At 35.9% G+C, this 72,089-nt stretch overlaps 1 protein-coding gene across 2 annotated transcripts; it reads right to left on the reverse strand.

The window, feature by feature from the left end:
• Window positions 1–18,730: 18,730 nt before the first annotated feature.
• Window positions 18,731–36,855, reverse strand: FLRT3 (fibronectin leucine rich transmembrane protein 3). Of its 2 annotated transcripts, none has more exons than XM_032419410.1 (3): window positions 35,044–36,855; window positions 26,745–26,945; window positions 18,731–25,185 (listed from the first exon to the last, which is right to left on the reverse strand). In XM_032419410.1, exon 3 carries the CDS (start codon window positions 25,140–25,142, stop codon window positions 23,193–23,195), a length of 1,950 nt encoding a protein of 649 aa, XP_032275301.1. In that variant the 5' UTR covers window positions 25,143–25,185; window positions 26,745–26,945; window positions 35,044–36,855; the 3' UTR covers window positions 18,731–23,192. The 2 variants fall into 2 exon arrangements, with proteins under 2 accessions (XP_032275301.1, XP_032275300.1); XM_032419409.1 differs by having other exon boundaries at window positions 26,190–26,945.
• Between the last annotated feature and the right edge of the window lie 35,234 nt (window positions 36,856–72,089).

The raw sequence follows: 72,089 nt of genomic DNA on the forward strand, positions 1-72,089 counted from the left end.
TGTTTGAAAAATGTATTCATTGTTAGGATGTCTAATTTTGCCCAAAAAAAAAATGAGATGATTATAAGGAAAAGTTTTGGCAGTTTCCTAAATGGCTAAGATTTATTGACCACCTAATATATTTCAGGCACTGTTGCAAAGGCTTTTTACATATTAACTCATTTAATCTTTACTACAATCCTATGAGATGTGTTCTTACTCTCCTTATTTATAGAAAGGGAACTAGAGGCACAAAGAAGTTGCCTAACCTGCTATCAAAGATCACACACTTAGTAAATGGTGGCAGATTTAGAATTTTAACTCAGGAAGTCTAATTTTAGAGCTCACATATCATGCTGCATCTTCTTAAGTTGAATAAAGATTTGGATGTGAATATGCTGTCTATTAAGAAAATGAAAGGAAAACATCAAGTATCAGGGCAGATTGAATTTTTTTGTTTAATTTCAAAATGAACTATCTGCAGACAGAAAGGCATTTATAGTTTGGTTGCCTTATAGTCTGTAAGGCAATAAACCTCACAGTGTAGGCCTATAAGAACTGCCAAGTCTTTGTGAACTCCTTTCATTTATGTGAACCCTTGATTGAGTAAAGATCAAGTACCAAAAAAGTGCTTTTTTGGATTTCCCTAAAGCAACAACATTATGAAATGAATGGTGACCAGTTGTGTTGGTCCCTTATCATTCCTTGCTCAAAAAATGACCTTTGTACCTATGATTTCTACTTCTCTTTTTAAAAAGGGGTATTTTTATTCTACCAAAGATTTAAATTGGAAAGTTATATTATCTTCCCCTTGGATCATTTTGTGTGTGTGTGTGTGTGTGTGTGTGTGTGTGTGTGTGTGTTATATGCTTTTTTTTTTTTTTTTTTTAATTCCCCATACGTATGTTAGAAGTCAGACCTGGAGAGTCTTAAAATTGGTGAGAAGTATTTATTTCTTCTCTGTTCACTGGAAGAATGTTAAACAGTCAGTAAAGGAGGTGGTAAGTAACTTAACTCTGATTCCAAAGTCCCTTCCTGTGATAGGTCAGTGGAGAGATGGAGCCACTTACTTGTCTTTTATTTATGGTAAAGGCACAGAACATGCTGAGTGTGAATTGAATTTCACAGAGAGCTTATCTTTTCAATTTTCTTGATTTAGAATACCACAGTTTTGCTCTGGGACATTTTTACCATAAAACCTATCTATTTTCATGACTACCTCAAATCCTATCCCAGCAGCCATTTCTCACTGGAAATGTCCAAGGCCTCAGGAAACAAGCATGGACGGAAGGGATCAGTGGATCTTTCTTCTGCCTAAATCTGGCTACAGAGAGATCTTGCAGGCTTCCACCATACTCCAGAGACCTTGCTTTCCTGAGGTGGAATGGTAACATCACCAGTAGTCTCACCCCTCAAATCCTCTCTGGAAAGCCACAATGGTGATCAATGTTCAGAAGAGAAAAGTCACCTTCAAGGTGTAAGACTTCATAGCTACTTCAACTCCTCTTGGCTCTAGTTGGCTTTCATTCATTGATGAGACAGATTGTGATCAGGATAGACATCGTCCATGTACTTTCCAATCACTGAGATTCCCTCTTCCTGATTCTACCATGTGAGGAGCCTTTCAGCTGACCCCTGTTTCCTATAGAACTGGTACTTACTATGCATTAAATATTTCTTTTTAAAGTTCATAGACTTTCAGTTCAGTGCAGTTCCAGATATTTTTTTAATCATTCAAGTCTTCCTGAGACCCCTCCCACTCCCTCCATTCCACAGCTTCCAATGTATTTAACAGCATATTCAGCAAAACAAAATTTCCCATTACAGTCATACAGGGGCTTATTCATAAAATACATTGGGGCTCTTCTAATGAAGGATAGGGGCCAGCTATGTCATGGTCCCTTCTATGATTCTTTTGTATGAATTCAACATCTACACTGATGCCCCTTGAAATACTGTGACCTTTTAGCTTTATAACTCCAGTCTTTTATCATTTACCAGAATGACCATGTTTTGAGTCTCTTCATTATTCTGTACCACTTTATTTCTAAGATAAAGAAATGGGAATTCCTTCATTATGCCTGAGACCTTTCCTATTCTGTTACTACTTTTGAATGTGAACTTTCATGTCATCATCCTTTGGGTTAAAAAAAATGATCATTATTCGTAATAGAAATGACTTCCAGATTATTTTTCACTGTGGCTGCCTATCCTTGGATACTCTCTTAAAAAGTTCATCTGAACTGAACATAATATTCCAAACATGTTTTACATGTTTACATTACAGAGCAGATTAGGTTGCTTCCTTTTTGATGTGTGGATTATAATTTCCCAAATTCAAGTGAATATCCATTCTATAGCCAGAGGGAAGTTAGTGATTATCTAATGAAGGCCAACCACTACTTTTTTAAAGAAGTCTAATATTGTATTAGAATATTTAGTAGACATGGCATGCCTATGGCTCAGAGTGAAATTGTGGTCAACCAGGCTCCCTCTCCCTCACCTGTTTGGTTTGTCTGTTTATTCAGATCATTGTACATTCTGCCACATGATCCCCTCGCATTTCACCCTAACTTTTTATTTCAGTTCCGTGATTCAGTTCATACCCCAAAGTCCATTATGTTAAGAACTCTCCATTATCCTTTCTTTTTCTTTTTTTTTAAAAAATTTAAATTCAATTAATTAACAAAATATTATTTATTTCAGGGGTACAGGTCTGTGATTCATCAATCTTGTAAAATACCCAGTGCTCATTACAACACATACCCTCCCCAGTGTCTATCACCCAACTGCCCCATCCTCTTAATGCCCTCCCCTCCAGCAACCCTCGGATTGTTTCCTAAGATTAAGAGTCTCTTATGGTTTGTCTCCCTCTCTGGTTTCGCCTTGTTTTATTTTTCCCTGTTTTCCTCTATGATCCTCTGCCTTGTTTCTTAAATTCCACATATCAGTGAGATCATATGATAATTGTCTTTCTCTGATTGACTTAGTTTGCTTAGCATAATACCCCTAGTTCCATCCACATCATTGCAAATGGCAAGATTTTGGTTTTTTTGATGGCTGTGTAATATTCCACTGTTCCATTATCCTTTCTTTACAATCACTGTCCTAGTGCTTGGTCAGTCCAGCTATCTATAGACATACCTTGGAGATACTGCAGCTTCAGTTCCAGATTACCACAATAAAGCAAATATTGCAATAAAGTGAGTCAAATAAATTTTTTGGTTTCCCAGTTCATATAAAAGTTACGTTTACACTATACTGCAGTCTATTGTGCAATAGCATTAGGTCAAGAAACAATGTATATACCTTAATTAAAATATACTTTATTACCAAAAAATGCTAACCATCATCCAAGATTTCAGCAAGTCATAATCTTTTTGCTGGTGGAGGGTCTTGCCTTGATGTTGGTGGCTGCTGACTGATCAGAATGGTGGTTGCTGAGGGTTGGGGTGGCTATGGCAATTTCTTAAAATATGACAACAAGGAAGTTTGCCACATTGTTTGACTCTTCCTTTCACAATGATTTCTCTGTAGCATGTGATCCTGTTTGATAGCATTTTACCCATAGGAGAATATTTTTCAAAATTGGAGTCCATCCTCTCCACCGTGCCACTGCTTTGTCAAATAAGTTTATTTCATATTCTGAATCCTTTCTTGTCATTTCAACAGTCTTCACAGCATCTTTACCGGGAATAGATTCCATTTCAAAATCACTTTCTTGCTCATCCATAAGAAGCAATTCCTCATCCATTCAAGGTATTTCATGAGATTGCAGCAATTTAGTCACATCCTCAGACTACACCTGCAGTTCTTTTGGCATTTCCATTACATCTACAATTCCCCCACTGAAGTCCTGAACCCCGCCATGTCATCGTTTAGAATCAACGTCTTACAAACTCCTGTTCATGTTGATATTTTGACCTCTTCCAATGAATTACAAATATTCTTAATGGCATCTAGAATGGTGAATACTTTCTAGCAGGTTTTGAATTTACTTTGCCCAGATACATCAGAAGAATTAGTATCTGTGGCAGCTATATAGCCTTATGAAATGTAGTTTTAAATAATAAGACTTGACCTGTACCTCTGAAATAAATAATACATTATATGTTAAAAAAAAAAAAAAAAGATAGTAGGAAGGGAGAAATGAAGGGGGGGAAATCGGTGGGGAAGACAAACCATGAGAGACGATGGACTCTGAGAAACAAACTGAGGGTTCTAGAGGGGAGGGGGGTGGGGGATGGGTTAGCCTGGTGATGGGTATTAAAGAGGGCACGTTCTGCATGGAGCACTGGGTGTTATTTGCAAACAATGAATCATGGAACACTACATCAAAAACTAATGATGTAATGTATGGTGATTAACATAACATAATAAAAATATTATATAAAAATAATACTATAGTAAAAAATACTAAAAAATTAAAAAAAAGACTTGAAAGTCAAAATTACTCCTTGATCCAGGGGCTGCAGAATGGATGTTATGTTAGCAGGCATCAAAACAACAATAATCTCATTGTCCATTTCCATTAGAGCTCTTGGGTGACAAGGTGAATTGTCAATGAGCACTAATATTTTGGAAGGACTCTTTTTCTGAGCAGCTCAACTGTGGGTCTAAAATATTCAGTAAACCTAATTGTAAACAGATGTACTTTCATCCAGCACATGTTGTTCCATTGACAGAGCACAGGCAGAGTAGACTTAGCATCATTCTTAAGGGTCCTAGGGTTTTCAGAATGGTAAATGAGCATTGGCTTCAACTTAAAGTTACCAGCTGCATTATCCCCTAACAGCAAGTTAGCCTGTCCTTTGAAACTTTGAAGCTAGGCATTGACTTCTCCTCTGTAGCTATGAAAGTCCTGGCATCTTCTTCCAATAGAAAGCTGTTTCATCAAGATTTTCAATGGTTAGTGTAGCCACCTTCATTAATTATTTTAGCTAGATCTTCTGTATAACTTACTGCATCTTCTACCTCATTACTTGCTGCTTCTCCTTGCACTTTTATGTTATGGAGACGGCTTCTTTCCTTAAATTTCATGCACCAGCCTTTGTGAGCTTCAAACTTTTCTTCTGCAGCTTCTTCACCTCTTTTAGCCTTCATAGAATTAAAGAGAGATAGGGCTTTGCTGGATTAGGCTTTGGCTTAAGGGGATGTTGTATCTAGTTTGATCTTTTATCCAGACCACTAAAACTTTCTTCATGTCATAAGTAAAGCTGTTTCACTTTTTAATTTGTGTGTTCACTGGGGTAGCACTTTTACTTTCCTACAAGAACTTTTCTTTTGTATTCACAGCTTGGCTGACACATGAGGCCAAGGTTGTGGTCTGTCTTGGCTTTTGGCATGCCTTCCTTCCTATGTTTAATCATTTTTAGCTTTTGATTTAAGATGAGACATATGTGACTCTTCCTTCACTTGAACACTCAGAGGCCATTGTAGGGTTATTAATTGGTCTAACTTCAATATTGTGTCTCAGGGAATAGGGAGGCCTGAGGGGAGAGGAAGAGAGAGAAGGGATAGGTTGGTCGGTGGAGCAGTCAGAACACACATTTGTTGATTAAGTTTGCCATCTTATAATGGTACAGTTCATGAAACCCCTGAATAATTATAAAAGTAACATCAGAGATCACTATCACAGATCACCATAAAAATATAGTAATGAAAATTTTGAAATATTATAAGAATTATCAAAATGTGACAGAGAAACGTGAAGTGAGCAAATGCTGTTGGAAAAATGGCTCTGATAGCCTTGCTCAAGGCAGGCTTGCCATAAACCTTCAATTTATGAAAACCACAAATCTATGAAGTGCAATAAAGCAAAGAGCATTAAAATGAGGTAGGCCTAGATCTCTTCCACAACTACCCCAGGGCTGCTGAGCACTGCTGTTGAAAATCACACAGCTGTGTGGGTGGTGGTGGTGGTGGTTCTCTGTAAATATGATCTAGTATCTTTGCTAGTTTTCAGCACCATTATTTATTTATACCTTATTAGCTGACCCATATTTTTCTCTTAGACTCCAAGCATGCTCCTCCCTCTGGGTCTTTGAACTTGTGATGACCTCTAATGCTCTTCCACTGCATCAGTAATTTTTAGTCTTGACTACACACTAGAATCAATGGGGAGTTTCAAAAAATTATGGTGCCCAGGCCATACCCTAAACCAATTCAGAAAAACCAAGGGGTAGGACCTAGGAATTACTTTTGTTTTAAAAGATTCCTAAGTGATGCAAGTGTGCAGTGAGGTTTAAAGCTACTGCCGTCTATAGATGCATGCTTTGCTTTCTCAGTTTAATTCGTTTTATGCTCAAATTATCACCTCCTTAATGAGGATTTTTCCTGTCCATTCTATCTAAAATATAGGCTTCTTTCACCCTCTATTTCCTTTCCCTACCTTATTTTTCTATACCACATGTATCATTTACCAGGTCAGTTGTTGTAACCAATTTTATCTTTGTCTGCACTTTCCTCACTGGATTGTAAGCTTTATGGGGGCTTCATATACACATCATGCACATATTACATAACATAACTATTAATGGTAATTGGAACCAGAGGAATGGATGAGACTGCTTTGAAAAGGTACATATATAGAGAGAAGAGGAAATAGAACAGAACCCCAAGAAACTACAACATTTATGGAATCAACAGGATTACTTCTCTTAGTTGTTGTTGTTGTTGTTTTTTTTCCATTGCTGCATTCCATCCGTGTTAGGACCTCTCATACTATTTATCAAAGAGTTGTTGAATGGAATTCCCCAGTGTGGCTAACCCCAAATTCTACCATTTTTTCTCTAACTCCTTTCTAACCATGCTTTTTCACTCTTACAACATGACTTTGCTTCTCAAATAGCAGGCAACAATTACATATTATCAATGATTGGAAACAGAAAAATGGATCAAACCCTAGGAGAGTGTGTATGTAGAAAATAGGGCCTAGAACAGAATCCCAAGGAACTACAACATGCAGGGAATTGGTGGAGTCACCCCATTTCTGTCTCCTTGGGCCTCTCTCTTTCTGCTAAGGTTTAAGTGGTTGCTGTTGTCCAAGATTCAATTCATGGATTTTAACTATTTTTTCCTATGTAATCTTCTAGACCCATCTCATCTGTACCCCTGGCTTCAATGAGAACCTATGATAGATTCTCCTAAATCTTTATCTCAGGGCATATACCTGTCCCAAATGTCAGACTCTATGTGTACAGTGGATCATGGGATATCTTCACCTTCACATCCCAAATTTTCTTGGACTCTCCCAGTGGGAGTCAGGTAATACTTCTGTTTTTCTTTGTCATGTATTCATTTCCCTATTGTGGCACTTTTCACATTGCAGCATAATTATTTATTGCCCTATCTCCTTTACTAGGTCATAAATTTCTTGAGGAAACACTGTTTCTTTATTTGTATATTGCCGAAGATTTGCAATCTAGCACATAGTAATCAATAACTTTGTGTGCATATGAATGTATGAATTTAAAATCTACTTCTGTCATTAAACATCTTATTTCTACCTCTAATATACAATTCTTGGAAGGTTTTATGTCATTATTGAAGTTATTGATGAAAAGTATGAAAAATTTCAGTTTGAGGACAGAGTCCTGTGATGTGCTGTTAGGACCTCTCTCCAGACATTGGTGATCAATTTTTGGGCTTTGTTATTCAGTCCACTAATAACATTACTGTGCAGCCTGTGATTCTCTGTTCTGGTCCTGGAGGATATAATTAAAAGTTGTTAGATGCTTTCTGAAATCATGATCAAATATACATTACATAGGAGTGCACCTCAAAATAACACAAATTTTGACATAAGGCAATTGACAGTTGATATTTGAAGTGCCTGAAGTGGTCTTGAAGCCAGCACCTCCTTATCAAGCAGGGATAAACTAAAACTCTTATTTTCTAGGGGAGAGGAAAAGTTATGGGGGAGAGCAAAATAGCAGGCATCTAGGTCTTAAAGAGCAGAGAAGCTGAGAGTGAACATGTCCCTAATATTCTCTCCTCCCAATCTCCTCAGATTGGGTTAACAAAATGAAGGTCAATTAAATAGGAGGCCCTTGAATCGTTGCGGCTCCCCCAGAAGTGCCAGTTAGCCCAAGTTCCACTACCCCTTGGATATTTGAGCTAGAGGGGCAAAGGCCACTAACTGGTATACCAAACCATACCTGAACCCAAATTAGATATTGATTGCTGTAGCTGGAACCTAAGTATTCCGTCCTACTCAAAGTGTGGTCCATGGATCTCACACACGTACACATGATACTGACCCTTGGCAGGAAAGGAAGGGGATTTTTTTAATCAGAGAGGGAAATAAACCACAAGTATACAAGTTAGGGAAGACATTGATAGTTGCTTATCATGAATTTGAAAATTTTAGCATAATTTGAAAATGAGATGTCCTCCTTATTGATGTAATAAAGTTGACCTAAAATTTGAAGTCTTTTTTTTTTTAAATTTGAAGTCTTAATATTGATTCAAGAGCCAAAGAGACCTCTGGTTGTATGGTCCTGAATTTTGGTTGAGGAATGTGAAAGACAGTTGAATCTTGTCCTAAACTGATAAAATGGGTCGATGAAAGACAGGCACTTTACCTTTTAGGTTTTCTTCACTATAGCTTTGATCAAGAAATTTGGCTTTTTTTTTTTTAACTTTCTTTTTTATTTTATTTTTTAAAAATAAACGAGGATGATATGGGCTTCATCTATTCACTTTTTCTTTAAATAAAATTTTAGTAATTATTCAGTTATTTTAATTGATTTGAGAAACTGTTGTTTGGACATAGTCTAGGATAGTTGTCAAGTTTTTTTTTTTAGAGCTGTGAAATTTGACGTTAGTAAGTTAATATGTTAGAAGATCACAAAACAATTAGCTAGGAAGAGAATGAAGATTTTCCAGCTTTCAGAAGACACCCTGTTTATTAAACCTTGTATTGCCATGAACTCAGCAAGAACTTTAAGCATTACCAATGCTCTTTGAAATTTCTTGGACAAATTTTCTTATTTAACTGCTTCTGCTGATACATTTTGGTAAATTATTTTGTCACTAGTATCCATTTCTAATTTTTTCTAACAATTGAGTTATAGCTCAGAGAATGTCATAGGTGGTGGAAGGGTAGGGATTATTTGTCATGACAGTTGATGAACTGTTTTGGTTGATTTTACTGAAAGTTAAAGTCAACTATGTTCATCTGGAAAGCAAGCAATTTTGACAATTAAGTCTTACAAGCTGTGAATGTTACATCTAGCTCTTCCAACTATAATGTGTTGATTAGAGCTGTTTCATGAATCCTTCTCAGGAACAGCCCGAGTGTTATATACTGCTTAGGAAGAAAATACCGTCCGTGTATTTGCCATCACAATGTGCTGATTGGGGCAGCTTGCCCAGAGCTAAACTTGCTATAATAAAAACTTCTGGACTGGAACATGGTGATGGCATTTATGTTATTTGCCTCCTAAGTTGTTTCTGCACTATATAAACCCAGTGTAAACAGCTCTCAGTTTGAGAACCTTAGAGAGCTCTGTCACTACGCACTGCTGAGTTCTCTTGTGTTGAATCATTGAAGAATATGTTAGCTGAAGTCTTGCAGTGAACAGTGGAATCTGGATCTTAAGCAGCTGAAGGCGCTGGATTAAAATGGCTTGTATCTGTTGACTTAGTCCACATCATTGTATGGAACTCACTTTGATAGATGCCTTTCTCTGAGGGTGTAACTATTTTTAAACCACTCATAGTGAACTCCTTGCCTTATGGATCCTTATTGCCTTCTACAATAGCATTAAGTCAGAGAACTTAGACTTAACCTTATCAGCATGGTGCCCAAGAAAATTTGAAAAAGGCTCAAGGGAAAATGACTAGACCCATTTTATAAATGCAGTATCCCTTAAGAAATCCATTGTAGATTAGCTGTAGGAAGTCCTCATGTTTGTCTGCATGGGAGGCTGCACAGATCTCCTGCACAGATTCCAAGGTCTGTCTACAATTGTCCCTTTTTAAATTTGTAATAACAGTTCCTTCCAGTGCTTCCTAAAGGAACTGGTTGTGGAGATAGGCCAAAACTAAAGAGAGAATAGGAAAGAATACAGATGGAAGGAGTGGGAAATTTGGGATAGAAAGGGTAAGGGATGAGTAATGAAAGCCTTGTCAGGGGTTAGGTCCTATACTTGTAACAACAATCCCATGGAAGAGTTGGCTCTCCTTTTCCTCAGAGAGGATCAGCATTTTTTATTTGCCAGCCTTCACTAGGTTTCCAGTGTGTTTTTGGATCAAACACCAGATGAATAGGAGTTCTTTTATCACTATCAGTGAAACTGTTACATCACTTAGCGTTGCTAGCTACGATGAACCATCTTTTTGAAGGCCTACATTTGGAAGTAGCACATGGAATTTCAGCCGTTGTATTATTATTTCTTCTTGTATTATTTGTTATTATGAGGAAGACCTATGACAGATTTTCTTTGAGGGAGAACGTGATACAGCCTCTTCAAAGTTTTTAAATGGCCTTACTAATAAATTTGATCCCTCAGATAATATCCTTAAGTAAAGGAATTACCTTCCCTAGTAATAAAAAGAATACAGTACTTTTTTTTTTTTTTTAATTAGGAACTTTGGAAAGTCAGAAAAGTAAAAAGAAAAAAAAATCCACCTATCATCTCACCACTCAGCAATGATCACTCAGGAGTAGTTAGGAGTCCTAAGTGGCCCTTTATTTTCCTAAATCTTGGGGCAGTGGATAACTGAAAAACCTGAAGTATTGTGCCTGCTTCCTTGGGTCATATTTTAAGTAATACCAATAGATGCTTTATTACTTTAGCTCATGCTCCTATGGATCAGTAATATTTGAATAGCTATAATGACTGCATGTAGGTTTATTTTATTCCAAATTAATGCATGTAGTTAGCAATTCCATAATGAGATTATAGAGAACTACATAATGATTTCACTGTTTTACATCTCCACTTACTACATTGGATCTCAAACAGTAGTAATTCTTGACCACAAGATGTACATGGCTATTTATACAAATATATGTGCCTATTTGTACAAGTAAGATGTACAAAACTATTTATACTTGTGTTTCTACTAGGAGGTAGATTCCAGATCTTTCAATTGTAAAAGTTGCTCATAGTTTGAGCATGTACATGGTGTATGTTTGGGGTGGGTGTGGAGGCTTTGGAAAATGGAAACTCATTTCCTTTTATCATTTTCTTGAAAAAAAAATGCAGATCCAAGTTTGTGCTAATTTTACTAATAAGAGATAAACTCTACTTTGTTTCTAAAGACTAATGTTCAGAAGGGTCAAGGAAAAAATGGTTATACCCTTTAAATTATTTTTGCTGTGAATTTGTTATTTGAATGTTCTTCAGTCATTAGCATTTTAAGCTCATTAGCAATGGCAGCAGTGTCATAAATAACTATAACAGACTTCTTGAAGAACCAGACTTCTTGACCAATAGGACCGTTGCCCCAGTACTTTTTGAACTCCTCAGGACAAATGGTATCATATAATTATGTGTATCTTTGCCAAGTATATTTCCTTTCTTTCTGTTTGCCACTCTCATGTCCCAAATGATGTTAATTTTTAAGAAGTGGTTTGTTTTTCATTTACTTTTCATATACTGTTTTGTGAATTGTACTGTAATATATGCTCCATGAATATTTTATATTAATAAATACTCAACAAAATATTTGTTGAATAAAAAAATCTTTTTAATATTCCCATTTCCTTTACATAGTACTTGTAAAACGATAATTCTGTTCAGTGGGTGTGACTGCTTAATATTCTTAGGTTCGGCGGTTAGATGCAGCTTCAGCTAATGCAGAGTTTTTGAGCCTGCCCAAAGTAACATATACCTGGGAAGCTGATTATAGATCCAGATTCCAAGGCCACACCCCAGACCTGCTCAGTCACAATCTGTGGGTGATTTGTATCATCAGACAAGTCTGGGAAACCTGAAACTAGGGAGTCCGTACTACGAGCTTGATTAATGTATAATCACATATTGGTATATAGGAAAGATTTCTGGATGTGAATTAATAGTGTTCATTTCTAATGCTGGTCTACTCAAATACCAGGAGAGAAAATTGCTCTGATATGCTCTTTAAATTTCAGCTTCTATGAAACTTTGTTGAAGTAATTTTTGAAATTATTTATTGAGTGCTTACCATGTTCAAAGCCCTCTTCTAATCTTTTTTCATATACTTACTAATCCTAATAGAGGGAGGTGAAATAACTTAGGTACCAAACAAATAATCCAGTACCAAACAAGTGACAAGTGAGAAAGCTTGGCTTTGAACCTAAGAAGTTGAATTTCAGAATTTATACAATTAACCCTATGGCCTATAGACTTTAAATGCTGTGTACTTAACTAATGTATCAGGCACTACTATACTAAGCACTTTAAAGTATAAGCACATATACTTTAAAATCATTTGCCACTTCCATAAAGTAGGGTTAAAAAAGGCGAGTTTAGAGATTAAGTAATTTGCCCAGAGTTACCCTACTAGTAAGTGGTAGAACCAGTGTGGTTTGAACCAGGGTTGGCACAACTCCAGAATTCTGCACTATTAACCATTACCCTATATGCAAGAATGACATGTTTGAATATGCTGATATCTTGTCATCTCTTCAGCATTTTGCACAAAAAATAGTAGTTACTGGGGGGTTTCTAGAAGGTAATTATATAACACTTTAATGTCTATATTAAATAATGTCTACATTTAACATCCACATTAAAACACTTCAGTGTCAACATTAAATTTTAGAAAAAATTCTGAAATATATTATAGAATTTCTTGTCCCAGAAAGATTTTTAAAGAAGAAGTTGATTACTCTGTAATCTGCTACAGACTGGCTGAAAGTAGAGCACGGGATTAAGATACTTTTAAGAGATTCTTAACTGTGTATTTCTTAATATTTAAAGATATTATAGTTGGTGGATACTTAGGTATTTTGTGCACATTTGGAAAGAAGTTACACTTAATTTCCTTCATTTGAGCATTAACTATTTCACACATGTGGTTTTGTCACAAGTAAATGTTTTCCTTTAGAAATGACTTATAAATTTATGCATTCATTGAAGAGTTAGCTTGAATCTCTTCTCTTTTTTCCTCTTATTTGTCCCCAAATGAAAATGAAGTGTTAATTGGTTTTAATGGCTCCTACTGCTACCTCTGTCTGGGATTTCTAAGGAAAGGTGAAGAATTGGAATAGAACTTGTGAAATTTGTCTGGGGAGGTGAGAAAGTTTAACGTGCTTGTGAATCAGCACACTTCTTCTAGGTACTACTATTGTATGTAACAAATATTGAAATTTAATTTTCACTCTTAGACCTAACCCTTTAAGTATATTAGTTAACATTCAAAGAGGAATTTTCTGAAGAAATATGTTAACTAAATGCCTGTACCTAGAAAAGATCAACACCTGATAAACCAGGAAATAAGAATCTCTTGTTTAAACGTGTTTATAAAACCAAAGAAAAAACCTTTCTCTCCTTCTCCCTTAAATTAAGAGCAAGGGCATGCTAATTTGGATTCACAACTAGAAGGGACTAGCCTGGATTATGCAGTTTACTGTCACACTTAAACAGAAGACTGTAGTCGCCAGAGACATGTATCTGGCTGCTATCACTCTCTTTCCCAATAAAAATGATTCCCACCAGCCTGGGCTAATTCATCTGAAACATTGTCCCTGGTGCTCATACACTGATACACTTTAGTAACTCTGTAACTTCATTTAACAAGTAGCCATCTAGATATTTGTTCTTATGCAACACAAATTTTTACTGAGATTCTGGAAAATATAAAGAAGCTTTAAAATAACAAATCTTTAAAAAAAAATTGTTACTCCTTCCACTTTTAGCAGTTGACATTCCTACTTGTTCTTTTACCACAGGGTAGCAGGGTAATATAATGAGCCTAGTTCTGTGTTGGGGAGAGCAAGAAAGGTGTGCCTTTGTTAGTATTTGCTTCTGTAAAATCAGTGCAGGGTTCAGAGGAAAATAGAAATGCAGAGAAAGTCTGTTGATCTTCCCCACTTTCCTTTTTTTTTTTTTTTTTTGGTCACCCTGTGTTCAAATGATAGTTCTAATATCAGATACTGGGCAAATATTTTTTCATCATCAAAGGTGAAAAGAAAATTTAGTGGGCATTTGCTAAGAGTCAGGCATGAGTTAAGTGCTGCATTTGAAATATGTAATTTATTCCTTACAATTAGAGAGGCACTATTATTATCCTATTTCACAGAAGGTGAAACTGAGGCTTAGCAAGATTGGCTAAATCGCCGAAGGCCATACCCCAAGTAAGTGGCAGAAACTGGATGCAAACCCAGATCTGTTTCAAAGACAGTGCTCTTAATCATCATCTCAAGTATCAATTGTACATACAATTTAATAGAGTGTTCTAGTATATTTTATTTTACATACTTGGAGTCAGTCAGCATGTCACAAGGAAGAGAGCAACATAAAAAAGATCTGGGGTTAAGATCCTTGCCTTTGGATTTGAGTTGTTTTTTCATAGTCTTAATTTTACCATTTATATTGGTTATTGGGTGAATTGCTTAATCTGTTTGAACCTCAGTGTCTTGTGAACTGGGGAGTAAAAGGTGTAGAGTACTTAGTAAATGCTCTACATGAGTTATCATGAAGATGGTGATAATACTCCGCATTCATAGAACGGTTTACAGTTTATGAAGAGCTTTCACAAACTGATACAACCCTTTGAAGCTCATTCATCTTTTTTTCGTTCATTTAACAATTTTTTTTTTTTTTTTTTTTTTTTGAGTGTCTGCTAGGTGCCAAGAATTGTTCTACAGGTTGGAGGGATTTAGGTGAAACAGCAGGAGAAAAAAGTTCCTTGCCTTCATGGGGTTTACATTTTAATGGGGGATAGGGATAATAATACATAAGTAAAAATATTTAGCATATTAGAAGATAATAGTAACAATAAAGGGAATATTTAACTCTCAGACAGTGAATGCTGTGAGTCATGTATATAATACAGTAGTTAGAAGCATATTGTGACTCACTGAGTAGCTACATGTTTTTCCATTATGGACTTCTTAAAAACTGTAAACCAGTTATAGTTCAACTACAAACTTTTGTTTTTGAATTTGTATTGTTTTAAAACAATGAGGGGATTAATTTTAAAATTTGTTAGTACATATCACCAAAGTTCATGAAATCTCATCTAGCTAGCTCTAAGATTCTATGAACATGGAATTAAATGTAGATCTCTAATACCTTGTCTGTATACTTAACAGTATATGCTGAATTCTAATAATTCAAAGATTATTTTAAAACAAATAATTATTGAAAACCATCAAATAATCTTGGCATTTCTTTACCATAGTAGGCTAATCAGCAGTACTCATGGGTTGTGTTTCTCAAATTCATCACCAAGCCTGGCAAATAGGTGATCTGGCACTTCCATTCTGGCTCTTAGAAGACATAAAGGAATCATGAGGAGGTGTTGTAGTGAACCCAAACATTAAGATGTATCTGCCAACTATGAGTTTAAGTTTATTGAAAGCTGTAGGAAAGACAAGTGCTGTTCTCAGGGTAGCTTACAGCTATTAACTACTGACCTCCAGAAGTTATCATTTAGCATCTTGGGGCAGAGGTCTATAAGCCTTGGGGGGGAAATTCACATTTGCCCCATTAAAATGTTTTGAGATTTAATCTTAAAAATGTTTTCTAGTTGTTATCTCAGTAAAAGGAAATTGTTTTTTTTTGGACCAAGTCCTTTTTTTTTTTTTTTTTTAATTAAGGAATGTTTCTGCTCACTATTTAAAGAGAATGGTTAAGAGCTCATGCTTCAGGATCAGACAGAATCCTTGTTCCACTAGCTAACTATATAACTCTAAGAAGGATTCCGTTACAGTTCCAAAATACATTTGGCATCTTTTCACCTCTGTCCTCACTACTACCATCCTGCTCCATATTACTCATTCTCCATATAATGGCTAGTGACCTTATTGCAATTGAAATTTGATAGTATAATCCACACACATCTTTCTCCTCCTTCTCCCCTGCTCCCACCTGCTAAAAACCCTCCAATGGCTTTCTCTTTCACTAAAATGAAGTCCAGACTCCTTATCTTGGCTTTGGCCTGCAAGACCTTGCATGTTCTGATCTGGGACTGCTTCTCTGAACTCACTTCTGTCTTGCTCCCTGAGCTTGAGCCCCCTGACATTTTTTCAATCCTTAAACTCACTAAGCTGATTACCTACTTGCAACTTGAACACATCCCCTCTTCTGTGCTCAGGGCGCTCTTTACCTTATTTTTCGCATAGCTTACACTTTATCCCCAAGGTCTTAGGCTTTTCTTTACCACCCAGTCTAAATAGGGTCTCCCGTTTTGCTCATTTGTAGCATCATGTTTTTCTCTTCTGAGATACCTGTCACAACTTTTCACTTTATATTCATTTGGTTTTTGGTTAGTATCTGAGTCCCTACGTCTCCAACCATAGTCTCGGTATCTTTTTGGTTCAGTGCTGTATACCCAGCCCCAAGCACAGTTATCGAGTGGGTACTCAGTAAATCATTGTTAATGTTGAATGAATAAAATATCTCCATGACCTTTCAAAGCCTTAATTTACTCATCTGAGAAATGCAGATAGTAATTCTTCTCTGTAAAGTTACTGTGTGAATTAAATGAGATTAAATATATATAAATACTTAGCCCTGTGCTTGACAGAGTCCTCAACCAAGGGGAGGGTCTGCAGCAGCCCCAGATCAGCAGACAGTCATTAAGCCCACGGTATGGGTAAGACATTGCTAATGTTTATAGAACATATTTTATAAGATAATTTTGTTAGATTTTTGTTTTACTTAGTCTTCACTCCCCCCCCCCTTTTTATTAACATTGGTCTTCATATCTAGGAAATTTAAAATGTGGAATTCCAGCAGTGATTCCATGCTTTCTAATGGAATAAGTGATATGAACTAGCCTCAGCTTTGTAATGTCACAATTATCAGAGCTGTGATGTATATTCAGAAGGGTAATTACTTTGGGTAGTAATTTCCTAGGCTACCCCCCGCCCCCGCCCTGCCCCAGCCAGCTGGCCTTGAAAAAGCACCACTGCTTTTATGTGTGCACACAATCAGTCTGTAAAATCCCGTTATCCCCAACTTCCACACCCCTGTGGCTGCATGCTTCCTTTTGAAGCCTCGCAAAAAAGGAAAAAAAAAACAAACAAAAAACCAATTTTCAGGTCAGCCCTAAAGTTCATTTCTAATCTCATTTCACCCAAATAATATAAAAATGAGATGGGGGATAGGAAGTGGGAGGGGTCCATAATGTGCTTTGCTTACCTGTTCGCCTGGGATCCTATGATACTTGTGGGAAAGATTGATAAAACTAGGAAATACTTCTTCAGTGTATATTTTGAGATAAAGTGAGATTTTATTCCGTTTTGATGTTCAAAGAATAGAGCAAGGTTAATTTGGTTATTCTAGTTCTTTTTCTTTCATCTGTTTGAAATGTCTATACTGTTTAGAACAGGAGTCTCCACCAATCTCTCATGGCCAATGTCCTTTTAACTGTGATCATCTATTGGAATCCTAAGTATAGTGCCCTCCTCTGCTCTATTTTTCTGTTTTGTGTGTCTTTCCATCTGGAAGTTTGAACTCCTTTCAGGCCTATTTTCTAACTGCTTCCCCTGGGCCCATTGTGGTCATTTACTTTTTGGATTCTAACTTCCCATGTAACTGACATTTTTCTTAGCATTCTTCTCATGACCTTGAACTAATTGACATCTGTTTCCTGAGGATGACACCTTCCAGTCACCTGTTCCATCTCTTACTGTCACTACTTGATGAAACTTTGGTAGGGGAGGGGTGTGGAATGTAGGAAGGGAGTTTCAAAAATTTTTTCTCTGTCCCTGAAAGATCACTTCCTATGTTTCTGTCACCATTATTCAAAAACCTTTCTTTTGAAGTCCTTGTTTTATATTTATGTCACCTGATCCCATCATTGTCTCCCTCTTCTTCATCTCTGGGACGTTTCCCCATCTTCCTTAGGACCTGTCTTATAAACCTTACCCTCACACCAACCCTTTCCATCTCCCTGGGTGACTTTGTACTCCTTGCTGGTGACTCTTCCAAAACTGCAGCTTCTCAGTCACATCTTTACTTCAGTCTTCTTAGACTCACAGCCAAGACTTGGACCACACCTCTCCTGCATCTCCGTTTTCTCCTATTGAATGTGCTCCCTGTCCTCATTGTAGGTTCCTATCTCTATACCCCATCTTATTTCTGAGGTCAGTCAGTATTCCTCCTGGTACTCACTTCCTTCTTATCTATCTTGATCCCTCCACCCTCCAAACTTCTTAAAGAGTAGTCTTAGTCCTTATGTCTGTTTTCTTCATCTCTTACTATCCTGTCAACATCCTAGAGGCTCTTACCTCTCTGTTAACACTGCTTTAGAATCCCCAGCAGTCCCCTCCTTTTCCATTTTAAACAGTGTCCTCTTCCAAATCTACATTCCAGACTACGTTTTGACATCCTCCTTTTTAAAATATTTGTACTTCCTTGATTTTATAATTTTCTTCTCATGATGATTTTCCTCCTTTGTGCCTTCCCTTTTTTGTTTTTTTGCTTCTCTCCCTCTTCTGTCCTCACAAAACATGGGAGTTCCTGTGGCTCATCTCTTTTCCCTCCCTCTGCTCACTTCTGTTGCTGCTGTCTTCCACCCTCTCAGCTATAATAATAATAATAATATAATAATAATAATAATAATTCACTGAGGATCTCTCCCCAGACCCTCATTTCCCACTTCCCAATAGACATTTCCAGAGGAATAACATACAAGTATTTTAAAACCTAAGGCAATTATAGTTTATCATCTAAACTGGATCCAAACTGGGTCACTTAGAAGGTTAAAGAAGGCACAGTAAATAGCCAGTGTAAATCTGTACCATGCATAGGTCACCTGTTCAAACCTAATATGTACAAAATACTCTGACATTTGTTTTCTAGTATTTTTCATCGTTAAATGTCTCACCAGCATTCTGCTTACCTGGGCTAAAAATCATTACCTTCAATGCTTATTCTTTGCTCAGTTCCTAGGAATTCTACCTTTCGTGTATCTTTGAATTACATTTTTTTTAAAACCCCATTCCACTGTTTAGGCCCTTGTTTTCTCTTGCCTGCAGTATTGCATGTCCTTCAAACTTATCTTCTTGCTCTCAGTTTCTCCTCATTCATCCTTCATTCAATATTCCTTATTTCTACAAGATGTCCCTAAAGTATACCAATTATTTATACACCTGCTCAGAAACTGTCACCAAAGTGTATCATCCAGACTTCTCACCTGGGAATTCAACACACTACATAGCCTGCCATAAAAGAACTTTTCCAGCCTTACCTCCTTTATGGACCCTGTATTTCATCAGGCCTGGTGGCCTTTCCCCAGATATCTCCAAAATCAGGTGTCCCCATTTGCCACAGAATAACCTTTGGAATTAAAGAAAAATTTAAATATCTAACTTTAATCTGGGAGATTTAAATTTAGTAGTTCTGTATTAAGGCCTGGTTATCTTTATAAAAGCCTCCCCAAGGGATTGTGACCAAAGCCAGCATTGAGAAACATTGCCCCTGTTTTCCTATCTCCATGACTTTGTTCTCCTTTTTTCTCCATGGCCAGTATCTAGTTTTCTTTTTAAATATTTTCTTATCCTTTACTACCTGGCCCTCATTTTACCTCCTTCATGAGATCTTCTTTGATCCATCCAAATAGATATAGTTATTTCTTCTATACCACAGTTGTAGCAAACTTTCATTAGATTCTGTGTTTATGCCTTACATCCTATAGACAGCATACTTCCTGAAGCCAGTGCTTCTGCTGTTTATAATGTAGAAGCCATTCTGTATAGGTCAATCGCTGTTGAGATTATATGTAGAGAACTTTGAAGTCCTTAAGAAAGTGATTGATAAGCATGAGTTATTTTTTGCTAATTTAACCAAAAGTCCCAAAGCATAAAATAACAATAGTTTTAATTCCAAGACTATGCTAAATTAAGATTTGCTAATCATGCTAAGTAGGAGAGAGGAATTAGAATTCTAAGTGCCACTACTGTTTTCAGCAGCAGATGAGTTAATATTAAAGTAAATTCAGTGGTGGATTGGTTCCTTTAACACCTACACTTCAGGTGCTTTATTAAAGCATGTGGGTCTCTGGATTCCTCAGGAAAACTGTCATATTGGCATGTAGCTATAAAATGTGCTTCACTCAGAAACTGTAGTTAGTAAGGCAGAGGTTTTTTTTTTTTTTTTTTTTTTACTAGTTCTTTTGGCACAGGGGAATACTTTTAATAAATCGGCCTTGCTGAAAGATGGAGCACAGTATTGTTTTTAATAGGGAAGGAGAACCTAAGTGCAGTGATATGATGCAGTTATAAGAAGCTGCATCCAAAAACAATTTTTGATTTTTGTCAAACATTCAGCAAGGGAACGATTTGTCCCTCAAAAAAAAATTTTTTTTTGGTAGCTTCCCAAATTGTATTCTTGTTAAATCTACAAGTTGTATATTCAGGATAGGATTTTTCTTTGTCCTATAATTTTCTCTGTTAGTACTTGATCAGTAAAAATTATAACCATTTAGTTTGGGATACATGCAGATGTATTTTATAATTAATTTAGTGCCCCTTAAGGTAGATATTTGTATTTTGTTATTTTATTGAAAGGATATATATTTGGATTTCATAGCAAGCCTAGGGAAATAATAAACTTTTACCCTGTCAGTGCTGTCTCTATATGCTGATATAAAACCCATTTCTGATTTGTCCCAGGTAAAATAATTAAAATGCATGTATTAGAACATACGTAAAATTTTCTGTGCTCATGAAAGATGTACTAACTGGAAAAGAGTCAATATAATCTCTTGGCTTTTGGATTTTTATAAACACAAAGGTTTATAGGGATTTTATGGAACTATCAGCCCTTTCCCTGACTTCTGCCAGCAAAAGTCAAACTTCCTTCACAAAATGTTCCCAATATTTAATGTTAATCACACGAGTCTTTGCTAAGTTAGCTAGAAAACAGTATTCTTCATAACAGGAAGTCAAAAGAGAAGGTACTGGGAAACATATGAAGATGGCAAATGAATAATGAATGAGGTTTCATGCGCAGCTGGAGATATTTGTTAGTAGACCAGTAGAAGCAGAACTATATGGCAAACCTCTGGAAACACATGGCAAACTTTTCTTGACCATAATAGTAGTAACTTCTGTTTAGTTGAACATTGTTCAGTGTCCATGCATATCATCCCCTTTCATCCTTACCACAGCCCTGTGAGGTGGGCTGAACTAATCGCTCCCATTTTATAGATAAGGAAACTAAGCTAAGAAGAGAAAGTGGTTTATTTTTAAGTACATACCTAGTAAGTGATAGATCTGAGATTCCAAATACTCTAATGCCAACTCACACTACCAAAAAAGCTATTTTAAAAAATATTAGTTTGTCAAAGACCACCTTAGAAAGTATCAGTCAGGACAATGGCAGCAGTGTAAAAAAGACAGAAAGATCACAGCACCACTTCTGAAGTTTTCCATCTTTGGCTTGAATAAGCAAAATAAGAGTATTCTAAAAGACTGCTAGGAAATTAGTTTGTGCATGAAACACTGAACTCTTTAAAGTAAAATGATACACAAGCTCAAGATATTGCTATTTTTTTTTTATTTGTAGCCAACGTTTATTTTTATGCCTAGAAAAATACATGGGGGTGCTTAGGAATAATGTGCTGGGCAATTTGCTACTTTAGTGATAGTAACATAATCCCGAAAAAGCAAGCACGATTATTTTGTACTTTTTTCTTGTTTTATTCAGCAATAAGACCATAATTTTTCATATTTAAGGAAGTATGAAAAATTTGTCGAGTTTTAAAAGCTGAATACATGTAGCGTTGGATCAAGGCACATACAAGACTGGCCAAAGGGCGTACAATGCACTTTGGTTTTTTGTTGGAAAAAAAAAATCATGGCAACAGAAAAACGATGTGGTTTTTAAACAAGTAATAGCTCACAATTCAGTAGGAAGCTAGAAAGAAATGTTACATTACAAGTTCATTATGTAATATGTGGAAAACTGTGACAGTAATGGGCAGTATTCTTGATCATTGTGAAAGTAAATTGAACTTTTATGTACAGTGTTAAAACATTTCACATAAACCAGATCTAAATTTGATTTCTAGTATTTATTTTTCTTTTAAATTCTTCCTTATTTAAAGTACTACTTTCTCTGCATTGTTGAGGGGAATTGCTTATGGTTACACTACCTTTTTAAATACGTATGTGTTTCTTTTTTGACATCATTTATGATAAAAAACATTATAAACATTAACAATTATGTCTTTAGAATTCACTTTTCAAAAATCAGGATGGTATAGGCAAAACCAAAATGCAATTCTGGTGTCTGTGTTCATTATACTATGGAGTCTAAGTTTTCATGTTTTCCTAAGTACAAATTTCCCCCCTAACTTAGAAGCGTGCTCACATTATTGATTTTGTGAAGTCCTTTATTCTCAAAGCTTTGTTAACAGTGGTTTTAACAGACTTCACACTCCTTTATGCCAGCTAATGTATTCAGTTCAGAAGATAATGCTTACTTTCTTAAGGATATCTAATTTGCTCAGAGTAAAAATGGAGATATGCAGCAAGTTTGATATTGCCCATTACTTCACATATTTTAATTTATTGAATACCACTGGGATAATACAAATTGAATAATTGGAACATTATTTCATAACTATTTTTTGAACTTTAATTTTTCTCATTCAGCCAGTTTTTTTTTTTTTTTACATTTTATTAATACCAAAGTGAAAAATGGCCTGTGCTTATACTACAAGGATCTCATGTGAACTCAGTCCTGATTGTTCAACACAGCAAGGAAATTCACTTTCACAGTCAACAAGTCATCTTACTCAGTAGAACACAAAGTAAATGGTTTATAACTTCAATATTTGCAAGGAAAATACAGTACAAATTACTAAAAAATACTAAAATATAGAATTGTGTTCAGGCATCTCCACTACATCAATCGCAGCAGTAACCTGAAATTTGAAACTTTTAATAAAAAGTTCTTAAATATAAATTATATGGCAAATGTACAGTACATTGCTTTTTTCAGTCTCTTGTTTCCAGTGTTTTGCAGTAGAACAGGGTTCCTACCATCACCTCCCTTAGGTTTAAAAAAACCAAAACACAGTCTGCTACAAGGCCTCCAGCATCATGAGTGTGAGTGATCTGAGTCTGGAATACCACTGTCTCTGTAGCTTCGGTTACTACTGCTTTCACTGTGATTGTTTTTGTACAGATTCATTCCATTAGGAGGAAATATGGTGTGTATTACAAATTCCTCCTTTGAGATTGGTTCATTGCTTATTGGTAACATCTGAAAAGAAGTCTCCCTGATTTCCAGGATGGAGTTGTCCTTCTTAGTGCCAGCTTCCGCGTAGTCATCCTTTCTTCTCCTCCCTTTGCTGTACGCACAGTTCCTTGAGAAGAGTGATCCGTTTCTATGAACATACCAGCACACTAAAGCAAGGAGGGCGATGGTCACCAGGGCCACAGCCCCACCAATGATGGCAGCCAATGGTAAATTGGGGTTTTTGTAAGGTTCTTTCTCTTGCTCTCGATTAAGGGTGGTTGTAGGGTTGTACATTCGAAGGGGTGCAGTTTCAGTCTCAATACAAACACGGGTGTCGTCAAATAGGTAGAGGTTACTGGTTTCCATGGGAACCATGCAGACTCGATAGGGTGAATCAGGCTCCAGGGCTGTGACTAAGTATTCATTGCGTTCCCCTGTTACGATAGTTTCTGTTATAGATCCAGATGCTGGGCTATGGCCCAGTTTGAGCCAGCTGAGTCTTAAAGCAGTCATAGGTAGGACAAGTTTCCAAGAGATATGAATTGTGTCAGAGGTGACGGATTTCACAGTAATTATAATTGTTTTTCTTGTTGGGCTCCCTGTGGTTCGCTGATCTTTAGTGAGCTTGGGGTTCTTAATGTCTGGTTGTTTGGTCACTGGAGCTGGCCACTGTCCTTGAGCAGGATATACCGTGTTGGGTATTGCAGTGGTTATCTGAATGGTGCTTACAACTGCACTGTCCTTACAATCAAACAGTTCTGCATTAAGGTCCTTAATAGCCATCCCCCGAACTTTTTCTGGGGCTTGGCACATAAGCCCACGCACATTGACCTTCATAGGTAGTGATTGCAACCAGTCACGTACCCATTTCATCTTGCACCCACAATACCAGGGATTGTTGCGAAGAATCAGTTGGGTTATATTGTCTAAATCATCAAAGATACCCTGAGGTAAATTACTTAGGTTATTATTGGACATATCAAGTCGATACAGCTGCCTTAGATAAGAAAAAGCATTTGGGGGCACCCGGTTGATGTGGTTATCTTGAAGATAAAGCTTCCTCAGGTTTGTGCCTGGAAGGTTTACTGGTGCAGCAGTCAGGGAATTCCGTACCAGGGACAGTTCTGTTAAGTTGACTAGGTTGAAGAAAACTTTATCACCTAAACCATGGTTGTTCAACAGGTTTCCATCCAAAACCAGGCGTTTGAGGCTAGTGAGACCTTGAAGAGATGGTGATGAAATAGTGGATATGCGATTATCATCCAAGCGTAGTTCTTCTATAGTCCTGGGCAAACCCCAGGGGATTGTGCTAAGGTGATTACGGGACAGGAAAAGCAGTCGGAGATAGTTGCTGTCTCGGAATGCCCCCTCTTCAATGCTAACAGCAGACACCGAGTTATCATCTAAATGTAATTCTTCCAGATAGGGAATTTTGGAAAGTGAATCATAAGTGATAGTCCTTATGTTATTTTCTTGCAAATGTAACTCTTTTACATACTTTGGTAGGTTGGTAGGAAATTCATCTAAACTGTTGTGATATAGATATATTCTTTCTACTTTTAGCAAGTTTTTCAAATCTGAAGGAATTCCAGCATTATTTATTTGGTTGTTCTGAAGGTAGAGAGTTGTAGCATCCTCTGGTATTCCTGTCGGAATGGATGTCAGAAAGCGATCATTACAGTAAATGAAACCTGCATCACAGCGGCACACGGATGGGCAGGACTTAGCCATAACTGATAGAGGTGCCACCTGAAGGAACAGCCCAATTTTAGTCCCGATGAGGAAGATGCTCCAGGCTGGGCTGATCATGGTCAGCAGTGTTGAGGTCTTTGTACACGGTAGCGTCAGAGCCCTAAAATGCAGTGAGTGAAAAGAAAGGTAGAAAACAATTAGGTGAGAATACTTGAAATAGTATTCAAAATAGATGTGGAAACTAAAATGTGTATAATCACTTTTAATGTATTAATATTTTTTTTTGCATGTGTAGGGTTTATTGCTAGCTAACAATGAACATGATCATATAATCTCTTTACCTTAAATGCTTGTATTAAATTAAGGAGTATCATATCCCAAATCCATTTGATTTTGAAATGTTAAATATAATAAAAGTTTTATTGAGCATTTTTGTAATACTTGATATCAGTTCTATAGCCAGTCACTGACCAAGCTAATCAATTTTCTAATTTTTTCTTAATATTCATAATGAATTGACACATAGTAATATGATTTGTTGTATTTAAAGATAATGTTACTTTTTTTAAATTAAAATCTATTGTCTGTTTCTTAGGTAGACTGTACAGGTGTAGAAATGTGTAGTAAAAGAAAATCTATCTTCTTAGTATTCAGGAATAGTAAGTTAAATACCTCTTAAGATCCTGAATCCTAGTAAAGCCATTCATTTGTTTTCATTATTGATGTTAGTATTTTTCTTTGATTATTAATATTAAATATCATTACATGGGTATTTCTAACAAGGAAATCAGAAGGTATCTTTTTCATCTAATTTTAAGGAAGTAAAGAACACATAGTTAATACATCCAGCTAACCTAAGTGGAAAATTCCATTTCATATTAAACTATTTCTTTCTTTTGTTCCCACTTTTTTTTATATGTTTCATACTATATGACTTAATGGCTTTATGCAGACTTTTCATTATGTTCTATCTTATAATATGTTTCACAATGCATTTATCTTTCTTCAGGTTCTAATCTAGAATATGGTTCAACTTTCCCCATGGCTGGAAAGTGATAGATTTATACTGATCTATTGTGTAATATGATCTTTTCTGCACTTTACGTATTAATTAGCCTTTGTAATTTCAGGCATGAAAATAACACACTTTAATATTTTTCCTACCTTATTGAATGATGTGAATAAATTTTGCGTGAGTGAAAATCCAATGCGCATATATTATTTTCCTGGTGAGGGGCTGGGACTTATAAACTCTTGTTCAGTCCTTGGAAATGTTCTTCACTGTTTATTCAAGTAATCCTATGCCGCACACACCTCCAGATCAGGCTCGCTGTTGTCAATGAACATTCCAGCTGCAGTTCAGCATGGTGGGCAAGCTCATTAAAGTAGGGACCAGAAACAATTCAGCTTCCTGTTACTATGTAGAACACATGGCTTCCTATGCACTTTTTTTTTTTTTCTGATAGAGTTTCTGTGTGAAGGTTCCTTTTGTGTAGCTTAATTCCCTTAGTAGAAATTGCTCTCTTTGAAATTCTTATTGGCTCTTCTGTGCAATGTGGTCAGAGATAGTAACTTCAGATCCTCATGAAGAAAGCCATTCATGATGCTAAGGCCTGTATAGTAATAGGTTTTTCAGTCAGTTACCCCCCACCTTTATTCCTATCCAGGATTATCCAAGTATAAACTTTGTACAGTAGCTATATCCTGAGGTATGATTACCTGCTGTGAAATAGCTATTTCCAGCTTTTGCTTCTTGCTGCTTTCTCAGAATATCTGGTGCAGTCACGTTATAGAAGAATAGGTATTCTTTTTTAAGAAGTAAAACTTAATTCAAATATTCTTCGTAGGAAAAAAAAAAGGAAGCATACTAGATTTCCTTTACATTTCTCTTCCTTAAAATATACTGGGTCTGAGCATCTCCTGTGAAAGCAAAATAGTTTTAATGAACTATTAATAATGAACTTTAACATGATAGAGAGATTTCCTAGAAATTTAACTTCAGTTTTTCTTTAAGCAACACATCTTTTATCATAATAGTTGGTGAAAAGGGGTAAGATGACCTCTTTGTTTGTTACCTCCCAATTTTACTATATAAATAAAGTAGGAGCTAAAGCTGAGATTGTCACCAAACAGATAATTTCTACTGTTAACTGACTGTTAATGCCACTTTAAATTAAACACAGAAGCAGAGCTTCATTCAAGAACCAGTAAGTAAGTGCCTTCCATGGCTTTTGAATTCAGGTCAGGCCAATCTTAGATATAAAATTATAAAATGTTTGAAAAGAAGAAAACAAGTATATGTCAAAGAGGTGAGTAAATATGCAACAAGGATTTTTGACAGAAATGCCATGGTAACTTTTAAGAGATTTCTGACATGGTTTTACAAAGTAATACAGTCTACAATGTAAAGACTTGAAAAGAGTTTGCTTTGGAATTCTTTCTTTTGATTTGCTCAATGCCCTGTTTAAATCTTCCTGTAGGCCTCGATTTTCCCAATTGTAGAATGTGAACGTCATCACCTTCCTCCTTAGGGGTATTTCTGAGGACTAGTTGATGATCTTGAAACTCTAGTTACTCAGGTGTTCTTGGCCAAAAGGTAGCATAGATGTTCAAGTAATTATTAATTTTTCAGGAGAATACAATTTTAATTTTCTTTTGGCAAACTGAACTTGAAAAATCTGTGTTTGAAATAGAAAGGACACTATGTTAATCTATCTCCTTACAATGACCATTTGGAAAGCATATCAAAACCTGACAAGGCATTTCTCTCTAGGTTCAAACATGAACACACCAATTTCCAGTAAGTATATTTTTCATTTCTGAAAGAAGACTTACGGCTTCACCAAATAAAACCCAAAAATACCCCAGTGATTTTAATGATGACTGTTTTGCCCATTATCTAATATGCATAAAGATTTTTTGAGGGTAGAAGTGGGGAAGTGGGTAGCATCAGTATCTGTTATGCAGGGTTACCCACTCAGGGGCTTTCTGTACATGTAGGGAGCATTAAGGGTATCACGGAAATATTTGACCCTGAAATTAAGGACTACAGTAGAAGCAATTTACTTCTCCCCCAGTAATTACCTAGCCTCCAACAAGGATAGCATCTGTTCCAGAATTCAAATACTACTGAAGTGAATGTTAAATAAGGCCAAAATTTGTGTTTCTGGTTCTATTTGAAAATTCAGTGTCTTTCAGTTTGCCACCAAATACCAACACTATCATAGAATGCATTAACAGAAGGAAACTTAAAAAAAAATTACAGATCCATTTAATTTATTATTTAAGCAACTTGAAACAAAAATAGCAGTTAGCAGATGGATAAAGTAGTCTCTAGTGGATATTGCAAAGTGCCCACAGAGGAAAGTTTAAATGATTTATTGTTTAAAGTGAGGTTTTACTGTGATGCATTTAGGGCTTTGCTCATTATTGTTGAATTTCAATAGTGTATTTTCTTGAAAACTGTTGCTTTCGTGGAATGTGAAAATGAAAAACCAAGCTGTTGAAATTATAATGACAGAGTTATTTTAAAAAGTATCTGCTGTAAATATTTTCTAAGCTTGAAAATTATTCAACATTTAAAATAATGTGGTTAATTTAAGCTGAGGAAACAATTACTTTTGTTAAACTGCATTAGAAACTAATTAAAAGCTGTGATAAAAATCACTGGTGAGAACCTGCTTAAAATGTTACCAATAGTCAGGCATTTGTCATACTCCAAAGCATACTTTAAACTTAAGGAGATGAATCTGATGAATGAGGATTTAAAAACTGTTGACTCTTCCCCAAGTCAGGTCAGCCTAGAGTATGTCCAAGATGATGATCATAATGATAACTAGTGATAGAGCATGTATCTGAACTATAAATATTTTATGAAATCAAGCTCTAAGAATATGTATTGATTTTTAAGTTTTTAACCCAGAGAGAGAGAGAGAGAGAAAAAAAATCTAAATTGGTATTTATTTTTCTTGTTTTATATCTGTAAAACTGCTTCTTTTGCTCTGTTTGATATGCAAACTCACATTGCCATTAATACAATAGTGGTAATAATGTGGGATTAACAGAAAGCCTTAAATCTCATTAAATTCTTGGAAAATGTCATTCTCTTTTCCCCAAATTACATTAAAACAAAAGGCAAAAGTATCAAGCAGGTTTCTTTGGAGAGGATACTCTTTGAGAAATGAAGATTCCCTCACTACTCCCTTTATTTAAGCTCAAAACAGTTGATGTTTTTGTTTTATATCTTATGTTTTGTATCTTTTCCTTCCCTTTTATATTTTAAACTATAGTGCTAGACAGTTTTGTTTTGCATATTAAAGGGTATAATAATCTATCTAACATACGTGATCCTGCCCCTCATTCTTACACTTCCCCTTTTCTGAGCTGGCTCTACATATTCATGCACACAGAGATGTGGTAGTTGATTGTGAATGATAAAAAGAAAAATGAGCCCTACTGGTATGGACACTGTGGCCAGGTTTCCATAACATGGACGTCAGAAGCCTTTATGTCTGCATAGGCTTGAAAAGAGGCCATTACTTCTGAGCGAAAAGGAATCGATCTTTTAGAAAAATATTATTAATAGGGTAACTTGGGGAAAAACATAAATGGACCCTGGTTACTTAAAGAAATGTTTTAAAATTATTTTTTGATGGAATCATTACTAAATAGATAGCATTTAAAACTATGGCAAAAGGAACAACATAATCACCTCACTGATAAATCACATTTTTAATAAGATCTTTCTCGTCAGTTTCTTTTTAGAAACAAAAATTGTGGAGTTAAAAAAATATGCATTTATAATGTAATCATCAAGTCTGTGAAAAGCCTCCAATTTAGTTCCATGATACACCTAAGAAAGTATTAAATAGATAAGGATGCTATCATTTTGAGATATCTTAAGAAGTTTTATCGAATAGAAAACTGGCATTTACAGACAATCAAAGATTTGAGGCAATCTACATGTTTATATGATTTCTGTTACTACAATATTTTAGAGGTGGGGGTGTTTGAAATGAGAAGGTATTCTCATGTTTTCATCACTTAGATTAAGATTATATGTTGATAATATGCACTGACTTCCTAAATCCTTTATTTGCTGCCTTTGATTTAAATTGATTTTGATTTGAAATCATTGCTTATTTAAAAAAGAAACCTTAAATCGAGTACAGAGTTTTGAGATTTTCGTAAAGAGTCTTATTAATGATTTGCTTCACATAATGATATCTTAATGATGGGACCTTTTTAAAAATATTAAATCTAAAAGTAGAATTTTTAATCCAAGTTAATTGCATTATTATTTTGAATAAAACCTTGAGATTGAAGAAAACACATGCTTAATCAGATTTATCCAAGTCTTGTGAATATTTCTAGTTAAATTGGGATTTATATAATCACAATCTACAGTTTTAGAAGGTAATTTATTTATGAAGGCTTAAATTGTTGCTAGAAAGCACAAGAAAATGGTCAACCTGTGAATGCTAAGTCTTTTAATGACAAATGATATTTAAAATAAGTTACATATATGGTTAAACTGAAAAACTGAAGTACATCAGGTTAGTTGATAGTGACAGCAAAATGCTTTCTAAGCAGCCTGTCTGGTAGTTAAATTTTCCACGATCATCAGATTTCAGGAAAGTTCCAATTCTTTTGTTTAATGCCAGGCAAGCAGAAGGACCTCTAACTCCCCTCTTGAGAGTCATGAAGTCTGAAGCGTTTGCTGAGCAGCAGAGAAGCAAGTGTGCCTTTTCATACTTGGTTTTATCCCGACTATTTTCTAGCCTGAAGAAGGTTGTGTTTTATTTATGTAAAATAGGGGATAAAAGTTCCAAAGCAAGGGATTTTTACTTTCCTCTTTTATGTTACTGGTTCTTTTCTCCCAATAGGTTTATGATAAATGAATCCAATTCTGCTTCATTTATACTGGCCTTTAAAGTTAAATGGAGCTTCCTTAAAACAAAAAGGCAAACTAGGATGTTATCTTTCATTGTCCTGAATGCTTCTTCCTTTTGTGGTATGTAAAGCCAGACTAAATGAATTAGAGAACCAAGACTTGTATGAATGAATGAGACATTAGTTGAGAGGGTGGTAAAGGTGAGCAGTAGAGGGCTTGGAGCAGGGAACAAGCTTTAAGTTTGCGTTGACCTTTGAGCAACTGCAGTTAAAACTATATTTTTTAAAACCACCGACATTTTCCCATTGCAAACTTTAAAGTTCCTTTTTTGGTGTTGTGAGTACAGTTTGGTTGATGTGCTTTAAATTTCTAATATTCAAGTTTCCATACATGAATACAACAATTATTTGGGTCTACTGTGTGCCAAGCACTGTGCTGGTTGGTGAGAACATCCCAAATCATAAAACACTTTGTTTTTTCATTTCAGAGTAGGGTATTATTATGTAAAGCAAATGAAGAGGAAGAAAATCGACAACACATAAACTGATCAATCCACAGTCCAGTGGCACATTTTAAAAATGGTATTTAACCAAATGTGGTCTGTGGGTTTTCTTTTCAAAGTTGCTACGGTAACTTGTGCACAGGAAAAGTGAAAGAATAAAGAACAAAAGCTGTCATTGTCTCATCAAGTGAGAGCAATTTCTCTCTCCTCTCATTTAAGGAGACTAATACCTGGAGAGAGCTTTTTATACATTCCTGACACTTAATTTTGGGTCTAGGAAAAAGATAATGCATATGCAAAACAAATGAACTTTAGCTGCTGCTGAAATCGTATTTCATTCCTTTGTGACTTAAAGTCTGTTTTCTGTGCAGTTCTTGTCAATAGTCACGACAAAATCCTAAAACCTGCTTTTCTATGCAACAGAAACATGGCTTTCAAAACTCTTTTAGTGTGATGTTTTACCAAATTTAGTGATGTTGATTTGCAGTCTGAAACTGGAAAATGCTTTCTGAAATGTATATTCCTATTTTGGCTCTTAAAAGGAAAAAGGCTTTTTTCAGAAGACATTTACAAACCATCTCCTTGGAAATTGGTTTGTTGACTTATGATAAGTTTTGAAATGGTGGAATGTTAGAGGAAGTCGAGAAACAGCCCTTTTTATGCTCTGAAGAGAAAAATGTAGTTTTGAGAATTAATATTGCTGAGAGATTTACTGTAGAGTTTTTGCCCACTGGGGGGTGGTACACTCTACCAGAACACTGCTTTCAGAAGCCGCAAGTCAGATGTTGGCTGCTGCCGGCCAGTTTTTCTCTGGTTTAATTACAACAAAGCCTCCCGTTGAGAAGAACAGTGAAGGCCTCTAGGGCAAAAGGTGGGGGGTGGGAGCGAAAGGGGAATGAAGGGAAAAGGAGGGAAGAAATTACAGCCTTTGAAAAATTACTGAATCTTATTTCCCTCATTGAGTTCATTTATGGTGGTCTTCATTGGACTTTCAACAATTATTTATAATGTTAAGTAAACTGAACAAAAATATTTAAGGAGGTTTAACTCAGAATTTTTAAGTTAACTCTGAATCTTGCCATTAATCACATTCTTTGTTATCAGCCCACCCACCTTAATAAAGGGGAGAAAAATTAAGATACACTGAAATTTTTCTTTAAATGACGAGATTTAATTTAGTGTTGGTATAACATTGGCATATCAAAAATAAAAAGCAGAAAGAAGAAACATTCATATAATATTAACATAAGGCAAGTTCTCTGCTACTGATTTTTGTAGGGTTTAAAAGTGTTCAAAATAATCCAGAAAGAGGAGGAAGCCTTAGGGTGTGTGGCCAAGAAAAGCACAGACAAATCTCTCCGCAGTGCACTTGCATGTTTAAAGCTGATAATTGTATTTTTCATCTGGAGACACTGAGTGTTCAATAGGGTCTGATGTCCCTAGGCAGGAGATGCTGAACATAATTGGAGTTTCTATTTGATTGGGCAATATAGTCTAGAGAAGAAACTGGGGTAAAGATAATTAATAGTTTGCTAACAAAGTCTGACAGCCACAAGATTTCAACCAAATTTATTTCACACTGCTTCGTTTAGCTCTGAAAAAGTTTTGATAGAATTGGAGGCTCTTTAATTAACACTTGAAAGCAAAAGAAACATACCTTCTATTTTGCTGCCACATTCAGTAATGACAAATTTTCTTACTCTTTTTCTTCTTTTTTGTAAAAACTTTATTTGCTGCCCAATTATGTATTTCATAAATGTTAATGTTTAGGAAGTGTTTAGTTGGGCATTTTGAACCTAATCATCATTGATTTAAAAGGGGGGGCAGAGAAATGAAAAGCCCAATTAATAGCTGATGGTTAGTATTGTACAAGAACAATATTAATGAATTCATTATGTTTATTCATTCTATAATATTTTTGCTGATTCCTGGATTTGATGTGTTTTGGCAGTGCTCTATTAAAAAAATTGGATATGACTTTCCTACTTAAATACATACAGTCATGTTTTTGTAACTCTTTTTTATTTCAGGCTAATAAACATATGTTTGTGTAACCAGGTGTGTATATGTTATGTACACACACATATTTGCAAACTAAGTAGCATATCTGTGATTTAATCTTCTTAGAGATTAAAACCTGGTATATTATTATTAATATTGGTAGTAATGGTAATATTATTATTTTGTGGTACTTTTCAAAGATAGATTCTTTACTCATTTCAAAAGAGATGAGTATCAATCATCTGTCACTTTGGGGCAGGCATAAATGGTTCTATCTCAAAAGAGACAAATTCATTCTTTATGTTTTATGCTAGTCAGGATATTCATATGCAGCTCGGGATAAATGAAAGGCATTGCTACAGCTGATGCACTTTTTTAGTGGCTTTATTCACGTTGTTTGCTGCTAATAAAATAACATATATGTGCATTTTAGAGCAGATAGATTTAAGAAAATTTAAAATAGCTATTTGTTAAAGGCATTCAAGAATTTGGTTCTATAAGTGGCAAATATCAAGGCTTTTTTTCCTTTTTAATTTTGATAGATAGATAGATAGGCAAATATCTGCCCCCAGATGTTGAAAAATATAGGCCTGTTGCACTTTTTACCTCTATGCAACCATTTTGTTTCAGACCAAATTCACTGAAGAAAAAAACATTTTTTTTTTTTTTTTTGAGAAGATACATTTAACTACTTTTTGGAAGCTCTGCTGTACAAAATCATTTCTTTCAATATAAAATTTTCTTATTGTAAGTTGCAAGTGAATGGATACTCTGCACATCCCACTTGATGAGGGCTCTACTCATTTTTTTTTTTTCCCCTGCCACCCCGAGCTCACTGCATACATCAGGCATAGCTTCCACGCTGAGCTTTGTTAGTTTTTCCGAGTAGGCTTTGCCAATTACTATGCTAGTCACATACTACATTTGCCCAAGCAGTGGATTTTGGCGTTCTCCTGGAGGGGGTGGGGGTATGGTTAGGAAGAAGTCTCCCCCTCCTCTGAGTTGAATTCACTAGTTGAGATTTGCAAGCCTGAAATGCTTGAAGCAGCTCTGGCAGGATAGCAGTGCAAGCTTTAAAATCTAGGTGTAGCTGTTAATCCTTACGGAGGCACAGAAGTCTCCAGGAGTAGCTCGGCTAGCTGTGAGCAAGATGTATGCTTTTCATGTACTGCGTACTCACGGGCTGAGGGATTATTGATTTTCTTTCACAGTTGTAAAAACAGCAATTGGTGATCATACCACACATACAGTACACACCAAGTTAGCAAGACCTTTCGCTTTCCTCTCTGTGAAAAAATCTGCCTTGTATTCTTCAGTATTTAACATTTAACTTTGCAACTTAAGGTTTTCCATAAGGCTCTTTTCAACTTGCAAATATACGAGGCAGAAAATAGCCATTAATTATTACTTTTTAATGAAAGAAGGTTTTAAGAAACTTCTTGCATGTGGCTATATCGTCAAAATTTTCCTCGCTGGCTCGCACACACATATATTGTTCTTACTGGTGACAGAACAAGCGTTCATATTTGGATGCCTCATAGTACCAAGTCATTTCTGTCTACAGAGTAAAACCAAGCAAACTTTCTGGGACAATCTTAAGGAAAAACATGGGAAACACTTACCAGGAAGACGAGAAAAAGCAATCCCATATATACTGCTGCTATAGCTGTAATTCCACTGACTGCGAATTGGAGTAATAACCCTCCCCCTCTCCCAAGCTCCGCGTCCAGTCCACACAAAGCCAACAGCAGCTGCAGTTAGAGCTTGTCCTGCTTCAGATCACTCCTACACTGAGGAGTGAGTGAGGGAGAGCATTCCAGTTTACTGCACACAGCCCACCTCCAAGTCTGAAGTTAAAGCTTCACCTCGCAGTGGTTGAAGAAGGGGGTGATGTCATAGATGGGCAGGACTTAGCCGAGCTCTTGTTCAGTGAGGTAACTGGATGATCAGACAGATGAGCTTTGCAAACGCTAGAGGGAGTGAGAGAAGCCAAAATGAGGCGCTCACCCTGCCAAAGCTGGGATGCCATTTGGTTTGTAGGCAGCCTTTTGGAATTTCAACATTTTCTAAAGTTTAATACAACAAGGTAGTGGTAGCAAGCTTATAAAAAAAAAAAAGAGCATGTTAGAAGGATATTTATAAGAGTACAGTAGAAAAACACAGGTTCTTTTTATTTTTAAGCTATATGTATTAAAAAGAAGTTAACCAAAAATCCTATTATTTTCATTATTGACTAGTTCCAATAGCATTGTAATTTTGAAGGCTAGTAACTCCAATTGTGAGTAATTATTCGACAAATGAGTAGAAGGCAGGTTCACATAAAACTGAGGTATTTAAGGGAAGGGGAACAAGAATGACAAAAGGTAAAGATCCTTGAAGTAACCAGTTCTTTTTCCTAGAGGTAATGAGTAACTTATTCTATGTATGTTTCAGGAAATGAAAGTATTTTTCACAGACTTCCACTATTTGTCCATCTCTTTTGAACTTGGTAGATATTAAATGTTCTCCTATTTAGGGAGCCCTCCCTAAATATGAAAAGTTGTAGAAAAATTAAATAGATTCTTTTCCTTTCTGGTATATTTTTGCTGCTCTAAATATGGATTAAGATATAAACATCTTAAGAAAAAACCTTTCGTGGGTGGTTTTGCTTTTGTTAAAATAATTTTATTTTAATTTTGGTACATGAATAAACACTGGGCAATTGTAAGACAGACATAAATGTCTGTATCTAATTAGCAGAATGGTAGACTTTAATATTCAATTATGATTTTCATAAACTGGTTTCTGCTATTTGGTCAATAATTGCTTTGGGCCCATAGTTTTCCAGTAAGTTCATTTCACTTTTTAATGTTGCTGGGGAGAATTTTGTTTTTATATTTACCTGGAGAGCAATTTCCTTAAACTAATACTATTTGTTTTAGTTTTAGAAGTTCACAACATTGTCCTTTGTGCTTTTAAAAAAGTTTCTGTGAATGTGTGTTTCTGAAGGAGGCCAGCTAATTGTCTTTCCCAGGAGTATTTGATTATGGTCTCTTCATTAGCTTCATTTAGTTTATCTATTTATGTGCTTCTTTGATAGCAGTTTGACCTTGTGAGGTCCCCTGCAAGAATGGATGATATCAAAGTAGAAGGTGAACCCTTGATAAGAGGTATATTGACCCCTGTTGTTCTGTGATTGCACTTTTGCTGGCCACTGAGGGCAGACCCATTAAATCCAGGAATTTTAGAATTCTAATGTCTGTTGAAAAGCCAATTTCTTAAAAATGTTAGATAGCACAACTTAGACTGAGGTTCAGCTGCTGACTTTTTGGAGGAAAGGGAGGTGGGAATAATATCATCTCTCACTAAAGGGTGAATTTTTTTTCTGTTACTGCAAAACAAATACATGAATTAAATTATTTTATGAAATAATTCTTTCTAGAGGCTATTTTCAGATGGGGGTTCGTTATATTTAAAAAAGGACTTTTTGCAGGGTGCCTGGGTGGCTCAGTCATTAAGCGTCTGCCTTCAGCTCAGGTCATGATCCCAGGGTCCTGGGATCGAGCCCCACATCGGGCTCCCTGCTCAGCAGGAAGCCTGCTTCTCCCTCCCCCACTTCCCCTGCTTGTGTTCCTGCTCTCGCTATCTCTCTCTCTCTGTCAAATAAATAAATAAAATCTTAAAAAAAAAAAAAAGAAGTGGATTTAAAAAAAAAAAAAGACTTTTTGCTTGGCCAAATTACTGTGGGCTTATATCCATATTTAATCAGTGTGTCTCCATTCAGGCTGACCTTAAACTGAAAAGAAAGATGAATGGACAGTTTATGGTTAAAGGTAGCTAAAAGATGGTGTACTGGCCTGGGAGTTAGGAGTTCTGAGGTTTCCGTTCCTTAGGCTGCCATTTGTTTTATGACTTCATCTTATGTGTTCTGGCCTTTGGTTTCATCACATGGCAAATAAAGGGAGCAGGAATTTATTGAATGCCAATTATGTACTGTTCCTTTTTTTTTTTTAAGATGTAGATTAAAATGTAGAAGGAGGCAAGAGGTTGTGAAAAATATCATCTGTCCTGGAGGCACTGACTTTGAAGGCAAACTCTTAAGATAGCCTCCATCCTCCTACTCTGTCCAAAAATATATACTCTTTTGCTGCTTCCATGTGTTTTTTGTTTGTTTTTTGTTTTTTAGTTTCCTGCTTTTATCAGCTGCCTAAAATTCTGCCAGTTGGAGGTGAACTTAAAGTAATATGTACCGCCTCTAGAAAGATTAAGAGTTACTACAGACTGCTTTCCTTCTTTGTTACCTAAAGAAGATTAGCTGTAATAAAGGGATGGCTGTCCTGGTTGGAGGGGAAGGAAGACAGGCAGTTTTTAGCCTGATGCCCTTTAGGCTGTGATAGGAAAGGAGGGGCTGATTCTTGCCGCAGAGAGGACTCAGGGAGGAGGAACCAGTGCAGTCTAATGTTGAAGGGCCACACCGGGGTTCCATCTTGGCTTTGCCACGTGACTGTAGACAAATCATTAAATCTTCCTGAGTTTATTAGCTCAGTGTCTGACTCATAGTAAGAACTCAGTGAATGGTAGCTGATATTATTAAGATGAGGGCATCTGAGCACCTGGAAAAAAAAGGGACATCAAGAAATAGAAGAAGAGTGCGCAAAGGGAGGTGGGCAGGTAGGAGACAGCCAATGACCACTTTTTCACGCTTGTCTAAATTTCCCTTTGGAGTGGTTCTGTAGCCAGGACATGGGGAAGGAGGTGGGCAAGTAGGAGATTTTCTTGTTGATTTTTTTTTTTCTGTTGTCCTGTTTTTCATAGCCTCATGGTTCCCAGGATTTAGAATTTAGTTGAGTTCTAGTAGATGCTTAGGTTGTTTTGTGTTTCCTTCTGTTTTGTGGGCAAGTCTGTGAATCTAATGCTGTATATGAAAAAATCTCTTCAGATTGTAAACAGCTGGCCTGAAAATGAACTCCAGTAGCATATCCACACCGTCATATCAAAGAACTTTGTTTTTCTGTTTTTGTGAGAGGATATGAGATGTTCCCTAGTGGAGAACAGGGGAGATTGGATTTGGAATCAGGTTTCCCAGGCTCTGCCATTTACTTGTGTACCCAGGTGAAAGCAACAATAACAACAAATCCAACCTTTTATAGTATGAACAGCTCCCAGCTGAAAGTGACTGCAATACATAATTATTCCATGGAACAGTTTAATCCAGGAATTTTAACCTGTCAAGACTTAAGGTACCTCATTCACTCACTCATTCATTCATTCATTTGCTCATTCATTCATGCACTGTATACAAATTCATTGAACACCCCTATAAAAAAAAGTTAGCAGGAATAGATGATCCACCAAACCACCTCCAACTATGCTATTTGTGATTTAACCTTAGAATGTATTAAACTTCTTTTAAGTCTTAGAAACATTCTTGATTATTTTTCTTCCATTCAACATTTTTCATGAGAATGAAGTCTTCAAATTTGAGTGAAAAACAAACAAGCAAAAAGACCCAGCTCAGGTTTTTGGTATATTAAATGCCTTGGGCTATCATAGTTGAGAATTTTTTAGTTGCAAGTAATTGAAAGTCCAAGCCGTACTATCTAATCAACAATTGGAATCTACTGGTTCATATAACTGAGAAGTTCAAATGTATGGTCTAGCTTCAGGTAAAGCTTGATACAGTGACTTAAAATGTGTCAACAAAATTACAGGTTCTCTCTGGCTCATAGTGTTCTGCCTTTTTCAGTGTTGGCAGCCTCTTTAGGCTATATGCAGTGGACCTTTGGCAGCTCCAGGCTTTTCCCTTAGGCAGTAACAGTTCCGCATATCACATTCCCATGTTACGGTGTTCAAGGGAAGAGAGGCCACCTCCAGAAGCTCCTGCATATAACCCTGTGATTCAGTTTCTCTCATTCCTGAACCTGTTACAGGAAGGTGGGGGAGGGGGGCTATGTCAGTGAGCGTAAGCCCCCTGGAATAGCTGTAGATAGGGTCCACCCTCCTCAAACACATGGCTGAAAATGGAGGCATGGCTCAGAGTAGGATTGGGCACTGTTAGTTTGAGAAGGAAGGGGTGGATGCTGGAGATTAGCATTTTCAGAGGACTTGGCATGCTGAAACTCGGGCATGTTTTATAAATTTATAAACTTGAAGCTGCTCTTTTTCTTTTCTTTCCCTTTCTTTCTTTCTTTTTTTTTCTTTAAGCCAGATTTTCTGTTTAAATTGCCAAAACATCTTTAAAAGATTTTCTATTTGTAGACCCTCTCAAGTCTAGCCCAGTTTTTTTCCTGTCAACAGGTAGTGATGCATGTCAGGGCATATCAGTACTACATCTTAACATGAGCCTATGGGATGTTAATGAAATAGAGAGAGAGTGCACATTCAGCTATCTGTAATTCTGTGAAGTCAGGCCAGATGCTTAATGCACCAGTTAGAAACTGTACCACATCTTTCTGAACAATTCCAAAGGGTACTGGAGAAATAATTAGATTTTAGCAGGTCACAGATGCCTTAGAATACTAAAAGGTTTTAAAATGCTATATTAAATTGTTCTTCTGCTATTTGCCTTTTATTAGTCAACACTTAAGATGTACCTAAAAACAATCATATATCCCTTTTAAGTATATTTCCAAAACATACTGCACTGGAGTGAGATCTGTCATTACAGGACTTGAAATAAAAATCAAAGCAAAATCAGAGTGGTTATTTCCCTGCCTGACTGCTTGTCTGCCCACCCTCTGGAACACCCTTCTTTCCCTCTACTCTGAGTTGGACTGTTATACTTCAGGGACGGGGAAAAAGGGGATTTAAAACAGCAACAACACTAACCACCACCTGAGAAAAAAACACCTCTTCGGCCTCTCAGGAAAGAAAAGAGGAACTGGGGTTCAGAACAGGTTAGCACTTAGACAAAAGTGATGGGGGGAGGCAGCTGGCAAAACTGAAAGCCTGCGGATCCCTACTTTCTTCCATCTTCAGTGCTTTCCTGTATGGCCTGTGTGTAAATGGTGCACTGTGCAACTCCCGCTCATGTAGGGCACCTTGACCCCTTCCTACTCCCAGGGTCCTGTCATCTTTCTCTCTTTGTTTTAAAATGCAAAAAAGAGATTTTTTTTTTTTTTAAATGGACCTTGGGAAAAAACAGAGACTTGGACTAAGCAGAGTGACTGAATTCTCCCTCTGATACTTACTTTATGTGTGGCCCTGGGAAAAGAACTTCAGTTCTTTGAGCCCTAGTTCTCTCATTTATGAGGATGAAGATAGGGGACCCTCATTTAACTATTATGGACTTCAATAAAGTGGTGCATTATAAGAGTTCATTACTAAATCTGAGAATGCACTTACCAAGACAGAGCTAAAACCTCTGGATAGTTGCTTTTTATCTTCATGGTGATGAGTGGGGCCAGGATCCGTTCAAAAGGCACAATCCATTAATGTTCAATTGAGCTGTGTGTTTTAACAGTTTATCTTTGGGAATGAAACAATTGGAGAAATGCTTCTGCCTACTGTCCTGGATGCTCAGACCTTCAGATAACAGTATCTAAGGCTGGTTCTGAGACTTAATTTCAACCAAAGAACAAATTCTTTATCCTTGGAAATTATTAGTATAGAACATAGCTTTGGATGAATGGCTAACAGTTAATAAGAGCAGATGAGTGTATGTCTAATTATTGAAATGGGTATTTACAAAATATCATACAAGTGCATTGCCTGGAGCTGTGTGATTCTCTTTAACAGCTCGCTATTGCTATTAGTCTTGACCAAAGCTGTCGTCACTTGCAAACCATCTTATTATTTCACTGTTTCTGGAGTATTGGTGCTAATTTTAGGTACACAAATAGACCTTCTGAAAGGAAGATTTCCTGAAATTGTTGTCAGATTTTTCTTATTTCTGGAAACCAGCACTGTTTGAGATTATCTTTTTTAAGAATTGCTGTTTCCCTACAGTCCAGATTACTTAGGTACATAAACATGTTTAATGTTGAAAGAACGTGGTTAAAGTAGAATCAAAGCCTGTTTTATATCTGTTTTATAAATGACTATGGAAACTGCATGCACCTCATTGGCACCATCTAGGAGAAACAGATTTACTGCGATTAGTATTTCTTTTCACTTGGGAACTGGTATGAATCAATTATTTGCAAGATTTTTTAGAGGATCAAGTATTCTCAATTCATTAGGTTTGGACTAAGTGAATGTTTTACAGTGTCATCTATTCCAAAAAAAAGTACGTTAGAACTAAGTCACACTTACCATTTGGAAAATTTCTATAAAATATAAATCTGTTTAAACTTTCAGAGCATGATTCATGATAAATAAAGATGAAACTATGTCTATAGTTTCCTGTGCTTCACTTCCTTCAGACTATAAGTGATTAACCTTAAATTGGGGGAATTTAAAAGCATTTTATAATTCTTTCATTAGTTAAGTTTTTATTCTTTTTGTTTGACATTTAAAATATATTAGTGCTACAAATTTGCAGATGGTTTACTAGGTTCGTATGTGTTTAAAAATTAAAATCTAGACAAGTCTTATTAGAAGTCTACAAATATTGCCAAAAATTATTTATACTTTAGTGAGTTTTTATTCTTAATAAGTTGTTTTTAAAAACAAAGGTAGAATTAAGTATTTTAAAAAGCATTACATTTAAACTCAATCATTTTTGTTTGGGAGAAAGCTGAGAAGCTTTTTGGTAGTTGTTTAATTGCCGTGTTTACACAGAGACGATATAGGGCTGTTTGACTCCCTTCCCAAGCAGCCCCTCTTTGTTTTCCTCAGTAGCCCAGGGAACAGACTTGTCACTCTCAAGTGCCCCCATGTAATTCTGTCCTCCCCTTCTTCCCCAGGGCAAGCCAGAAATAAGCTTATCAGATCATATCTTACTGACAAAGAGCAAAGCTTGTTGGCTGACTAAAGAAGAGGAAAAGACAAGTAAAATATAAATGACAGGTTTGATACCAAAAATGCTAGGTTAACATTGGTTTTTCAGTAGCCAAACTTTTTTTGAAAGTAGGATTTACATCTTTTTAAAACATTTGACTTTTACTTTATGTACAATTTTAAGCGCCATAAAAATTAAAAATTTTACCCATATCTTTTACATTGTAAGTGAAGTTAGCATCATCATTATCCTTGTTGTTGGCATTGTTATTATTTGTTCCTTGTAAACAAATCTATCTTATATTTGGAAGTGGTTAAAGAAAACATCTTGCATCTTATGTGCTTCCAGCATAGTTTTCTAACAGAAAGTAGAAATAGCTTCCTGATAGAAAGTGGAAATATTAGAAATGTAGGAATAAATTATTTTAAGTGTTAAGTAATTATAAGGAATTTTTATATCATATCCATATCCTGTTTTCTTGACTACACATTAAGGGGCGCCTGGGTGGCTCAGTCGTTAAGCGTCTGCCTTCGGCTCAGGTCATGATCCCAGGGTCCTGGGATCGAGCCCCGCATCAGGCTCCCTGCTCCGCGGGAAGCCTGCTTCTCCCTTTCCCCTCCCCCTGCTTGTGTTCTCTCTCTCGCTGTGTCTCTCTCTGTCAAATAAATAAATAAAATCTTTAAAAAAAAAAATTAAAAAAAAATAAAAAGTTGATAAGGAACTTTCATATTTATATCCTTTCTTCTTGACTAACCAATATTATCATCTCCATCGAATACTGGCTGGTATCTACTAATTGCATAGCAGGTGCCAGTCCAGAAGCTTGTTTTGGGCACGCTGAAGATAGTATTAAGGTGGTCTCTCTGGTTCTAAGAGAAGCAGATGCTATTCAGGCTCAGAGGGGTTGCAATTTTTAATGCACTTGATCCAACTCACTAGCATCCTCTTTGTTTCGTTTAGATTGGTTTTATTTCCAACTAAGTTGAGGTTTTCCCAAAGCTCCAGTTCTAAGTTTACAGGAGAGTCCATGAGACTCCCAAGTCTTTATTCTGCATCCAGGATTGTACTCCCTTGACTGAGGAAGGGTCTTCTCTACATGGCAAGGAAATCATCTGCTTTAGGAGGTTGAAAGCTGACACTTACCGAGAAGGCTAGAATGGCCCAACTAAGCCATGACCATTAAAGAGGGATATGTGTGTGAGGCCACACGTCACAGTCAAATCAGCAATATATCCATTAGGAATGTGGGGCAGCTTTCAGAGACAGGGATATTGGCCTGTATTTTTTTTTTTAATTGGTACCAATTATATATATTTTTTAATTGGTACCAATAATACCAAACCTTGTCTGGTTTTGGTAATAAGATAATGCTAGCTTTTAAAAATTAGTTTGGGCTTGTTTCCTCTCTTTGTTTTTTTGGAAGAGTTTGAGAAGGATAGGTATTAAATCTTTCTTGAATGTTTGGTAGAATTCACCAGTGAAGCTGTCTGGTTCTGGACTCCTGTTCTGGAGAAGTTTTTAATTACTGATTCAATATCCTTGCTAGTAATTGGTCTATTCAAATTTTCTCTTTCAAGAGCCTGTCTTCAAAGATTGTTTCCAGGAATTTATCCATTTCTTCCAGGTTGACCAATTTGTTGACACTTAATTGTTTATAGTAGTCTCTTATGATCCTTTTTATTTCTTTGGTGTCAGTTGTAACATACTCTCTTTTATTTCAGATATTATTTATTTGAGCCCTCTCTCTCTATGTTTCTTTTGAAGGGCAGGGAAACTTCTCCTGGGAACTTACCCCATTTGGCTTTTTCTCCTATCTCATTGGTTAAAATTGAATCACATGTTAATGCCTAAATTGATTACTTACTTACAAAGCTAGACAAGACCATGATGATTGGCTGAGGGACAGGACCAGTTTCCCTCAAAGAATGTTATTGAGAGGAAGAAGGTACCTGAACAAAATATGCTGTTAGGAAGGAAGCAGGAAAGTGGATGGGGTGTAGGCAATCAGCAGTGTCTGCTGTATTTCTAAAGTGGTTGTTACATTCCTGTTAGTAACATGTGAGTCCTTAATCGTCGGGGCTTTTGTTTGTTTCTGCCAATTTAATGAGCATAAAATGGCACTCTTTGTTGTATTCTTTGGCATTTTTGTTCTCAGTGGGTTATACACCTTTTCAGACATTTATAGGCCCTTTGGGTTTTCTCTTGTGTGAAATGCCTGATTTATGTTCTTTGTCTTATATTCTCCTGAGTTATTTGTGTTTTTCTTACAGATTTGTAGCAGTTTTAAAAATATGTTCCTAATAATAATTGTAAAGTTGTGTTGGAAGTGTCTTCTGCCAATGTATGGCTTGTCTTTTTATTTCTGTTTTAATAAAAAGAAATATTTTTGTAACTTAAAAATTTGTATTTTTTGTATCATTCAGAAAATCATTTTTTATAGCAGGGGCATACAGACACTATTTTAAAGTAGTCTTTATCTTATTGAATTTTAAGTGGATATCAACCTTTTATATAGTGTGTACTAGCAGTTTCTAAAGTGATGTGGGGACTCTTCCACAGGATCTGTAAGATCAAAACTATTTTTTTAAAGATTTTATCTATTTGACACAGAGAGAGCACACAAGCAGGGGGAGCAGCAGAGGGAGAGGGAGAAGCAGGCTCCCCACTCAGCAGGGAGCCCGATGTGGGACTCAATCCCAGGACCCTGGGGTCATGACCTGAGCCAAAGGCAGCCGCTCAAGCATCTGAGCCACCCAGGCACCCCAAGATCAAAACTATTTTTATGGTAGTATTAAGATGTTATATGTCTTTTTCACTCTTACTCTTTTATACATGTAGAGTCTCACAGAGACTACATGACCTCTGATATCACAGCAAATTGAAAATGCCAAAGCAAAACTAGAAACCCAGTTTGTCTTTTATGTCAGGCATTAAAGTGATTTGCAGAGATGTAAAACAGTGCTGTCTTCTGAATAAATCTTTTCTTTGTTTGAAAAATAGTTTCTACCCCCCCCAACAAAATACGCTTTTTAATGTAGATGTATATTGGATTATTATTATTTTACTTATTTTTTATTTTTTAAAGATATTTATTTATTTGAGAGAGAGCACGCAAGAGAGATCACAAGCAGGGGGGAGGGGTAGAGGGAGAAGCAGATTCCTCTCTGAGCAGGGAGCCCGATGCGGGACTTGATCCCAGCACCCTGGGATCATGACCTGAGCTGAAGGCAGATGCTTAACTGACTGAGCCACCCAGGCACCCTGTATTATTGTTATTTTAAAATGAATTTATAAATTAAAGCTTTGTTTTAATTTCTAACGTATTAAACATTGAGAAATATGACTTACATAAATAAAAGCTCTTTGGAGAACTCAATATTTTTTAAGAATATAACAGAGTCCTGAAAACAACTTTGTGAACTGTTGCTATATATGACCAGTAATTTTTAATTCATAAATGTCCTTACCTCGTGGCCATGTGTCAAAAATTAGAACATTTATTTCACCGTCCTTGGGAAAATATGATTTGGAAGACAGTTCTGTTCTCATGTAGTAGTTAAAGTAAAGATAATTAATTAGAATTATCTATAATTTTTATTACCCATCTATTGCAATCATCCATTAGCCCATGGGTACTGTAAAATTACAGAAAGAACATAAGTTTTGGTGTCTGATAGATCTGGATACTCTGTAGTTTAACCTAGTCAGTCAGTCTGTCTAAATCTCAGCTTCTTGGGGCGCCTGGCTGGCTCATTTGGTTAAGCATCTGCCTTCGACTCAGGTCATGGTCCTAGGGTTCTGGGATCATGCTCCCCATCAGGCTCCCTGCTCAGTGAGGGAGACTGCTTCTCTCTCTCCTTCTGTCTCTGCTCCTGTGCTCTCTTGCTCACTCTCTCTCCCAAATAAATAAATAAATAATAGAAATCTTTAAAAAATAATAAATCTCAGCTTCTGGAACTGGGTTCAGAAGAAAAAAAAATACTCCATTTTTAGTGTTGTCATGCAGATTAAACGTTTATATAGGGCCTAAATAGTTGCCGAGAACAAAGTTGGTGCTAAATGAAAAGTAGCTGCTGCTATGTTAGTATATTGTTTTAGAATGTATTATATCAATTACTATGTTCTCAAGATCATTTTGAAACCGTATATATGTAATCAATAAAATGAAAGTTAAAGATACTATTCATTACCTATCACATTACAGAATGATATTTTAAATGTTAAGTAATGTGGAACAGAGTGCGGTGTAATTCTGTGACTGGGAGTATAACACAGTAACTTTCTGGAACTATGTATCAAGGACCTTAATGATCCATATATTTTTAACTAATTTCTGCTCTAGGAAGCTATCTCTCTCTCTCTTTTTTTTTTAAGATTTTATTTATTTGTTTGAGAGAGAAAGAGAGACGGAGAGAGAGAGAGAGAGTGAACCAGCAGGGGGAGGGGCAGAGGGAGACAGACTTCCTGCTGAGTGCAGAGCCTGACACTGGGCTGGATCCTAGGACCCCGAGATCATGATCTGAGCTGAAATCAGGAGTCGGACACTTAAGCGACTGAGTCACCCAGGTGCCCCTCTAGGAAGCTATCTTAAGGAAATTGTAAGAATGATGTTCATTGCAGAATTACTTATAATAGGAAAGAAAATGGAATCAATCAGTTGTCCATCAATAAAATGTGAATTATGCTATATCTATGGAGATGATCCTTTGCAACCATTTAAAAATGTTTTCAGAAGTTTTTATGAATGACACGGGAATAAGTTGATTATATAATTGTGAGAAAATCAGGATATAAAAATGTCTATATATTTCAGTGATATTGAAAACAAAATAGAAATAGGAAAAGAATAGAGAGGAAGGAAATATATAAAAATGTTAACAGTGGTTATCACTTATCTGAGCTTTACAGGTTTTTTTTTTTTTTTAGAGTAAATATGTATTTTTTTTCAATATCAAAGTTTTATTTAAAAAAAAAGTCTTTGGTAAAGATTAGCTATTTTCCATCCCAGCCTTAGGATCACTGGGGTTGGAGGGGATTCTTTTATGATGATAAAATCTCTGATCAGTGTTGGGGAGGGAGTAGTCCATTTGGTTGTATGTCTTTCTCATTAGGAAGAGCAGTATGTGGCTGAGCAGGGCCTGAGGCAGAGGATACTGATTCAGCTGCACCTCAAGAACAACTATTGGATCTTAATTAAGTGGAATGTTCTGATTGCCCAGTGTTGTGGCTGAGGGCCTTGACTTTGTAGCCAGACCTCTGGTTCATAGCTCAGTTCTGCTACTTGTCCTAGCTGAGCTAATTTGTGGATGAATTAATCTTTTTTTCCCAGTATAATTTTTTTTTATTATGTGATGTTAATCACCATACATTACATCATTAGTTTTTGATGTAGTGTTCCATGATTCATTGTTTGTGTATAACACCCAGTGCTCCATTCAGTACATGCCCTCTTTAATACCCATCACTAGGCTAACTCATCCTCCCACCACCCTCCCCTCTAGAACCCTCAGTTTGTTTTTCAGAGTGCATCGTCACTCATGGTTCGTCTCCCCCTCCAATTTCCCCCCCTTCATTCTTCCCCTCCTGCTATCCACAGGTACAGATCTGTGATTCATCAGTCTTACACAATTCACAGTGCTCACCATAGCACATACCCTCCCCAATGTCTATCACCCAGCCACCCCATCCCTCCCACCCCTCCACCACTCCAGCAACCCTCAGTTTGTTTCCTGAGATTAAGAATTCCTCATATCAGACGATGGACTCTGAAAAACAAACTGAAGGTTCTAGAGGGGAGGGGGGTGGGAGGATGGGTTAGCTTGGTGATGGGTATTAAAGAGGGCACGTTCTGCATGGAGCACTGGGTGTTATGCACAAACAATGAATCATGGAACACTACATCAAAAACTGATGATGTAATGTATGGTGATTAACATAACAAAAAAGAAAAAAAAAGAATTCCTCATATCAGTGACGTCATATGGTACATGTCTTTCTCTGACTTATTTTGCTCAGCATAATACCCTCTAGTTCCATCCACGTCGTTGCAAATGGCAAGATTTCATTCCTTTTGATGGCTGCATAATATTCCATTGTGTATATATACCACAGCTTCTTTATTGTGGATGAATTATTTAACCTGTGTGTTCTTGCATGAATATCACCACTTGTAAATTGGGAGTAATAATGTTCTCTTTGCCATGGGGTTTTTGCAAGAATTAACTAATTAAAACCCTTATTAACAGTCAGTGTTACCCCATAATGAATTCTTACTATTTCAGTTATTATAGCTCTTACCATTAGTTGAAGTAGTTAATTATTGCCTCATAACCACCCCAAAACTTAGTGCCCTAAAATAAAAACAAACGTGTATCTTGTTCATGAATCTCAGTAATTAAGAGTTCATCTCTGTCCACGTGGCATCAGCTGGGGTGGCTCACCTGAGGGCTGTGGGAATGTACTTTCAAGATGGTTCACTTCCTCTAAAAGTGGTCCACTTGCTCCTGACTTCCTCTAAAAGCTCAGCCAGGGCTGTGTGCCCCAGGCCTCTCTTCTTCCCCAAGTGGGCTTCTTGGACTGCACAGGCTTCTTCAAGGCATGATGGTGGGGTTCTAAGAGTAAGCATCTCAAGAGAAACAGGTGGAAGTGTATCACATTTTAAAAAACTTGTTCTCAGTAGTCACTTACTATTATTTTAATTAGTCAAAAATCCATCCAGATTTAAGAGGAAGGAACATAGACACCGACCTCTCCACGGGAGGGGTGTTAAAGTCACATTGTAAGAAGAGTATGAGACCTGGGACATACTGTTGCAGCCATCATTGAGAAATACAGTTTTCCACAGTAATAGTCTACTGACCTTTTAGATAACATAAATTCTTGGCTTTCTCAACCACCACCAGCAGCAGTCTGGTGTGGTGTATCAAAATCTGGTATCAAAACAATCTTAGGGACGCCAGGGTGGCTCAGTCGGTTAAGCACCTGCCTTCGGCTCAGGTCATGATCCTGGGACCCTGGGATCCAGTCCCACATCGGGCTCCTTGCTCAGTGGGGAGCCTGCTTCTCCCTCTACCTCTGCCTGCCGCTCCCCCTGCTTGTGCTCTCACTCTCTCTCTCTCTGACAAATAAATAAATAAAATCTTTAAAAAAAAATCTTAGTACTTTTTACAACATGCAGATTATGGGTGACTTTTAATTTCTTTTTAATACTTTTCTATATTTTCTGCTTTTTTTCAGTTTTGAACACTTACTACTATAATAAAAAAATTTAAATGAAAAGATTACCTATTTTTAGGCTGTATAAAGATATTGTGTATTCTGTTAATACAGAATTTCTGTATAGAATTTCTTAAGTCAAAGTTGAAAATCTGTTACACTCCTTCTTTCTCAGTTTGGTCATATTTCTAGGAGCAGTGACCTCTGGAATGAAAGAAAAAGAAAAAAAATGATTCTATTCACAAATATTTCTAGGTTAAATCTAGGGTTCCTCAGGGCAAACTTCAGTTGCTAAATATAACTCATAAAACCATAAAATGTGATCCTCAGTGTGTTATCCTTACAATTGTGGGTTGCAAACAACTGAGGAGCTTCTGCTGGCTTTTCTGCTGGTGGACTTGGACAGAGAGCAATTTCTCTTCATCTGTCAAGAAAGGCACACAGTAAATATGTGAGTACATTTGATATTGATAAGATCCATGCAAATAAACTTACAAATAAGGCAGCACTCTTGAGATTTTGGGAAATGGCCAAAGAGGCCATTTTGTCCAAAACCTTTGCATCTGTGCTGATCTCACACAAAGCTATCTCTCTGACTTAAATGTGTCTTATTCTCAAAGATGCCAGGCATAGTTCTTTGAAATATTCAAGTTATCTTTGCAGCTGTAATATATTTCTTCCCCTAAAATGGGAAAATTGTTCATTTTAAAAAGCAAAGACCATTTCAGGTTTGAGGCACACAAAAAAAAGAATGAAATATGGAAGTAAAGGATCAGTTTCAAAGAGGAAAAATACAACAATTTAGTTTACTTTCAAGTGGCAGGTGTTGTTATATACATAGAAGACATAGTAAAGTACTCAGGTAAACAGTGGACTGAATGTCATACTGGGACTTAAAAGGCGTTAAGGCAACTTCTCAAGTACATTAATTTAGTCCTAGGGACAGTTTACAAAATAGCAGATTTTTGCTCAAATATAATTTTCATTTACTGAGCATGTATTATGTTCTAGGTCATTTCCTAAGCACTTTACTTACATTAATTCATTTGATTTACTCAACCACCCTGTGAGGTAGTTAATTCCATTATCATCTCCTCTTACAGCCTAGAGCAAAGTGGTTAAAAACTTGCCCAAGGTCACACAGTACTGTAATCAGTCAGGCTTCATATCCAGACTGACTGGCTCTAGCTATAAACCCAAGTTCTTACCCACTGTGCTCCTTATTGCCTTGCAGATGAGTTTTTTAAAAAGTTATAGTGCTTAGAAATTTTGCATTAGATGATTGTGCAGTAGTGCTTGGAAATTTTTGTTTTAGCTCAAGAGAATATAAGTAAGTATCTGCAGGAGATTCTTTCCGAGTTCACATGCAAAAACGAAAGGGGCAAGGCAGATCTCAGAAAGGGAGGTTAGGCAGTAAATTATTGAATTGCTCAAATTTCTTTACATCTGGAAGTCAAGTCTAATGTGTTCAGAATCTGGGCAAGGGCTTGATACCTTGCACTATTTGTAACAAGAATTTGGGCGAGTCACTTTGTCTCTCCTGGGGTTACTAAGAGCTGCCCCACCAGCCTCGAGGGGTTGTTAGAAAGGGCAAATGAATTACTGTGGTTATCAAATCTGGTTGCAAGCTATAAAGTCCTCATCTTCTGTTAAGTTACTGCTGTGATCAGGCATCCTTTGTTTTAGAAAGGCATTTCAGAAATACCTACTTCTAGGAAATCACATTTGGTAGTTTTCCCTATATTTGAGACAAGGTGTATCAAATGTTTAGCATGGTGCTTGTTTATGGTCACACTCAGTCGAGTCTTGCAATTATTACTTAATTCTAGCAGACGTCTTTGATTTGGGGGAGCAATAAAAGGAAAATATCTCCTGGACAGGACAGATGCTGCTGAACTAAGATCTGAAACATGTGTCTTTTTGGCCTTCCTTAATTGGCAGGGGCTGTAGTGTACTGAGGACATTTGGGAAATCTAATTCACATTTTCAGTTTTCAGTAATAATAATTGCTCTCATTTATACTACCTATTTTGTACACTTGTGCCAAGGCTGATCTCTTCGTGGTGGCTCTCTGAGGATGGTTAAGTATTCTGAAGTCACATCCAGGTTTGATGAGATGGGGTGTTATGATCACTGTTTCCCAGGAGGGAGAAGTATTTGCCATCCCTGGACCATCCTATAAAGTTTTTCAGATACTTTTTTTTTTTTTTTAAGATTTTATTTATTTATTTGAGAGAGAGAGAGAAAGCATGCAGGGGGAGAGTGAGAGAGACAAGCAGACTGCACTGAGCAGGGAGCCTGATGTGGGGCTTGATCCCAGGACCCTGAGATCATGACCTGAGCCGAAGGCAGACGCCTAATTGACTGAGCCACCCAGGTGCCCCAATTTTTCAGATACTTTGATTCTACTTCTTAATCATACCCTCAGCTGTGGCCCTCCACCTTTGTCAGGGTTTATAGTGTTCCCTGATGATACAAGGAAATGGAGACTGTGACCCCTTTTCTACCATCTCTGTATTTTCCTCACTGGCACATGCTGTCAGGCTTTGTCTATCCCTTCTCAGGTCTCAGCCCTTGTCTTGAAATCTTGCATGGATCTGGACACATAATAGATGGCTCATATATTTTTTATGGAATTAAATTTTAGCAAATTAAAAATTCACTCCTAACTGATGTTTAAAGATAAAATCCTCAAACCTTAAAACTGGAGCTGTTAGCACTTCCCTGATTCTTCCGAAAGACCAGATATTTCAGTTTCTGTAGGTGGGAAGGATGCGCAGAGTAATTTAACTGCCTGATACGGTTCTCAGACCATTTTTGTCATAATGGTCTGAGGCCTAGGCAGCTGTCTATAAACTATGAAGGCTTCCTGAGCAGGATGCCAAAAAAAAAAAAGGAGCCAATAGCTAATCCAGTGACCATGGGGAAGAAGGGAGAAAAAAGCTCAGTAGATAGGAATGCATGCTTCTTTCCACTGCATCTTTCTGACATTTAGTCTTCTTTTGTTTTGTCCACAGCTCACCTTCACCTTTTATTTTCTTTGTGCATGCCCAGCACAAGTTTATTTTCTAGATCCTCTTTTTTGACACTGCTGATTTATCTGCACATTTCACTTCCTTTTCTAGCTGCTTAATAAAGGTCATGTTTATAACTTTAGTATTGATGATGTGCCCAGTAGGCCCAGGTGTCAGCTTCTGTAATGTCCAATAGAATCCCTTTCCACAAGACAAAATCCTAGGATTCCATTCTGGATTATCTGAGTTTTCATAGCTCCAAGTAATGACTTTTGGTCTGTAGAAATATATACTATGGTAATAATAACTTACTACATACTGGCCACTGTCATGAAATTGATCTTTTTAAAATGAACAATTTAGGGGTGCCTGGGTGGCTCAGTCGGTTAAGTGGCTGCCTTCGGCTCAGGTCATGATTGGGGCCCCCTCCCCACCGTCCCCAGGTCAGGCTCCCAGCTCAGCGGGGAGTCTGCTTCTCCCTCTACCTCTCTCCCTGCTTGTGTTCCCTCTCTTGCTCTCGCTGTGTCTCTCTCTGTCAAATAAATAAATAAAATCTTAAATAAATTAAAATGAACAATTTAATGGCATGTAGTACATTTACAGTGTTGTGCAATCACCACCTCCATTTAGTTGCAAAACATTTCATCACTTCAAAAGGAAACCCATACCCATTAAACAGTTATTCCACATTTCTCCCACCTCCCCCAGCTCCTGGCAACCACCAGTCTGCAATCTGTTTCTATGGATTTGCCAATCTGGATTTTTTACATAAATGGGATCATATGTTTTGTGTCTGGCTCCTTTTGGTTATCATTCATGTTTTTGAGGTTCATATACTAACATATATCAGTACTTCACTCTTTGTTTTATGACTGAATAATATTCCTTTGTATATATATATGCCAAACTTTGTTTATTCATTCATCTGTTGGTGAACATTTGGGTAATTTCTCCTTTTTTTTTTGCTGTTATGAATAATGCTTCTATAAACATTAGTATATAAGTTTCTGTGTGGACATAGTTTTCATTTCTTTTGGGTATATACCGAGCAGTAGAATTGCCGTGTTGTCATAATTCTATGTTTAACTTTTTCAGGAGCCACAGTTTGTACCGTTTTACGTTCCCACCAGCATTGCATGATGGTTCCAGTTTCCCTACACCTTCGTCAACACTTGTTGTTTTACATTTTTGGTTATACCCATCCCAGTGTGTGTGAAATGGTATCTTATTGTGGTTTTAAATTGCATTTCCCTAATGACTCCTAATGTTGAGCATCTTTTCTTGTGCTTGTTTGCCATTTTATAGCTCTATAGAAATGTCTATCTAAGACTTCTGCATATTTTGATTGGATTATTTGCCTCTTTGTTTGTTGTTTTGACTTGCAAACATTTTGTCCCATTTTGTGGGTTGTCTTTTCAGTCTCTTGATATTCTTCTTTGATGCACAAAAGTTTCTAATTTTAATTTTGAGGAAGTCCAATTATATTTATTTTTTCTTTAATTGTTTGTGCTTTTGGTGTCATAGCTAACAATCTATTGCCAAATCCAAAGTTATGAAGATATACTCGTATAGTTTCTTCTAAGAGTTTTATAGATATCTTCTTTGGGTTCATTACTGGTGTATATAAACACATGATTTTTATATTGCTTTGTTAAATTCAGTTTTCAGCTCTAATAAATTTTTATATAGATTTCTTTTGGGATTTTCTATATATGTAAGATCATGTCATCTGCAAAGAGAGATGTTTTAGTACTTCTTTTCCAATTTGTATGCCTTTTATTTCTCTTACCTAGTTGCTCTGTCTAGAGCTTGTAGTACAATGTTGACTAGCTGTGGTGGTGCCTTCTGTAGGTTTTTCATAAATGCCCTTTATCATTTTGTGGAAGTTCCTTTTTATTTCGTTTTCTGACTTTTTTTTTTTTAAATCAAGAAACGGTGTTAGATTTTGTCAAATGCTTTTTCTACATCAGTTGAGATGATCATGGGTGGTTTTTTTCCTTTGTATTATTAATAGATATATCACATTGATTGATTTCCTTAAATTGAACCATTTATGTATTCCAGGGATAATCCCACTTGGTCATGGTGTATAATCCTTTTAATATACTATTGGTTTGGTTTGCTAGTATTTTATTGAGCATTTTTTGCATTCATAATGATAAAGCTATATTAATCTGTAGTTTTCATTTTGTATAGTGTCCTTGTCTGGCTTTGGTTTGAAGTAATCCTAGCCTTGCAGAAGGAGTTCACTTCGCTCCTCTTCTATTTCTTGAAAGAGGTTAAGGATTGGTGTTAATTGTTCTTTAAATGTTTGGTAGAATTCACCAGTGAAGCCATATGGTCCTGGGCTTTTCTTTGTTGGGAGGTTTTTCGTTACTGATTCAATCTCTTGTTATAGGTCTACTGAGATTTTCTCTTTCTTCTATAGTCAGTTTTGGTAGTTTGTGTGTTTCTAGAAACTTGTCCATTTAATCTAAGTTACCCAATTTGTTGGTACACAATTGTTCATAGTATCCTTTTATAATTATTTTTATTTCTCTAGGTTTGGTAATGATATCCCCACTTTAATTTCTGATTTTATTCACTTATTAGTCATCTTTCTCAGTCAAACTAAAAGTTTTTAATTGTGTTGATGTTTTCAAAGAACTAAATTTTAGTTTCATTGACTATTTTTCTATTCTCTATTTCACTTATCTAATCAGTGATCTTTATTATTTCCCTTATTCTGCTAGCTCTGGGTTTGGTTTGCTGTTCTTTTTATAGTTCCTTAAGATGTAAAGTTAGTTATTGATTTGAAATTTATCTTTTTTAAAAATTTCTTTATTTGAGTGAGAGTGAGAGAGAGCACAAGTTGGGGAGGAGGGGCAGGAGGAGAGGGAAAAGCAGACTCCCTGCTGAGCAGGGGCTCCGGGATCATGACCTGAGCCAAAGGCAGATGCTTAAATGACTAAGCCACCTAGGTGCTCCTGAAATTTATCTTTTTTTAATATATGCCTTTTCAGTGTAAATTTTCCTCTGAGCACTGCTTTCACTGCTTCCAAAATTTTTTATTATATTGTATTTTCATTTGTCTCTGAATATTTTTAAGTCTCTGTTGTGATTTCTTTTTTGACTTAGTGGTTGGTTAAGATGATGTTGTTTAATCTTGTATTTGTAAATTTTCCAGCTTGCTTTTGTCACTGATTTTTAGCTTCATTCCATTGTGGTTGGAGAAGATACTTTGTATGTTTCAATCTTTATAAATTATTGAGACTTGTTTTGGGCCTAATATTGTATATTTTGGAAGTGTTCCATGTGCACTTGAGAAGAATATTAATTCTGCTGTTGATGGTTGCACGTTCTATATATGTCTGGTAGGTCCAGTTTGAGTATAATGTTATTCAAAGCCTCTTATTTCCTTGTTGGCCTTATGTCTAGATGTTCTATTTATTGTTGAAAGTAGGATATTGAAATCTCCAACTACTACTGTTTAATTCTTTCAATTCTGTCAGTGTTTCCTTTGTATATTTTTGTTCTCTATTGTTAGGTGAATATATGTTCATTATTTCTTCTTGATGTATTGACCCTTTTTGTATCTATCACCTATCCATAATCTAGTTATCTATTGTTCTTCTTTGCGGCTTGTTACAATTTTTGACTTAAAGTCTATTTTTGTCTGATATTACTGTAACCATCTTAGCTCTCTTTTGGATACTACTTGCATGGAATATCCTTTTCTAGTATTTTCATTTTTAACCTATTTGTGTCTTTGGATCTAAAGTGAATCTCTTTAGAGATACAAACAGATGCTGTTTGTATTACGTGTTTTTTTTTTTTTTTCTTTTAATCTATCCTACCAAACTCTGACCTTTGATTGGGGAGTTAATCATTTATATTTATGGTAACTACTGATAGGGAAGGGCTTTCTTTTGCCATTTTGCTATTTGTTTTCTGTATGTCTGATAGCTCTTTTGTTCCTCATGTCCTCTATTATTGCCTTATTTTCTTCTTAATTTGTTTTTTGTAGGGTACTGTTTTGATTCTCTTCTCATTTTTTGTATATATTTTTAAGACTTTTTTTTTAGCAGTTACCATGGGGATTACAATTAAAATCCTAAACTTATAGCAACCTAGTTTGAATTGATACCAATTTAGGATTGATAGCATACAAAAACTGCACCTGTATAGCTCTCCCCCTTATGTTGTTATTGTCATCACAAACTACGTCTTTTTGCATTGTGTGTCCATTAACATGGATCATAATTGTTTTATGTCTTCATCTTTTAAATCCTATTGTAAATAAAAGAGGAAGTACAAACCAAAAATATAATACTGGCTTTTTTATTTACTGTATAGTTACCTTTACCAGAATTCTGTATTTCTTCATATTGTTTCAAATTATTGTCTGGTGTCCTTCCATTCTGCCCAAAGGGCTCCCTTTACCATTTCTTATAGGGTAGTTCTTCTAATGATGAACTTTCTCAACTTTATTTTTTCTGAGACTGTCTTAATAGTCACATATATATGTACACACACATACACACACTATACTATATATATACTCATATATATACTATATATACACACTATACTATATATATATACTATATACATACACACACTGTATTATATATACTCATATATATGTACTCATATATACATATATATGTACTCATATATATATATATATATATACACACTCATATATATAATCTTAATCCTCTGTTTGAAGGATAATTTTGCCAGATACAGGATTCTTGATTGGCAGTTCTTTCAGCACTTTAGAAAATTTCATTTTTCTCTCTTATGGCCTCCATGATTTCTGATGAGAAATCAGCTGTTAAATCTTATTTAAGATCCTTTGTATGAGTGATGAGTTGCTTCTTCTTTGCCAGTTTCTAGATTCTCTTGTTGCCCTTGTTTTTTTGACAATTTGATTATGATGTGTTTCTCTATAGATATTCTTGTATTTATCCTTTTGGAGTTTATTGAGCTTTTTGAATGTGTGGGTTCATGAATTTTACCAAACTTGGGAAATTTTTAGCCATTATCTTCCTACTTCTTTAGAAGTAGATATTCTTTCTACTTCTTTCCTCTCCAGCTAAGGTTTCCATTATGTATATGTTGGTATGCTTGACTTTATCCAAAGTTCTCTTAGGCGCTGTTCACTTATCTTCACATTCACTGATTCTTCTGCCTGCTTAAATTTGCATTTTAAATCCTCTAGTGATTTTTTTTTTTTTTTCCATTTTAGTTATTGTACTTCTCATTTCCAGAATTTCTGTTTGGTTACTTTGTAATTTCTGTCTCTTTATTGATATTCTCTATTTGTTTATATGATATTCTCTATTTGTTTATATATCATATCATACTCCTATCTTTTAATTTGTTTTAATTTGCCCTTCAATTTGTTAAGACAATTGACTTAAAGTCTTTGTCTAATAAGTCCAATGTCTGTGCTTCCTCAGGGACAGTTTCTGTTAACTTCTTCTGTTGGCAGACCATAGTTTCTTGTTTTTTTTTTTTTTTGAATGCTTTATAGCTTTTCAGTTGAAAACTAGAAAATTTAATTAAATTTTCTTAATTTCTAAATTAATTAAAAAAATTAATATTATAATGTGGAGCTCTAGAAATCTGATTCTTCCCCTTTCCTTGGGTTTATTTTTATTGCTTGCTATATGCTATAACTATTTGTTTTATGGCTTTTTGTTTTTTAGGTGGGAAGGGACATAGGGAGAGGGAGAGAGAGAATCATGGAGCCCAAGGCAGGGCTCTGTTTCACAACCCAGAGATCATGACCTGAGCCGAAATCAAGAGTCAGACACTTAACAGACTGAGCCACCCAGGTGCCCCTGTATTGTGACTTTTGATTTAATTTTGTGAAGTGTGTATTCTTTGTCACATGTGATCTCTGAGGTCTCTATTCCTTTAGATTGTGTTCAGCTAGTGTCTTGACAGAGATTAACTTAAATACCAGGCAGCAAGAAAAAGAAAAAAAAATGAGAGAAAGAACAACTACAAAAAAATCAAAACAGAAAGAAAAACAAGAAAGAAAAAATAGGAAAAGATACCCCCAGACCTCTTCTGGTCTTTGCAAATTGGCTTTTGCTAGGTCTCTCTTTCAACACGGTCAGGCCATTTCTCATCTCTGGATTAGCCTTAACTTCTTGCTTGCACTGAACCCACAGAGCAGTCAAAGGTAAAAGCATTGGTTTCTTTCTTTCTTTTTTTTTTGTCTTTTTAGATTTTATTTATTTGAGAGAGAGTGAGAGAGATCACAGAGGCAGAGGGAGACGCAGACTCCCTGCTGAGCAGAGAGTCCAATGCAGGACTTGATCCCAGGACCCTGAGATCATGACTGGAGCTGAAGGCAGACGCTTCACCAACTGAGCCACCTGGCACCCCAAAGCTTTGGTTTCTTATTAGGTCTTTTCTGGACACATGCATGGCTTTTTTAATTCTCCAGTATACATGACTGTTCTACATGCCCTATTTCCCCAAAAAACTCTCTCTCCAGCTTTTTCTCCCTCTTTGGTCGCTGTATTGTATGTCTCAATCGTAATCTTTTGTTCCAGGTAGTTGTGGATTGTTTGTTTACCTTACAAGGAATTCTTGCCACTTTTCCACCCTAAGTGAGTTTCCAGTTAGGCAAAACAAATCAGATGCTATCTATTGTTCACCCAGGTATGCCCTGGAAGATTAGAATAGGTAAATATAATTCTTTGCAAGTAAGGCCTTCTGTGTTTCTTCTGGAACCAAGGACCAGGGCTGTACAAGAGGAAGCTAGCAGCCATCTTTAAGATCACTTTGAACAAGGAGGGAGTTGGGGCAAGGGCAAATAAAAAAATATCACAAATCTTTCCTGGCATTTTTAAGTTTCCTTTGTTTTGATTCGGTGCAGATTTGGTTGGTATAAACCTTGGACTATTTCTCAGAATTCTGACAAAGTTGATGCTGATGTTTGCTTGAATTCTTGATGTTTCTGTTGGGACATGGACTCTTGGAGCTGCCTACTCTGTCATGATACCACTTGCAATTACCTTTGGGGCCTTTGTTATCACATGACATGATATATACTGTTCCTTGAATACGATGAAGACCTGTACTTATAAGGTCCTATTTCCCACTTACCTTTTCACCCCTAATTTAATTATCTACATGTATTTGTTTTAGAATATAGACATTTCAGGTCTTCTTTGTACTCTACCAAATCTACACCCTCATTAAAAAAACATTTAAATATAGTTGAAAATACTTATTATAGAAATGCACTCCATTTTCCCCCCACATAGTTTCAGATTAAATAAAGTAAAGATCATTTCAGAAGTAATTTTTGTGCAACTTAAAAAAAAAATTGGCGGGGCGCCTGGGTGGCTCAGTTGGTTGGGCGACTGCCTTCGGCTCAGGTCATGATCCTGGAGTCCCTGGATCGAGTCCCGCATCCGGCTCCCTGCTCGGCGGGGAGCCTGCTTCTCCCTCTGACCCTCCCCCCCTCTCATGTGCTCTCTCTGTCTCAAATAAATAAAATCTTTAAAAAAAAAAAAAAAAAAAAAAAAAAATTGGCTACTGAAAATCAATTTGAATTGTTGACAAAGGTAAGATTTTTGAACAGAATGAAATATAAACTCTTGTGAAGTTAAAACCAGTTGTTTTATTGGTTGAGTTTTTTCAATGAGAAATAATTACTATAGAATTTTCAAGACTATAATAGAGATAAATAGAAATTAACTTTTCTCAGCCATTTTGAAAATGTCATTTTAAACTTTAATATTAGATTGCTATTCAATACTTTACAGACTAATGTGGTTAAGGATGATTTTGGGGAAAGTATTAATGTATGAGTTGTAATTGAATTCTCAAGGTATATAGTCTAACTTAATCATTAGAAAGCAAAGTTACCTGAAAAAAACCATATCCATGTTAAGGAATATAAAAAACACTAAGATAAATAATCAAGAGGATACCTTTTGATGAAAATTCAGGCTTGATTGTAGAAGTTGTGAGACTGGAAGGACTTTAAAGGTAAAGTTTTATTTCATTGGGTTTGGGAAGACAGTGAACACTTGAGATAAAGTTGGGGTTTTTTGTTTGTTTTTAACTTGAATTTTTTTTTTTTAAGAGAAGAGAAAATGTACATAGATTGTTTATGTCCCATTGAGAGGAAGTGGAGCACAAAAGGCCACCTAAAGGATGAAATTCCTATAAAGAGTTTCTGAGCCACTTATATCAACTGCTCAGAACTTAGATTTAATTAAATTTGCAAGGCTGGGGTGGGGGCAGGACAATAGCCTGTTTTAGGGACAGAGTACCAGCTTTAATTTTAACTTTGAATTTCCTGGCCCCAATCCATTGGTGTCACTACCTCAGTGTTATTCAAATGCAGGATTTTTGATTTAATTTCCTGTCAAGGGAGACATAAAAACCAGTTTCTTTTTTCTAAGAAACTTCCAATGAATCTCCCTGGGCTTTATTAGGTAAACAATTGCATTTTCAGTAGAGGAATGCAGTGTATATGGTAGCATGTTAAAACATTATAGTGTAAGTGTATAAATGAAGATCCTAAATATTAAACTATTAGATTATTAATGGTGCTGAATTAATTTATATACATATTGAGCTCAGTGAGGGAATTGCTAATTATAAAAGAGATTTGCTTAGGATACTAAAATTTAAATATAAAAATATTGAGTTATTTCTTTTAAGAAATATTTCCCTTTCATGCCTTAGATTAATTACAGCTTCTGCTCTCATATTTTGGGACTTTGGGAAATTTGTAATAAACTTCTGTATAGTGAATATAGAATATTTTTAGGCTAATCCATCTTTTTATAAACCTTAAAAATAATAACTTTGATCATATTTCATCTGCATTTATCTGAACACTTTTTTATTTTTAATAATAGAATAAGAAAGAAATGCTGGTTCTTTTCTAATTATTGACTTTATTTGATTACTAAGCAGTTATTGAGACTATCAGAAATCAAGTCAAGTAATAAAATAACCAAATAAAGAAATTTTCAGAATCTTTATGATATATCTGTGGTTATTATATATTTTTAAGAGGACTTTGCCATACTCCCTTCCATTATAAGCCTTTTGCACACAGGTTCCCTCTTATAGCATTACTCTTCCTTTCTTTCTTCATCTAGTTAAATTCTTCTCATTCTTTAGATTTTAGTTCAGACTATCATAAACTATTTAGACTAAGCAAAATATGGATTATTACATATCAAAACCTCTGTTACATAGCTAAAGCAGTAAGCAGAGGAAAATATACAATCTCAAATACATTTATTACCAAGCAGGAGGAGAAAAAACAAACCAGGAAATAGAACAATATAAACATAAAGAAAGTAAGAGAAAGAACTAGATAAGAGAGCAGAAACAGTCAAACCAAGCAGTTGATCAAGAGACTAAGACAACTTAAACATTAGCAAATCTGATTTCAAAACAGAAACAGCACCAGTTAAGGATGAGAGAGAACATGAATATAATTTCAGAGATTAAGAAAATGGTAAGAGAATGTTATACCCATGCATTTGAGAATCTGGATGAAATGCATTATTTTCTAAGAAAAGATAATTACAAAATTTGATTCAAGAGATTTAGAAACCTAAGTAGATCAATAACCATAGAAGAAATTGAAGAAGCAGTTCTTCATGTTTCTTTTTATCTACCTTAATCCCCTTGGGTGGATTTATTCTGATTATTCAGGACAGTTGGAAGAGAAAACAAGTGTGCTGTTCTCAAATTCTAGAATTTGGAAGCTCAGTAAATCCTCTTTATTTCCAAATCAAGGCCATGCTTCTCATGGTCCCAACCTATGCCCCAATTTCCTCCACTGAACTTCCCACAAGAAGGTTCTAATCTCTGTTAATTATGTAGTGCCTTTGCATGAGTCTTCCTGCGTTAATACCTGATGTATGGAAATGGAGACAGCCAGAACTGGTGTGGCATGTGCTGCATAGTTGAGTCTAAGGGGAATCCTTTACTCCAGGAAGTAGAGTTTCAATCAGAGTCTTGGCTCACCTCACCCACATTTAGGATTCCAATAATGTGAACAAACACTTGACATCTTCTTCCTCGTTTTTCTGTTTCCCCAATGTTTCTTCTTAATTTACTGGTTTGATGACATTTTATTTCTACTAATAATCACTAAATTCAATATATGCCAGTTTGTCAGAGTTAGCAAAAACTGAAATGAAACCAAAATTAGCACACGTATAAATGAAAAATATTGGCCAGTCTTAATCAAGAACATTAAACAGATGTTCTAAATAAAATATTAGCAAATTATCCAGTAGCGAGTACATTAAAAAAAATAATACATGATGACTATGTTTTGAGGCAAGTAACAGAAACAGTGACTGTAACATGAAAATGAAATGTGTTTTGGAGATTTGGTGTCTATAAATGTCTATATAGAAGCCCTTGGGCCTGTCTTTTTTTTAGTGGCAGGTTTTTAGCCATTCTTGTTTAAAACTGATCAGATTTTAAAATGTAATGTATTCGAGAAGGGAAGTGTACTAAGTTGTTTGCTTTTCTGGTTCAGTCCCTCCCAGCAGTACTCCTAGCTCCCAGCCCTCCCTATCTCCCTTGCACCTTTATTTCTTATTTACATTAGACCTCCAGGGTGCTGATAATATATTCCTATTTTTGGAAGGTTCCATGAGAGATTTCTTCACATTACTATCTACTGATGAATTATAGAGTTTTCAGCCTAGGATTTATTTTCATCTAGTCCATAGCCAGTCAGAAAAATACGTGATCAAAAGATTTCATTGGTTGTTTGTTGTATATTCTTTACTGGCCATGCCTGATTCTCCCATGTCTTTATAACTATGTGTCCCAGTGTGGTTTGTTTAGAAGCATTCTCTTCCCCAGGGCATACTGTCAAAATTCAATTATAGTGACCCACACTTGAATTTTCTTTTTTAAAGTGTTCAAATCTTTTGCTATTCCAAAGTCTCCTTCAAACCTTGTAAAGACTCCTAAAGTCTCCAAGGGACACGTGGGAGAAAAATTACTGGTATATTCTTTTGAACAGATATGTAGGTGACAGATAAGAAAAAAAGGAGCTAGTGGTATCTCGTCTTTCAGGTGTTCTGCTTTCTGAGACTCTCCAAACTTCCAAAAGGAAAACACAAAAGAAATATGTAGTGTCCTTTCTTTTCCGGTATGATGATACATCTGGTAAAATGTGTGTGTGTGTTTAATTTCTCTCATTTTAAAATATGAGCTGAAATACATTTGAATTATAATACCTTCTTCCAGATTCTTTAGAGAAAAATATTTTATTAGTTACAAAATAATGGCAAATGTGAATTGTATGTAGAATTTGTGTAGGGTGCGTGTTTTTTAAAAAATTGAGTTGGTTCAGGAACCATTTAAATCTGTTTTGCTTATGTGGAAAATACCCTTGCTTACTATTATTCTGCAGAGCCCCACCCCCACTCATATATACATATTATAATTATTAACAAGTAAACACACTAAATAATTTGCTTCCAATGATTAGCATAGAAATAATCAGGATAAATATCCATAAAGCAATGCCTTCGAACGTGCCTTTTTGTGGAAAAGGTTAGTCTAGCTTATTATTGGTGTAATTAGAAAATCTTGAGAACAGAGGTTCACAGTTTCTATGTGAAGTTCTGCTTTAATTATGCAGTGAGAGCACACCTAAATATAGGAGGTGCTCATATTTAGGAATAGTAGCCACCACTCTGTGGTGTTACCAGCTCTGTATTCACATACATGCTCATTGTTTTTGTTTATTATAGATTTTCCTTAGAGAATAATACTGTATGTGTATGTGGGCAGTTTTTATTTAATATTTATTGGAGTAAATGAAAATTCATTTACAAGAATGTCCCTTTGTTTAAAAAAATGATCATTTTATCATTTTGAGTACTTTATAGAGTAGGAATTTGCAGATGAAATTATTTACTTGTGATCCTGTAGACCTTGATAATGGGGGTATATTGTATTACATCTATAAATGGTAGGGAATAATATATTATTGAATGTTCAACACTAATTGTACTTTTACTTCCAACTTCCTTAGAGTTTAATAAATTGATTTCTTTGCATGTTTCACAACCTCTAACAAAGTACTATTCTAAAAACTTTAACAGATCAAAAAAATTTAACTAGTTTCCTTATCACAAAAAGCCTCAGCACAATTGACCTGCTGACCTTAATTCCCAGGAAACTGTCACATTACTTCTTTACCCCTTTGTCTAACTTAACAATGTGACCCAAAATACTGCAGAGCTTTAAAGTTTCTCAGCATTGTAAGGTCAAGCTTTGGTCACCATAGTTACAATTTAGATCTGTGGGTCAGAGGTCAAATAGATTAATGATGTCAGACACATCTTTAAATGGTTCTAACACTACTTCACCATGGGGTAAACAGCTGAGCATATTTGATATGACAAAGGCATTCTTCAGTCTTGCTAATAAGATCTTTAGAGACATCTGATAGAAAGGCATTTTCTATAAGAACTTGTGATATAGGGCTGTGGAGTAGGCAGTGATAGTTGGCTACTACATTTATATCAGATGGAGATTGAAAAATAAAATGTAAATAATTGAGGTTGTACTTTTCTGCACATTTTCTGTGTTTTATCTGTCTCTCTATATACCTGTCATCAATCTACTTAATCATCAATTTATAAAAATAGGTATCCTCAATTCCCTATTTATTTGTGGTTAACCATATGAAAATGGATAGAAAACACAAAATTTTTTGAGTAGGCGTATATACTTTTTTGTGTGAATGACTCGTGGTATTTTTTTTCTCCCAATTTGGGAAGTATGCATTTAAAATAGTTATATTTATTTAGGAAAGTGTTTCAGAAGCTCTCACATTAGAGATCGGGTAAATTCTCTTTTATATCCAAATACTTTTTTTAATGGCCCCACAGTCTCCATTTACATATCTTGGGATTCTATATTCATTTCTTTTTTGTTCCAGAAGGAAATTGTTCCCTCCATTTTAAATCAGAATGGAAGAGGAAAAAAAAACCCAAAACTATTAAAGTGAACACCACTTCTAAAAAAAATTCAAATGTTATTTTTTTATAGATAAGAAATACTTTGTAAATAACAATTTTGAAGAAAAAAATCACAGAAACATGAAGGAAAAATATTAAGTGAGATGAGATAAAATTACTATTAAAATATACTTAAGTGAATAAAAAAATCACCAGATTGTGACTTAAAAATGTGATTCATACTGTAGAATACTTTTAAAAATCTCTAAATATGGAATTTTGCTGTCGGTGGGCAGAAATCTGTTTAAGCAACATGCTTAGGTTAAATTAAGCGTTAAAAGATGCCCTGTTCTGGAAGGTTTTGTTTCCCATGTGTATTTTGTGCAGCTGTAAGATTTTAAGCTTTCTGGAGCATTTGCTCTTGATCTCATACTATAAAGGTAGACAAAGGAGAAAGCTAGGTTTGGCAGCTGGGAGGTGTTAATATGGAATTTAATAGCAAAAAAGAGGGGGTTGGGGCTTTTCTAGGTGAAATGGAGATTGGCAACTGGGAGGAGGAAATAAGCCTTGGTGTCTGAGAAGAGCTGCTAGTGCAGTTGCTTGTGAGTTTCAGATGACAGGCTAGCTTTCACGTGAATGAATGGATTGTCTCCTGTTTTGCTTTCAATTCAAAGAAAATCGTTTTCCTGTAGATATCGTGGAAACCAACTACTCAGCAAAGACATTAATTGCTGACCTGTTTGGCAGCATTTAGGGACATTGGTTCAGCAAACTGATGGAGTATTCTGTTTGGTCATTATGCCAGGAGAATGGCAAATCAATATTTAACTACCTTTTGAAGAAACCATACCATTAAAACATTGGTTTTGTATAAAACTGTTCATTTACACACATGGGAAATATCCTGAAAGGCAAAAAAAAAAAAAATGTAGAAAATTCTAAATGTAGAAAAATTATATAAGTCAAATAAAATATCAGATTGAGTTCTGGCCTTCAGAATCTGAAGTATCATTCTATTTCTTAAAACTTGATGTGTGCCTTGCTTTTAGATTTCTTGCTCCTGGTACATTATTAACATGGGCAAACCTAACAATACTTGATTTCTTAATATTTGTTTATCAAAAATGTGGAATTTGGGGTATTACCTTTTATTTACTCTTCTTTCATGAAGTAACTCATTTCTTGTCTATTTCTTATGCCTTTTTATTTATTTTGTCAGTTTACACATTTGCCCTCTAGCTTGTGTCCTGGTCAGAATTGTATATGTTTTGCTACTGTAGCAGGGTTTACCCATGCTGGGTGCACCTTAAAATCACTTAAGCACAATGCCCAGGCCCACCCAAGACCAGTTGAGATAGTATAGTGGAAGGAATGTATGCTTTGGAGCCAAACTTCCCTGGGCTCTGGCTCTGACATGTCGTAGCTGTGTACTATTCCACAAACTCCCTAACCTCTCTGTCGTTTCTTTATCTATAAGAGAGAAAAATAATACTTAACTTGAAGGGTTTTGTGAGAATTTTATAAAATATTAGTATTAACTTCTAGCCACATCCGTGGTACCTAGGAAACATTCAATAAAGGATAATAATAAGTGCTAATAATAAGTAGCACTCTCTACAGTTAGCTTGCTATGGGACCGTGAGCAAGTCACTTAACCTTTTCAGGCCCATTTCTTTACATACAGAATGTGGCTACCACACTGGCCACCTCCTCAAAGAATACTTCTGAGAATCAAATTATAGATATCTGTGAAAGGGCTTTGAAGATAGAGAACTATGTAGTAATGTAAGATAGAGCTTTTATACCAATTGCTAAGGCTGCTAGTTCCAGGCTTAAAGAAAACACCATGAAAATTTGAAACTATTTGTGTGAGACATCCGATACTTCATTTATCATTTTCTCACAAGGTTTCCTGGAATGCTCTAATGAGTTGCAGATTATACCATGGCTTCTGTGTCATTGAATACTTGGAGTGATGATACCTATGAAGAAGAATATTTTCACCATCTTGTCCTGTCACTGTTTGGCATTTGTCTTACTGCTATCACATGGAGTTAATGCAGAGTTGGGAGATTTTCCTTGGCGTTTTCCAATTCTGTATATCCCTCTTGGCTACAAACACCACTTCTTTAGGAAAGATGAATTGCCTGGAAGTCATTCCCTCCCTCCTCTCTGAGCTCATCTTATTATTTTTATCTGAGGGTCTTTGAAGCCCAAGGAGAGAGTCAAATGCCAACCAAGTTAGATTCAGCTAGAATTGTCCACCTCTTAGCACTTTTTGCCCTTAGCATGTTCTTTTATGTTTATAGGCTTTTTTTTGCAATATATATAGCTTTATTGTTTTAAAGCTATTGTTTATTATTTTATAGCTTTATTGTTTATTGTTTTCCATTGATCCATGTCACATATAAAGTGCCCGATCAAATATTGCTACTGCTTAGTAATTACCTTCAAGTCTATAAACCAACAGCTCTGTAACTGATCCAAAGTCAAGGCTCTAAGTGATTAAATTTTCTTATTTTCCAGTAGTACTGAATATCAGTCCATGATATGCATTCACAAAGTACAGGCTGTATGACAACTGTTGCTGCCGTGAAATAATTTTGTGTGCATTTCATATTTTACATAGTATATGGGGCAGTGGTTCTCAAACTTAGCATGCATCAGAATTACCTGGAGAGCTTGTTGAAACACACATTGCTAAGCCCCACTTCCAGAGTTTCCTATTCAGTAGCTCTGGCATGGGACCTGAGAATTTGCATTTCTAACAAGCTTCCAGGCCTTGCTGCTGCTGCTGTTCTGGGGACTACAACACAGAACCCACGGATGTGGTGAGTGCTCATTTGCACTGCACAGGTCCCCTCCCAGAGTAGGGCACTCATTCCTAACTGTGAGGAGTACTGGCTATGATGGCTCCCAGGCCCTCTCTGTCAATTGCCCTCATCTGATGGGAGCTGCCTCACTTAAAGCTATACTCCCCACTGTACTTGCACCTCACATAAAATGATAGGTCAATGCAGGGATTACAAAAGCAGTCCTCGCCTCAGTTTAGGATAAAGAGCTTCTGTGAGATTGGCTGAATCCTCTGTGGCAATTATATCACAGCCCAATTTTTCTCTCTGCCTAATCTTGCTTCCTTTACTCTCAAGAGCACTCTCTGATTAACCTTTATCTCAAAGTCTGTGTCCACAGATTTTGGCCTGCAGAAGTAGATAATAAAATAATGTTGTAGTTTTTAAGTACATATCTGACAGTAATTAAATATCCCAACTCCTTCTTGTGTAGGAGCATGAGGAAATTCGTTGGGGCTTACTTGGTGATTCGTGAGGCCCTAGCCATCTAATTCACCATCAGAATCCCCTAGGAGGGTAGTGCCTAAGCTTCTGATTCTCTGATTTAGGGTTTTTATTAGTTCTCCTTAGCTATTTTATTGCCTTTTCCTTAGCATGTCAGTTCTTCTCTTTTTAGGCAAATTTGGTCAGTGTCTTCTGTTCATCTGCATTCTAGTTGCAAAGGTTTTCCCACTATTGCCATTTTTCAGCTCCATATTTGTTCCATTTCATCCACAATAAATGTTTTTCAAGAAGCTCTTGAAATTTCACATCTTTCATAAAGCAGGTGGTTGTTCTGCAGTGGTTGTAAGCAGTATAACTCTCTCTCTCCAAATCCACCCTACCTAAAATCACCAGATGTTTTTCTCTCCAAGCATTTTTACTGCTAATAATGACTAGCTCTAATGCTTCATATGTGATCAGTACTCAATTAAGCACTTTAGAAATATTAATTCTTTTAATCCTCATGGTACCCTGTGAAGAAGGTATTATATTCCTAGTTTAGAAGAAACCAAGGCATAGAGAGGTTAAGTAACTTTCCAGAACCATGTAACCAAGAAGCAGTGGAGCCACAATTTAAATCCAGGAAGACTGGCTCCAGAATTTGTGCTTTTCACTTGTACGAATTGCTACAAATGTTTGCACCTTATGTCTTATCAATTGGCATTTGTGTCATGCTTTTTTTCAAGTTGACATAACTTTAACGGCTTTATTGAGATGTAATTCACATACCATAAAATTCACCCATGGTAAGTGTATAATTCAATGGATATTCATATATTACACTATTTTTTAAATTATACAATATAAAATTAGCCATTTAACCATTTTCCCCATTTTATTGAGATATAATTACATATATTATGTAATGATTTAGTAAGTGTATATATTGTGAAATGACTGCCACGATAAATTTAGTTAACATCCATCACCTCACATAGTTGTAATTTTTTTTTCTTATGATGAGGACTTTTAAGATCTAGACTTGTAGCAACTTTCAAATACGCAATACAGTATTAACTATAGTCACCATGCTGTACATTATATCCCCAATCACATAATTCCGTGAACGAAATCTGTTTTTGAAGCTCTGGCTTTGATGAAAATGGTCATTAGTTTTTCTAAAATTAAACTATGGTGATAAAAAGGATAATGTTTTGTTTATTCTGGCACCACGTATACTGTAACGTGATTGATCCTGAGAAGGTTAACATGGCTTCTTGTCCAGGAGTGATTCACGTATTTATCAAGTATTCTGTGTTTTTCAGGAGGCAGCCTCAAGATTTCCTACCCTTCATTCAGTCTTGAACCACTTTGAGAATTTTTGCTATAACTGAGTAATCCTGTATTATTATTTAGTGCCTTTTTTTGTTATGTTGTTTTTAAAAATCCCTAAATTTAAAAAGCAACATTGGCATATCTGTAATAAAAGAAAAATCAGTATGTTTCTAATAAATACACAATTACTAAAGTAAAAAACTGTTTCTATGTTTGCTACTTAAAATCATCTCAAAAAACACTGTAAACAGAGACACCACGCTCTCAGGAACACTTCTCCAAGTTGAACCAGGAATTTGATGCAAGCTTTGAGAGGATGCATTATAGAAAAAGTTGGGGAAGAGGGAACACACAAAATTTTCTCCCAACCTGGAATTAAGAATGTGTTAGTACTTTTTATATTTAAGAACAAAAGTACATACCAATGAAGGGGCCACCATAGAAATCCATATATATTTCCTATACTTACTCATTGTATGGAAGCAATCTATTTATACATCTGCTGTCTTCTAGAGGAGGGACTTCCAACTTAATCCCTTTTTATAACCCCATGACCAGCACAGTATCAAGGAAATAGTAACCTCTCCATAAAGGTTTGTTTAAAACACAAAATAACAAGCAGAAACTGTGCCTTTTGTTCCTTTAAACACATAGAACTTGTGAAGAAAGTGATATCCATGCTTTGGAAATATTTGGATTTTGATTTTTGTCTTTGCTGTTAATTTGCCCTAGGTGCTTGAGCTCAACCTCAAGATATTGGCCATTTGTAAAATGAAAGGACTAATGATGCTAGCCATTTATTCCAAAGAGATGGAAAGTCTATATTTAAAAGCCCTAGAATGAAATATGATGGGCTATGAAAATCAGTTTTGCTGATTTATTGTCATAGTTCATTTAAATATAATGGTTCATCAAATATTATAACTTGTAATTAGGAAATTATTATTGGTTAGAGAAATTGTGGTGACTTTTCTTATGTGTGTATTTAATAGAGAAATTTAATGATATATCGCCATTAAATCTTCTTTTTTTTTTTTTTAAAGATTTTATTTATTTATTTGACAGAGAGAGACACAGCGAGAGAGGGAACACAAGCAGGGGGAGTGGGGGAGAGCGAAGCAGGCTTCCCGCAGAGCAGGTAGCCCGATGCAGGGCTCAATCCCAGGACCCTGGGATCATGACCTGAGCCGAAGGCAGACGCTTAACGACTGAGCCACCCAGGCGTCCCTCGCCATTAAATCTTCTGTCATGGTTTTATAATTTAACATATTGCCAGTTTTTGGAAATATAGATTCAAATCTCTTGTACTTTTCAGATTTTATTCATATTAACTACTTGTTTCTTAAACTTTCGTGATTTAAATGCTTTATTTACTCATTTGCTTCTTGGAAACCTAGTCTTGCATTAAGAGAAGGCTTAAAATGCCAGAATACTTTGGTAAATAAAAAAGTTCACTGTCATTCTCACATTATTTAAAACTGATGAGTATAGTCTAATTGAGACTTTTAGGATTCAAATTCATAAAAATCTGAGATTTTAAGTCAGTGATATTTTATTAGAGAAGAAAGCCATGGGGAAAGGAATTTTTGATTGTCAGGGAACAAAGAAGAACTGATTATCATTTGAAATTATTAGTCTAGAGCTTTCTTTCACTTGACTAAAATTGAAAAAAGAATATTTTTGAGACAACTATATGGAAAATCAAGGCTTTTAACATTTTATAATTGGTACCAGTTGTAATTGGCCCGAGGAAAGGAAGTGAACTCAAGTTGTGTTAATATAAACACAAATGTTTTGTTTCCATTTGAAAGAAGAAAGGTTTTTTATGTCCCCTGTTGTGGATATTTATTGAGAAAAGTCCATTGCCAGGCTACATTCCGCTGCAGTTGATTTTTAAATATGGAGCTAAACGGGAAATGTCATGAGTGATGTGACCATCTGTCAAGTGTAAATGGAGTCAGAGCAAGTGGACAAATTCTGCACAAAGCAAGG

The sequence above is a fragment of the Phoca vitulina genome, unplaced genomic scaffold, assembly GCF_004348235.1.
Source record: "Phoca vitulina isolate PV1807 unplaced genomic scaffold, GSC_HSeal_1.0 scaffold22, whole genome shotgun sequence".
Lineage (NCBI taxonomy): Eukaryota > Metazoa > Chordata > Mammalia > Carnivora > Phocidae > Phoca > Phoca vitulina.

Excerpts from the sequence above, each read along its gene's own strand:
- FLRT3 (XM_032419410.1), bottom strand. The coding sequence starts at position 25,142 with ATGATCAGCCCAGCCTGGAGCATCTTCCTCATCGGGACTAAAATTGGG.